Source organism: Ailuropoda melanoleuca, chromosome 3 (assembly GCF_002007445.2).
Source record: "Ailuropoda melanoleuca isolate Jingjing chromosome 3, ASM200744v2, whole genome shotgun sequence".
In the NCBI taxonomy this organism is placed as follows: domain Eukaryota; kingdom Metazoa; phylum Chordata; class Mammalia; order Carnivora; family Ursidae; genus Ailuropoda; species Ailuropoda melanoleuca.
In genome coordinates, this window is record NC_048220.1 from 21,117,812 (window position 1) to 21,188,375 (window position 70,564).

A 70,564-nucleotide genomic window follows, 5' to 3' on the forward strand; every position below is an offset into this window, starting at 1 on the left:
CTCATGGATCACCCATTACCCTCCAGGGAGAATTTTCTTAAAACATTTGATTATAGAAGTAATCCCTCGATTGTACAAATTATTTGAAACTACATAAAAACATTATTTGTCATCCAATTAAATTTATGAGGTAAATGTAGACAGAATTCCAAAACTTGATTTTTAAACAACTAAAAATAGATAAGCCAATGTCAGATACAGGCACAAAAATCCCAGACAAAGTTGTAACAGGCAGATTAAACATGCAAATCGAATTTTCACTAAAATAAAATAGACCCTAGCTGCAGGGTGCCCGGCTGATGCGGGATAAGCAGCCAGGGGCCGTGCCCTCAGCTGTGTGCAGCATCTTCCAGCGGCAAATGCACGGTGATTGCAACTTCTGCTCCCACTCTCAGATACAAGCATGTTAGGGTTATCGCTGCACCAACTTCTTTAGAAAATGTTGCTCTTACTATGCCCTTCATTCCATCCACAAGTTTACAAAATGGGCTACCAAGTTCACACAATGTGACACTGTCCCCTGGTCACTGGTAACTGGTCCAGCAGCTGGACCCAAATTCCCTGGGAATTTGGGATTGGAATTTTGGTCCTTTTCTGCAGACAGCACACATCTGCAGAGAATGTGAAAACTGAAGCAAATGTGCCCAGGAAAACAGAGATGAGAAACAGAGAGGAATTCACCATTCAGTTCTCTACGGGGTCAGTGAGGGGTAGGGAGAGTCAGTATAAAACAGCAGACCAGGAGAGCGATCAGGCCCACTATGTTGGATCTCAAAACAAATCCCGGGTAAAATTTTCCAGCCCATCTGTAATGGACTTGGAGTTTCTGGGGACCCTCATTTCTGGCTGTGCCCACATCCCTGATTTTAGGGCCCTCGCGAGCCCAGCTGCATCCCTACATTTAGAACAGGTGAGGTACCCTCCAGGGACCCTCGCAGTCCCTTGTGCTAATATACCTAATTTTGCGGCTGAAGATATCGAAGCTTAGAGAGCTGAAGTAACTTACCCAAGATCCCAAGGCAGCCCGAGATTGGAATCCAGAGCCATTTAGCTCCCACACCTGTGTTCTTTCCGTTATACCTACAAACAAGAAAATTGGCAAAAGTCACCTAAAGAGGAATCCACAAGAATCCCACATCTTTTCTTAATAAAACCTCTGAAAATTAGGAATAGAGGGTTTTTTTTTTATATAAAAGAAGGAAAAAGTTAATTTCTTGGGAAGAGGACATTTGAATTTGGGAGCCAATATATTTTTCAGTGGGAAAAGATGGCAAATGTAACCTCAGCACCCCCAGTAATCACAGGCATTGCTCTCCTCCCCAAAGCTGTGATGTGGTTTATGTGTGGGCAAACCCCGGATGGAAGGAAAGAGAATATCCCCTGCATCGTAGAAATACCAGGGCCAACCATGAGCTCTCAGTGATGACACAGCAGCAGGGAATTCACCCAAAATACCAGAGCATCTGTATACCTGTGCTGTATAATCCCAACCCCATTCAAAATAATTTCAAAAAATATATTTTTAAATTTATTTTAAAGAATTTATGTATTTGAGAAAACACGCACCTGTGCACCCCTGGGGGGGGTGAGGGGTGGGAAGGGAAAGAGGGAGAGGGAGAAGCAGGCTCCCCACTGAGCAGGGAGCCTTATGCGGGGCTAGATCCCAGGACTCTGAGATCATGACCTGAGCTGAAGGCAGATGCTTAACTGACTGAACCACCCAGGCACCCCTCAAAAAATATTTTAAATCTATATAAAGAAAGTTCCCAAACAAGGAAAAGATAATGGGATGTGAAACACCCAGGATGGAGCTGCTGGGCCAAGCATGTGATGAAGAGAGGAGTTTCACAAGGTGAATTCCCACAGACCTTGGGGTAGAGTGAGGTGGGAGGCACTCAACCCCCGACAGCTGTACAGAGTCAGAATGAAACAAACACGGCCACCCCCTCCACCCATGTCGGTGTCATCCCCTCCACTAAGCACTCAGGCTGCCATCATGCTCAGCTGTCTGGCATTCAGGAGACCCTCAATGAAAATTTGGTGTTGTAGACGTTTCTAATGACAGAGGAATCATTAGGCAGATGTAAACACCCATAGGACTCAACCTGGTGGAGAATTAGAAGCAATGTACCACATAGGATTTGTGCCTGAGTCAGCATGAGCCTTGTAGAAGCAGGGAGGATGGACCTCTAAACTCTGCCCTGGGAAAGATCAGGAAGAATTTCTTCAGGTGGTGAGGGGACAGTTGAAAGAAGACAGAGCGCTGGGGAGACAAGTCCTCCTTCCAGGTATCTCTGCTCTCTCTGGACCCCTTCTCAGGACCTTGCCCCACAACATATACATTCAGCCCCTCCTCCTCCTTGGGTCCTACCATGCCCATCACCATGTTCCTCAGGGGTGGGTCCTCTTGCCAGAGCACAAAGTTCAGGGGCTCTAACCAAGGCCTGCGTCTGCTGAACCTCCCCTTATTAACCCCAACTCCCTCCACATGCTCTCTGTTCCACTGGGTTTGTGCTCTTCCCAGGAGACCTGTTTCCGCGGCTGCTTGGCTGGGAGGATCTTGTCCCTCCTGCTTCACCCTGAAGATCTATGCATCCAGAGCAGATGGTCTTTCCAAGACAAGCACAAATGATCTCACTGGGGAAGATCATTCATTTCCCTCTGAGGACAGGAGTGCGTGCTGATCTGTACTCCTGCCTGGGGTTCCTCAAACTGAGTGCTGCTGCCATATGTAGATGGAAGATTGAAAGAGGAAAGAGGGTAAAAACTAAGAGAAGCAACTAAAATCTGTGGTACTAAATAGAAATATTTATATAAGATGTCTGAATATTTATTAGATATAAAAATAGACATAACAGAAAATACACAGAACAAATATTTCATTCACAAAACAACAAAAAATAGAAAATAACTGGGGGGGGGGCGGTGCCTGGGTGGCTCAGTCGGTTAACCGTCCAACTCTTAGTTTTGGCTCAGGTCATGATCTCGTCATAGTGTTGTGGAATCGAGTCCCACTTTGGGTTCTGTTATCAGCAGGGTCTGCTTGGATATTCTCTCCCTCTGCCCCATCCCCCACTTGTGCTCCCTTTATCTCTTAAAAAATATATATATATATGAAAAAAACTGGGAATAAACAAGATATGTATGGGACCTAGGTGAAGGATGCTATAAAACTTCACAGAAGACTTCAGTGAATGGAGAAACTATTTCCTGGATGAAAATACTAAAGATTACAAAAATGTCGATTCGCCCCACAATTGGGTCTATGTTTAATGCAGTCTCAGTTTTCAACTCAACAGAATGGATTTAAATTTAATTTAAAGAACATACCTGTAACAGTACTGGTTGAGAGCCATCTTTGAAAGGAGAGTAATACTAAAAACTAAAATACCGCAATAGGTAATGTAATGGATAGCAGAAACATTAAGTCCGTGGCACTGGTACAGAAATCAGACCAACTGATTAGAAAGCTCAAACACGAAATCAAAATACTATGTGAAATTTTAAAAATTTAGCAACCCCCGAATATTGATTATATAAGTCAATGAGAAAAAACACTCCAGAAAGAATCAGGGGCGAGAAGATGACTAAGTAACAAAGAAAAGAAAATACAAAAGGCTAGTAAAAATATAAAAATTAGTCCCACAAGTAATCAAAGAAAAATTCAGTAGCAATTAGGTACATTGCTTCTATCAATTTTGACAATTCTATCAATTTAAAACACAGCCATGGGGCGCCTGGGTGGTGCAGTTGTTAAGTGTCTGCCTTTGGCTCAGGGCGTGATCCCAGCGTTCAGGCTTCTCTGCTGGGAGCCTGCTTCTTCCTCTCCCACTCCCCCTGCTTGTGTTCCCTCTCTCACTGGCTGTCTCTCTATGTCAAATTAATAAATAAAATCTTTAAAAATAAATAAAATAAAATAAAACACAGCCACAGATTCCCCTGGAAGGAGTGTAGGACATGGGTTTGGATCAACCTGTTTTGGGTGGGAGGGCAATTTGGCAAATGTATAGAAATATTAAGTAAAGCACATTCAGTCCACAGTCCCACTTCTAGGAATTTATCTTCAGGAAATAATGTGCAGAAATAGCTATAGATGAATATTCAAAGATGTTCAGCCTGATGTTACCAATAGTATAAAAAATTCAAGGCAACTTCAATATCCAACAGTAGTGGGTTAGATAAATCAGTTAGTGTATACACATAGCCCAAAATATTTTGCAGCCATTAAACATAATGGCATAAGAGAATACATAATGATACCAGAAAATGTTTACATTGCATTAAGTGAAAACAAATTATGAAATCCACTCTAACTACAAATATTTATGGAGCGGCCACCATGTACTAGTGAACAAAGTAGATAAAATGCATATTCTCATAGAGCTTACATTCCCTTCTAAAATCTATAACCTGAACATAAGGTATGGTTCCAATTAACAGAAAGATGTGATTGGAAGGATGGCAGGAAAGATATAGAAAAAGTAAGGGATTGTCCCTGAGTTTGGGATTGAGGGTGGTTTTTGTTCTCTTTCTTGGTGCTTTTCTGAGTTTTCCAAACTTTTTGTAATGAGCATACATCGCATTTGTAGCCAGAAAAAACAAACAAAACCGAAATGTCATCTTTTTCAAAGAATGCAAGTGGAGACCTGTGGAGTAGGTGGCTTTTCAAAACGGGGATTAGGGGAAGCCTGGGTGGCTCAGCAGGTTAAGCGTCTGCCTTCGGCTCAGGTCATGATCCAGTCCCGCCTGTGCTCCCCCTGCTCATGCTCTCTCTCTGACAAATAAATAAATAAAACCTTAAAAAAAAAAAAAAACAACGAGAAACAGGGATTAGTTGTAAATACATCATCCAGTGCGAGGACAAGATAGGCTGGGGTGGGGATGGAGGTGAGGGGCAGTGCAGAAGTGCTCCATCAGCAGAAATGCATGTGGAATCCAGATAACACAGGATGAGCAGTGGGAGGAAAGAAAAGTCCAGGCAAAGGAACATCTTAAAAGTCTTTCTCTAATATCCTCCCCTACAGAATCAGACTGATCCTGATTACAGCTTCTTTCCCATGAGTCAGTGTCCTCTCATCACCAGACACGGCTGAGGCCCAGGCCTCCCCTGAACAGCCAGGATACACAGACAGGTTGCTCACTGCCTTGACTCAATCCTTCCTAACCTGTTTTTTTTTTTTCCCCTTTTTTAACCTCTGCTGCCTTTTTGGAAATTGGGTTTCAGATTTGATCACTAATTATTTGATCACTTGTTCACTTTCATTCATTAAATGTTGTCACTTGGGCCCCTTCCAGGGTGTGGGTGGCTGAGAACCCTTTCCATACCTGAGGTGATAGAGACCCCCTTATCCCATCCTCAACAATCAGTCCAGCCAAGTCTAAGCCAAGTCCTCTTCCACAGAGACCTGAGGTCTTGGAGTCAGCCATGGGTAGATCTTGCCCCTGGAATTACAGAGATGGTTTGTGCATGCTGACCATCCCTCACGTGACTGCTTTCACTGGTGCGGATGGAGCTCTGAGCTGGAGTTGGGTGTTTTCTCTTTGTGGCATGAGCTGAGAAACAAGACAGCTCAGAAGGAGTTAATCCATAAAATATGATCATGACACATACAATGGCTTGGTCCCAGTTTATAGGGCTTCTCCCAGGCCAAGTCCCATCATCCTGGGACAGCCTCCAAGGGTGACCTGGACTGCTGGGACCCTGTTCCAGCCCTCTCCTTCCAGTCAATCACTTCTGAGACGCCTCTTCCATCACCCCTATCCTCACACATCTCAAACACATGACTTTCCGACACTTGTGCTGTCCTTATCACCACGCCCGCAGTTGGAACCCTACTGTCCCTTATCCTGTCCAGCCCCACACCCACTGCTGCCCATTCCCCCAACAATCACTTTGGCCAGTGCACAGGACTTCCCATCTGTGCTGATCCCACATGGAGTGGGCCTTTTCCTCTTCTCCAAACCGTGTCCTGCCCCGGGCCAGCCAGGGCTGCAGACAAGAGGCAGGCGTGGGTAGTCACAGTGTGTTGCCAAAGCCAGGATCCACATCCTTGTTCTCATCTTGCTTTTCTCACTCACCAGTTTTCAATGTAGCTGAAGGGAAACGTTTTTCTTTTACTTCCATGACAACACATTCCCTAGGCTTTCCTTTCCCCTCGCTGCTCCTTTGTATACTGCTGGCTTCTCCTCAGGGGCTGTCCCTCCTCCAAACATTACAGGGCCCCAGTGTTGAGTCTGCAGATCACCATTTACACGGACTCCTCAGGTGTCCTCTTCCAGCCTCGTGTTGGGGGTACTACCTATACACCAATGACAACTCAGTGTTCATTACCCAGTCCAACCTCTCTCCTGAGCTTCAGACTCCTACAACCAGCCTCCCCCCGGTAGCTCCCATTGGATGTCTAAGAGGCATCACCAGTGAGCCACACCAGTGAGGGCTGCTTTGCCAGCATCCATTCCATTCCCCCCGTTTTGGTAAGCAGATCCTCCCACTCATAGCTGCAGGGGTAGCCTCCGATTGGTGAAGAAAATTAGTATAACTGCCTCCCTATTTCCCACAGTGATTGGTGATTCAAACTGGTCCTGTCAAACTGAACAAAATTTCAGGACTTTTGTTTAATGGTTGGGCAGCAGAAGCTTCTTCTAGTGGGTGTCAGGACTGAAACCAATGCAGCCATTTTGCTCCACTGAGGGAAGCCAGATTGAGGACAAAGCAAGATTTGAGGACCCATGGAAAAGCGTTGATCAAACCATGCCTAAATTCTAGACTTTTCAGTTGTCAGAGTCAATACTTTTCCCCTGACGTTTAGGCCAGCATTACTTGTACTTTCTTTAATTGGCAATTGGGGCATCATGATCCATGTAAGAACAAACAGAACTCTCATTTCTCACCACCCCATCAACCTGTTTTTCTGTGGTCTTCCCCATTTCAGTTCACGGCAGCCCATTCCATTCAGTGGCTTGGCCGAAACCCTTCAACTCATCTCTGACTCCATCTATACTCTCACACTCCATATCCTGTCAGCAACTTCATTGAGTTTTACTTTCCAAATATACATGGAGTCCATCCACGCCTACCCTTGACCCATTGCTGTCCACTCTGTCATAGCAGCCAGACTAATTTTTGAAAAACCTAATAAATTAGATCATTTCATTTGCTTGCCTTGAAATCCTTCAACTTGGAATTGAAATCACGTCAAAGACACTATATGCAATCTAGCCCTGCCTACCCTTCTGACTCATCTCCTTCCACTGCCCCCTCCCCATCTACACTGATCTCTTCTTCCTCAAAACTCCCTGAAACCCATGATAGGCCTTGGCACTGCTCTTCTGTACTCCCATTCTTCCTACGGTTGCCTGTCTCTTGTCACTCATGTTCCATTTCAAGGACGCCTTGTTTGAGGACCTGGTCTCATGGTGCCCACCGAAACTTGATCACAGTTTCCCGTTTTATTTTACTAATAACACTTATCACTGTTTGCAATTATCCTGTTCACGTCTTTATCTTCTGCCTCTGTCCCTCTCCTGGGAGGGAGCTCCTTAGGGCAGACCCACTCTTTCTTGTTCATTGCTGTATCCTAAGAACTAACACCCACTGCATTTGGACAGAGTGTGAATTCCAGCAACGTGTGTAGCCATCACACAGAAGCAGAAGGTGGCCAAGCCTCATGCACATGGGATGCTCTGCCGCACTGCAGTAGAAGCCAAGTTCTGTCAGGTGTCTGGACGGAGCGGGGATATGGAGGCAGATGAGACAGTGCGGAGAATCTGTGAAGCTTTTAGGAACCGGGGCTTCAGGTGGTAGTTCACACTAGTTCCCAGCTGCGCTATGGAAAAAGCGTCAGAGAAAAAGAGCCCAAGAAACCTCTGTGGCTGTAGTCATGGGAAGCCCCAAGTCAGAGAGGTCGTGGGGTGAGATTTGTGTGGGGAGGTCTCAAGTCACCCTGAGGCCTTTGGTCACAGATTCCACATGTGCTGCTCCCCCCCACCCCCCCACCGTCAGAGGTCCTGGCACCAGCAACCACACAGACCACTGTAGCTCCATGGGCAGAAGATGCCATCTCGGAGAGAGTGGGCACTGCTGCCATCGCAGGCCTCAGGTCAGATCCAGGACTCTGTTGAACTGAGGCCACTCAGGCCCATGCCGGGGAGGGGGTACTGTACACATTTCCTGGCACACACTTCCTTTCTCCTTTTAGATGAGCAAATGTTGTTGCTGAGGCCTTGGCCACAGCTTCCTGCCTCCTTCTGAGATCAGAAGCCACAGCCACTTCTTAGCGACTGCCTTGCCAGCCTAGTCTTCACTTCAGAGACACAGGGCTAGGCACACTGTCCCCACCCCCAGGCTCTCCCAGGATGGGGGCTTTCATGATCTGGAGGCTTGCTTAGTGGCAGCCAGCTTGCTGTCCTGGGGAGGAGCAGATCTGGCTCTGGATGGACAAGACAGCTCTGGGCAGACCTGCACTCAGTACAGGCAGGGCAGAGCATCCTATCACTCCAGCTTCACGTTCTGGAATATCCCACTGATCTGCTGGGCAAAGGGTACAGATGAGAGGACTGAGAGAACACCTGCGGTCTAACATTCCTGGGCTATGGTCCTCACCAAGCTCTCACTGGCTCCAGGATGGACACCTCGTCTCCACACTCTCTTGCCAAAGTCACCATCTGGGGGTCTCCAGAGAGCCAATCTCTGTTGCCCATGCTGCTCCTTCTGCCTGGAGCACCTCCCCCTGCTGTCTTCTCTCAGCTGACTTCTCATCTTGTCCTTCAACAGTCAGTTCATGGGGCCCTCCTCCTGGAAGCCCTCCATAAACCCCGATGGCTGGGTTGAAGGTGCCCTTCTGTGCTCCCACAGCCCCTGAACTGCATCGTCGTTCTCAAGGAGGTTGCCACCAATTCCCAGAGAGTCACACTGACCACCGTGTATGAAATCACGACCCCTCCTTCCTCTTCTCAACATTCCTGACTCCCTTAATCTGCTCTACTTTTTCCAAAGCATTTATCACCTTCTAACACACCATGTAAATTTTTTATTAGGATGTAATTTTTGTATTATCTCTCTCCCTCCTGAGCGTCACAAAGGCAAGGATTGTTGGCTGCTTTTTTACTTATGTATCCTAACCCTTTAGAACAGTGCTTGGCAATTAGTGGGGGATCAATATCAGTTCAATGAATGAATGAATGAATGAATGAATGAATAATAGTTGTCTGTTTACTCTTTGGTGAACTTCCTGAGGGCAGGGTCTGAAAATAAATCATCTTTCTATACTCAGCATTCAGTGTAGGACTCTGTACAGAGCAGATATTAGTAAATTATAGTCCTTGGCCCGGCATTCAAGGCTTCTGCCATCTACAACTAAGCTTCCTTGCCAGCCTCATTCAATAAAGTAGAGCAGGAAGAGGTTTTGGCTGAAAAGTATGGCACCTGGCTTTGCCCTCCTCACTGTGGGTGACTCCCGGCTATCTACTCTGTTAATGCCTGGATCACTGCATGAATGGGATGGACACTGCCAAAATCTCCTGCCAACCATCAGTGGACAACGGTATTTGAGTGTGAGTGATTCTAACATCCGACTAACGGTGTGGGCATCAGCTTGAGCTGTGTGACCACAGAATACTGCTCTGAAGGCCCTCGGAAATAACTGAGGGATGTTGTTGGAGCCCGAGTCATTGTGAGTAAGGGGCACTTCCTGCAATTGTCCCAATTCCTAGAGCTACAGTCGGGGAGGGGGATTACAAACCAACAAGGAGGGGACCAATGCTTCATTAAATGGTGATGGGGAAAATGGCTATTTAGGGGGAAAGAAAAGTCAGTTAAAATCCCTACCTCATGCTACACAACAAAATGAATTCCAGCTAATTAAAAGTTAAGTGTAGTGTAAAAAAAAAAAGAAGAAGAAAAATGTAAATACTTACCTCTCACTAGATAGGGAGGATTTTCTCAGAATAAAAATCAATGGAAGAATTTATCCAAAAGAAATCAAAGCGTACGTCCATATAAAGACTTGTACTCAATTAATGGATTTATTTGTAGTAGCCCCAAACTGGAAATATAGGACATTTCCATTGATAGATAAATGGTCAAGCAAACTGGGGTCTAGCCACATGAGGGAATAAAAAGAATGAACTATTGAAACATGCGCCAACATATTCTGATGAGTCTCAAAATTATTACACTGATGAAAATAAGCCAGATAAAAAAAGAGTACAAACTGTGTAATTCCATTTATATGAAATTCTAGGAACTGTAAAGCATAGTGGGAAAGGGGTAGGAGGAAGTGATTGCAGAGGAGTATGAGGAAATTTTGGGCGGTGATGCATAAGTTCACTATCTTGATTGTAGTAATGGTCTTATGCTCTATACATGTGTTAAAACTTATCAAACTGTACAATTTAAAAATGTGCTATTATACTTCAGTTACATCTCAAGAAAACTTGTTTAAAATTGGTGAAAGAAAACACAAATGAGAAGGAAAATGATTTTTAAAAACTTTTTACAGAGATATACCTTATATATAATAACATGCACAGACATGTGTACAATTGAGTGAATTTTTATATATGCATACATTTGTGTAAGTAACCTCAGATCAGGATCTGGGACATTTCCAGTACTCCAGAAGTTTCCCTCATATCCCCTCCTATTCATTATCCCCCCCAAAAGTAACCTGGAACAGGCCAGTAGATTTGTTAGCATTCAAATTTAAAATTCTCTGTGAGAAAAACCACCATGAATTATAATAGCAAGTAACACGCTGGAGAAAATATTTTCCACAAATATGACCAAGTGCTATTAACCTTAATATATGGAAAACTCCTGTAAGGAAAACACTTGAAACATTAATGGAAAAAGAGCAAAGGACATGACTGAATAAGTCATAGGAGAAGGAAGGAAGGGGGGAGGAAGTACAGAGAGAGAGAGAGAAATGAAAGGGATATTCAATCATTCAGTCACTCAACAAGCATTTATGACCGGCCTGCTATCACCTAGGCATTTAGTGAGGTACTGAGATTATAAAAGGAACTAAGACATGGTCCTCATTGCATAGTGAAAAAGGTGGGACAATAGTAATTAAAAGATAAGGAGAAAGTCTTCAGGCCACCGAGGAAGCACAGGGGCCGTCTGAGCCCAGAGCAGGTCGGCAGTGGAGGTTTTCCAGAGGAAGATGTCTGAGCTGAAGCCTGAGGAGAAAGAGGAGGGGGGTGTGGGAGTGGAAGGGGAAGACACCAGCATTCAAGAGTGAAAGAACAACTTGTGTAGAGGCCTGGAAGGGACAGAAAGGGCATGAGCTGTTGGGCCTGGGTAAAAACCCAGGGTGCAGGGGCATGGGGAGTGACTGGCAATAAGGCTGTAGGAATTAGGAGCCAGGCTTTGAACACCAGGCCACAGAGAAACTCGGAACAAGTTTGAGGAGTTAGCAGACTGAAATGCCTAGATTTAAATTTTAGAAAGACACCGTCTGGTTTCTGGGAGGAGGAGTAATTGGTAGGGCAGGTCTGGAGGACAGGACTCTAGGGAAGGAGCTGAAGCAGACATCAGGTGAGAGATCACAGGAAAGTAGCAGGGGGCAGAGGCAGGAAGAGTTTTCCCTACAGGACTGAGGGCAAGCTTGGACATCGAAGTGACAGGAGTGGGCAATGTGCAGGTAAGGAGCATGGGTTGGTGAGGATGCCCACCTGGCTTGGGTGTCTGGGTGGATGGGGGAACCGGTCAGTCACTGGGATGGAAAGGCTGGGAAGAGAAGGCTCGGCTAGAGGATGATGATCCAGCATATAGTGAGGTAAGTTTCAGGTGGAGCATCTAAGGGGAGAGGGGTAAAGGAGCTTGTGAGATGGTGGCCACCCTGGTTTAAGGAGTAGAGTTCCAAGACTAAGCCCAAGGAAGGCTGTTTTGAGGGCAGACAGAGGCAGAGGAACAAGCTGTAGAGGCTAGAAAAAGTTGTCTGGAGAATAACCAGGAACCCTGGCCCTAGGAGGTTAATGACTAGCAATGTGGCTGTGACAGGCTACAGATTCTGAGCACATTCACTGAGATCCCTGGGGCAAGTGCCCCCTAAAACTGAACTTGCTTCAACTAGAGCAAGGCCTCCAGCGGTACCCTGAGGGCAGCCCACACTGGAGCAAAGACAAAGGAGAAACGAGGGTGGGGAGAGAAAAGAACTGTCACCCAGACCTCAGCCACCCTCCTTGTCACTTGTGGTCCCTGGGCCGTTGCTGTCCTTATCAGCTTTCCTTAATTACCCAGAAGCCAAGGATAGAAGATTGGATGACAATTAGATAAAAGGAGAATGCTGGGAAATACTAACCCAGTTGTGCTTTCCTGGCAAATTCCATTGCCTCATAAGGCTTCCCCAATTCCTGCAGCTGGAATATGAAGCATACAGGACTTCCAGGGAGGGATGTTAACTTAGAAACAGAGAAAAGGCTGTTTGGGGAGCTTTCAAAAGCCTGGACTCTTAAGGGATCCAGGACACTGGAAGTGACTTCAAGATGACTTAGCACCAGACCTCTTGCCCAACTTCATGAAGGTTCGTTCACAGCTGGGAGCCTGTGTTTAGGGGTAGGATCAGCCAAGGGGAGAGTCAGGATCCTTAGGAAAATGGAAGCCAAAGTCCTGTCCCCTCCTTGGATTTGGCCAGAAGGATTTAAGCGATCTTAGTACAGAAGTACTCCCTTTTCTGGTTTAGCTAGAGTCTTCCAAACTAGTAAAAAGAGAGCAGAAAATCATTAAACAGGGGCGCCTGGGTAGCACAGTCGTTAGGCGTCTGTCTTTGGCTCAGGGCGTGATCCCGGCATTCCGGGATTGAGTCCCACATCAGGCTCCTCCGCAGGGAGCCTGCTTCTTCCTCTCCCACTCCCCCTGCTTGTGTTCCCTCTCTCGCTGGCTGTCTATCTCTGTCAAAGAAAGAAAGAAAGAAAGAAAGAAAGAAAGAAAGAAGGGGGCTTCTAAAAAATTCAATATAAAAACCTTAAAAATATAAAACTTTTTCAAAAAAGAAAAGGAAAATTGAATTTAAAAAAAAAAGAAAAAAAAAGAAAATCATTAAACAAACAAAAAATTGCAAAAAATTAACTAATCCAAAATAACAACAACAACAAAAAGAAATAAAATAGGCAGGAAAAATCGAAGTCCTTGTATAAGATAATAAGTTTACCCAAAATATAACAGTAGTATCACACTCAAATAAAAAACAACACTCCAAGCAAAAGATAAAGATTGTCAGACTGAATTCAAAAACGGAATGAGAAACACACCTAGAACCTAAGAGAAGTTGAAAGTAAAAGACTAGAGAAAGGTACACCATGCAAGCAATTACCAAAAGAAAGTGAAGTGAGACAAAATGGACTTAAGGCAAACATCTTTTCAGAAACAAAAGAATTTTTAACGCTCATTGTCACTTTATAAAAATGGACTATTCAGTTCAAGAAGATAAAATTTAAGTATTATTTGCATTATCTCAAAGTATGTAAAGAAAAACTGACAGAACTCCAAGGATAATTAGACAAATTCACAATGATGGTGGAAGATTTTCACATACCACTGTGTGACTGACCGAATAACATATGAAGAATTCCAAAAATTCAGTAAGGATAAAGATTTGAACAACATAGTGAGAAACCTAACAAATGGACATTTTGATAAATGGATTTTGTACAAAATGCTGTATCCAATAACTACAGTACAGATTATTTTCAAATATACATAGAACATTTATAAAAATTGACCATATGCTAGATCATCAAGTAAGTCTTAACAAATTTCCAAGAATGACATCATCTAAAGCTACACTGCCTAATATGGTAGCCACTAGGCATATGCTGAGCACTTGACATGTGGCCAGTCCTAATTAAGATGTGCTATTCATGTAAAATACACACTGTATTTTGAAGACTTAGTACCAAAAAAATCTAAAATATAGCATAATAATTTTTATATTAATTACATGTTGAAAGGATACTATTTTGGATATATAAGGCTAAATACAACACTTTATCAATTTCCACTTGCTTCTTTTTACTTCTTAAAATGTGATTTCTAGAAAATTTTAAATTACATTTGTGGCTTGCATCCACTTCCATTCATGATAAAAACCCTCAACAAACCTAGGAATACAAGGGAACTTGCTTAATCTGATAAGGATATCTGCTGTACACTGAAAGGGAACTACATACTCAATGCTACAACGATGAAATCTTTCCCTTTAGATCTGTAACAAGACAATGATGCCTATCACTACTTTTATTTAACACTGTACAGAATGTTCTAGCCCACATAATAAACAAAAATAAAAGGCATAAAAATTAGAAAAGTAGCAACAAAATGTCCCTATTCACAGATGATAAACTTGTATATATATATATATAAAATCCAATAAGAGCTATAAATGAAGTTTTTAATATTGATAAGAGAGTTTATAAATTTTCTAGGGACAAAATCAATCTATAAAAACCAATCATGTTTCTCTATACAAGAAAATGACATTTATTAATATGAACTTTTAAAAAGATATTATTTTTTTTGAAAGATTTTATTTATTTATTTGACAGAGAGAGAGACAGCCAGAGACAGAGGGAACACAAGCAGGGGGAGTGGGAGAGAAAGAAGCAGGCTCCCAGTGGAGGAGCCTGATGCAGGGCTCGATCCCATAATGCCAGATCATGCCCTGAGCCGAAGGCAGATGCTTAACGACTGAGCCACCCAGGCGCCCCAAAAAGATATTATTTTTTTAAAGTATTTTATTTATTTATTTGACAGAAAGAGACAGCGAGAGAGGGAACACAAGCAAGGGGAGTGTGGGAGGGAGAAGCAGGCTTCCCGCCGAGCAGGGAGCCCAATGCGGGGGCTCGATCCCAGGACCCTGGGATCATGACCTGAGCTGAAGGCAGACGCTTAACGTCTAAGCCACCCAGGCACCCCATGATTTATAGAATCAATGCAATCCCAAAGTCCCAGCAGTTTTGGTTGTGTGGTGGTGTGTGTGTGTGTGGGGGGAATTGACAAGCCAATTTAAAGCTGTTGTGGATAAAGAATAGCCAAGACACTCCTAAGGAAAAGGACAAGGGAGAGAACTTGCTCTACCAGATACCAAGATGTATTATAAAGTTATAATATTTAAGACAGAGTGATATTGGTTCAAGAGGAAACAAATAGACCAATGGAATAGCATAAAGCATCCAGGAAGAGACCCACATATATATACATATGTGTGTGTATGTATATATACACACATATGCCCTTAAAATATGATAGAGATAGTGATGCAAATCAACAGGGAAAGGACAATCTTCTCAAAAAATGGTGCTGGGGCAAATAGAGTATTAATATGGAAACAATCAAATCAGAGCCCTACCTCATGCAATTCCAGGTCAATTAAAGACAACAATGTAGAAAGCAAAACTATAAAGTTCTTACATAGTATATAAGAAAATCTCAGGGCCTTGAGGTAGAAAAGGAAGGAACTCCCAAGAAAATGCAAAAAGCACTACCCATAAAGAAAAGATCTGGCTACAGACAGTCCCCAATTTACAAATTTTGACTTAGGATTTCTCTACGTTATGATGGTGGAAAGTGATATACCTTCAGCAGAAACCATACTTCAAATTTTGACTTTGTATCTTTTCCAGGGATCGTGATGTACAGTAGGATACTCTCTCCTGATGCTGGGAAGTGGTAGCTCCCATTCATCTACCCCATCACGAGGGTAAACAACCAATATACATATTGCCATTCTGGTTTTCACTTTCAGTACAGTATTCAATAAATTACATGAGATATTCAACACTTTATTATAAAATAGGCTTTTCGTTAGATAATTTTTGCCCTACTGTAGGCTAACTTAAGTGTTTTGAGCATGTTTAAGGTAGGGTAGGCAAAGCTACAACATTTAGTAGGTTAGGTGTATAAAATGATATTTTCAACTTATTATGAGTTTATCGGGATATAACCCCATCATAGGTTGAGGAAGATGTGTATATTAAAACAAAGAACTTTGGTTCCTCAAAAGATACCATGGAGTGACGAGATAAGAAACCGAGCGAGAGAAGATATTTGCAACATGTATAATCCACAAACATTAGTATTCAGAATATTTAAAGAAATCCTGCAAATAAGAAAATTGCATAAAATCCCAGGAGAAAAATGGGCAAAATGTTGAATAGGGACTTCAGATTACAAGGAATCCAAAAGGTCGAAAAACATGAAATAGTTCTCATCCTCATTAGTAATCAGGACAAGGCAAATTTAAACCACAGCGAGGTATCACTTATGCCTCTCAGATTGGTATAAATTTAAAAAGCCTGACAATTTCAGAGAATATCACATGTTGGCAAGGACATGGAGCAGCAGGAATTCTCAAACACTGCTGGTGGGAATGTAAATTGTATGACACTGTGAAATTATTTGTTATTATCTGGTGAAGATGAATATATTCCAAGACCCAGCAATTCCACACCTAGGATGTGTGTATACACACACAAAGCCACAAACTTTGTGGCTTAAAATTACACAGATTTTATTATCTGATACGTCTAGAGGTGGGAAGTTTTAAAATCAGTGTATTGCAGGGCTGCATTCTTTCTGGAAGAATCTATTTCTTCAACTTTTTCAGCTTCTAGAAGCCTCCTCCATTCCTTGCCCATGACTTTTTTCTCCACCTTTAAGGCCATTGGTGTAGCCTTTTCAAATCTCTCTCTCTTTCTCTGACCCCTGCTTCCAGCGTCCCATCTCCTTCTGCAGCTCTTACCCTCCTGAATCCCTCTCATAACCCTTGTGATTCCATTGGGCCTACTCAGATAATTCAGGATAACCTTCCCATCTCAAAATCCTTAATCGTCTCTGCAAAAGTAAGGTAACAAATTCACAGGTTCCAGGGATTAAGACATGGATATCCTGGTGGTGGTAGTGATGGGGGTTCATCTACTCTAATAAATACATGTGCACGTGCACCAGGGTAATATTCGTAGCAGATTTATTGTTTGCAACAAAAACTAGAAACAACTCGACTCCCTTCACTTAATGTTTAAAAGCAGGAGAAGCTAAATTATATTGTTTAGGAACTCATATGAAGGTGACAAAGCTAAAAGAAAACCAAGAAATCGATCATCATAAGAGAGGCTAATAGGTTATCATCCCCAAAGGGGAGCAAGCCATGATCAGAAGGCAAATGTGGGGAGAATTCTAGAGTTTGGGCAATGTTCTTTCCTTTGACGAGCACTGGTGATAAAGGCGATTGCTTTATAATTATTTGTTAAGCTGTGCATACATGTTTTATATCCTTTTCTGTATGCGTGCTCTATTTTCCATTTTTAAATGTAAAGCACAATAAAATCAACGAAATTTCTTGCACTTCAAATACTGGAAAACCAAAGAGAACTAGAAAAACTTTCAGAGTGAAGAGGGTTTGGCAAGATGGCAGAACCATGGTCTTTTCCACTAGCCTCTCTTCCTCCCACCTTGAGGGTAGTCTGTGGGAGATCTAAATTTACTTAGCCAACATTCCCAAATGTCAACTGTAAAGAGTAGAAATTTGCAAGGGGAACCCTGGGGTCTGCCAGATCCTGCTGTGAGCAACAGGTTGCCAGCCTCTAGAGCTGTCTTCATGGGGTGCTTCCACTGGCTTGGTACCCAGACTGCCTGGTGTCCAAGCCCAGGACTCCCAGACCCATCCCCCAGTCCCCACACAGGCATCCTAGGGCACTGGGAGGAAGCTGATAGGGCTCACCATTTCCATGGGTACACACGCTCTCATAAACACAGAGAGGATGGTCTGTGTAGCCTGGCCATACAGGAAGGCAAGCAGTGCCCTGTGGGTGGGGGGGTGAGAAGGTTCAGACAGCTGTACGGTGGAGGGACCAGGAACTGAGTCTCGATATGAAGAGCCATTTACCAGGCTGGCAAGAAGCCAAGGGCCCCCAGGCTGAGGACAACCAGGGTGGAGGGAGCCCTGGGATTGGCGCTGGGAGAGCCCTGTTGCTACACTGACCAATCTGGGCCATGGGAGACTCAGGAAGTCTCTCAGGCTCTACTGAGAAAACATCCAGACTAGATTTTTTTATTGTAGTAAAATATACATGGCATAAAATTTATCACCTCAACCACTTATAAGGGCACAGTATAGTGACATTAAGTACATTCATACTGCTGTGCAAACTTCACCACCACCCATCTCCAGAATTTTTTCATCATCCCAAAATGAAGATTGGTACCCATGAAACAATGACGCCCCATTCTCCCTTACACACAGCTACTGGCAATTATCCTTATATATTCTGTCTCTATAAATTGGATTACTATTGGGGTGCCTGGGTGGTTCAGTCGGTTAAGCATCTGACTCCTGATTTCAGCTCAGGTCATGATCTCAGGGTTGTGAGAGGAAACCCCACGTCTGGCTCTGCACTCAGCAGGGAGTCCGCTTCTCCCTCTCCCTTTGCCCCTCCCCCTGCTAGGGCATGTGCATGCTCTCTCTCTCTCTCTAAATAAAATCTTAAAAATTTTTTGATTACTAAAAATATCTCATAAAAGTGGAGTGCAATATTTATCCTTTCGTCTCTGGCTTTTTTCACTTAGCACAAGGTCTTCAAGGTTCATCCACACGGCAGCATGTATCAGAATTCCCTTCTTTTTTAGGGCTGAAAATATTCCATTGTATGTATAGGCTGTATTTCATTTATCCATTCAGCTGTCGGTGGACACTTGGGTTGCTTTGGCTACTGCAACCAATGCTGCTGCTGTAGACTGTATGTTTTTGTCTCTCCCAAATTTGTGTGTTGAAATCTCATCCCCAGTGTTTTAGTATCTGGCAGTGGGACTTTTGGGAACTGATGGTTATGAGGGCACAGATCTCATGAATGGGATTAGTGCCCTTACAAAAGAGGCCCTAGAGAGCTCTCTTGTCTCTTCTTCCAAGTGAGGTTAGAGTGAAAAGATAGCCATCTATGAACCAGAAAAGAGCCCCTCATCTGACCCCAAATCTGTCAGCATCTTGATGTTGGCCTGCCCAGCCTCCAGAACTGTGAGAGAGAAATTTCTGTGCTTTTGTAGCCACTCGGTCTGCAGCATTTTGTTATAGCAGCCAATATGGACAAAAATAGCTGTATGAATGCTAGCATACAAATCCAGACTAGATGTTTCAAAGTGAGGAACTAAGGCAATTGCAGTTAAAAAAAGGGTCATTAGCTACATGCAAAAGAATGAAACTTGACCACTCTCTCACACCATACACAAAAATAAACTCCAAATGGATGAAAGACCAATGTGAGACAGGAATCCATCAAAATTCTAGAGGAGAACATAGGCAACAACTTCTATGACATCGGCCAGAGCAACCTTTTTCACGACACATCTCCAAAGGCAAGAGAAATAAAAGATAAAATGAACTTATGGGACTTTATCAGGATAAAGAGCTTCTGCACAGCCAAGGAAACAGTCAAAAAAACTAAGAGACAGCCCACGGAATGGGAGAATATATTTGCAAAGGACACCACAGATAAAGGACTGGTATCCAAGATCTACAAAGAACTTCTCAAACTCAATACACGAGAAACAAATAAACAAATCATAAAATGGGCAGAAGATATGAACAGACACTTTTCCAATGAAGACATACAAATGGCTAACAGACACATGAAAAAATGTTCAAAATCATTAGCCATCAGGGAAATTCAAATCAAAACCACACTGAGATACCACCTTACGCCAGTTAGAATGGCAAAGATAGACAAGGCAAGAAACAACAATTGTTGGAGAGGATGTGGAGAAAGGGGATCCCTCCTACATTGTTGGTGGGAATGCAAGTTGGTACAGCCACTCTGGAAAACAGTGTGGAGGTCCCTTAAAAAGTTAAAAATTGAACTACCCTATGACCCAGCCATTGCACTACTGGGTGTTTACCCCAAAGATACAGACGTAGTAAAGAGAAGGGCCATATGCACCCCAATGTTCATAGCTGCATTGTCCACAATAGCCAAATCATGGAAGGAGCCGAGATGCCCTTCAACAGATGACTGGATTAAGAAGCTGTGGTCCATATATACAATGGAATATTACTCAGCTATCAGAAAGAACGAATTCTCAACATTTGCTGCAACATGGACGGCACTGGAGGAGATAATGCTAAGTGAAATAAGTCAAGCAGAGAAAGACAATTATCATATGATTTCTCTCATCTATGGAACATAAGAACTAGGAGGATCGGTAGGGGAAGAAAGGGATAAAGAAAAGGGGGGTAATCAGAAGGGGGAATGAAACATGAGAGACTATGGACTATGAGAAACAAACTGAAGACTTCAGAGGGGAGGGGGTGGGGGAAGGGGATAGACTGGTGATGGGTAGTAAGGAGGGCACGTATTGCATGGTGCACTGGGTGTTTATACGCAACTAATGAAGCATCAAACTTTACATCAGAATCAGGGGATGTACTGTATGGTGATTAACATAATATAAGAAAATAAAATTAATTATAAAAAAAAAAAAAGGGTCATTAGAGAGGCCAGGACAATTAACTTACCAGGACTAGAAACACCCAAGGCTCCAACTTCACTTCTAACCTGCTGTCTGTAACCTTGTGGCCCTTCTGGCAGGGACATCTGGGCAGAAATGCAGTGCGGCACTCCAGGCCACAGGCCTCCTCAACTCACCCCAGCCTCGTGGAGCACCAGACCCGTTCACTGGAATGATAAGACTGAGACTCAGTAGTTAAATTGGAAAAAGTTCCCAGAGTTGAAAGAGTCTGTCGTAAACTTATGGGACCCAATACACAAGGAGATGTTTGGAAAATGTTAGTGGTCAATAATCAGGCAAATGTTTTAACCTAAACTCCCACAAATTAGAGATAAGATATCTAAGAAGCCAAATACAGGGTCCTGTGTGCAGAGGGGAGGAGGGGACAGGGAGGTACAGGACCCACCGTTCAGGCACAGCACAGAGAGGGTAAAAGTCCCAGAGCTAAAGAGCTGAAGCTCCCAAAAGAAGTGGCCAGAGGAGGCCCTGTGTGAGTCAGAGGGAGAAAGAGAGGAGAAAATGGGTGTAAGCAAGCTGTCTTCTTGTCTCAGGGAATGTCCTCCTGCTTCGGTACCTGACAGATCTACAGAAGAAGCTAGTCCAGGCATGTGAACTAGGAGGAAGATGCATGGGAGCAACGGGCTGGGTGAAGAGTGTGGAGGGGGCTTCACAGGGGTCACGAGCAGCAGAGGGGAGCGCGCTCTGACTGCCAGTGGCAGCAGAATGACTGGACCATGGAGGCGGGCACGCACAAAATGTCACTTGTACCTTTTTCAATCATTGCCTTCATCTGTGTCCCTTCCCACCAGCCATTCCTGACTCTGGTCAACTTCTTGAGCAGGTTCCCAACTCAAGTCCTTTGCAGTATAAAAGAAAATTGGGTGCAGCTTGGAGCCAGGGTGACACTCATTTCTCCCTGTCCCCCAGGCCAGCCAGTTCTGCCACAGAGAGCTGCCACGGTGGGGGTGGAGGCAGGCATGGCCGCATCTTTGTCTTCTCCCCTCCCTCTTCAGGACCCTTTCTTCCTTGGCCTATTGGAGTGAGGAGGATGGAAAGAGACCCTATCTCCTACCAGACGGGCACTGTTGTCATCCTCTTACCTGTTGCTGGTTTTCAGGCTGGACTTGTCCAGCTGCGAGGCTCTGTGTGGCAGGTGGGTCCCACAGGCATGTGTGTGCATCCTTCGGGATTCTGTGAAGGAACAGGCAGGAAACTGCTTACTCCACAGCTCCCCATTAAGGGCAAACCCCTGATTCTACCTCTTCTAAGCCCCCTGCTCCAGTCTCTGTGGTCATCCTACAGTCTCTTCCTGGGTTCCCCTGTAGCCTTCCTCCTTGGGCCTTTAAGCCCTTCTAACTTCTGGGTTTCCACTTAGGCCTTAGAAAACCATCCATTCTTGCTCCACACACTGTGGGAGGCCAGAAGGCTGCAAGGCACTCTGTCCCACTGGTTGTCTTCTTGGCTCAAACAAGCATAAGCTTGGGTGCTGGTTGTCTTTTCTAGTACAACAGTTAAATCCTATGCAGCATCCTGTTAAAGTGACATTTTCTCTTGAGAGAGTAGTTCAGAATGAGCAAATGTCCTCTAGTTGACAGCTGACCAGGAAGAAGACAACATTTCATTTGCTTAGTGTCTGGCCATTAGAGTTGTGTTTTATTGAGTCTGAAAGGAGGGTTTTAGAATATAAAAAATGGGAGCCTATATCATGTCATGTGGTGTGGACTATATTTTTCTCATCCAGGTATGGCACCCAGGAGGCAGAAAAGGACAAGAGGGGTGAGAAAGGACCAAAGGCTTAAATAGGAGTGAGGGGACTTTGAGAATCTGGGATCCCAAAGTAGCAAGGATTACTCATTCCCTGTACTGGAAGAAGCCCTAAGGTTCCTCAGTGGGGATTTTCTTAGGAAGAAAACCAGGCTGTGTTTCTCCTGGGGCCTGGTCTAAGTGGGCTAACCGTAAGTCACTAGAAGAGCAGCAACAGGAGGGTGCAGACAGGGAGGGGTCCAGATGCTCTGGCCACTGTGGGAAATAGGATGGCAGCTGCCTGGCCTGGGCGCTGTGGTGGGAATTCCAGAGGGCAGGTCTGGGTCCAGATCTGGGGTGCACATGGGAATGATGAGAAGTAGACAGAGCAAAGAGGTACTTGGAGGCAGATGTGGGTAGTGGAGAGAGGGATGAGTAGGGGCATGGGGCTGATGGTGGTGCCTGAGCCAGGGAGAAGAAAAAGACCTGGGTGAGCCCACGCAGGGGCTGGGATACGGAATACCAGGGGGAGAAAAAAAAGACAGAATCCGGAGAGGAATCAAAACCACAGAATTAAAGAAATTAACTGCGAGTGTGGAAATTGCAACCCAAACCCAAATCAGACAGAAAAATCCGCTAGAAATGCAACACTGGGCACAAAGTAGCTCTTCATAAAATATTTATTTTTCACGGAGAAGCAGGAACCCATTTGAAATCTGAGGTACAAATGAAAATGGCTTCACATCCCCTCTGAGCTTTGCTCAGAGGCGCCTAAGAGGGCTCCATTATTAAAATAAATAACTCCATAATAGGGAGGACAATAAATAAATTGTTACATAAATAGGATTGTCAATGTGATCTGTGACAGAGTGGAGCTTTCACTGGAATATCAAGAAGGAGGGCTGGAGACCCAACTCCGAGCCCTGGGCATGCAAAGGCCCAGATTAAGATTTTCAACACGAGGCTTTAAAAGTTTCTGGGCACTTCAGTAAGCCCAACAGGAACTCATCCAGGGCTTCCAGAAAGACTTTCAGCTTCCCCGAGAACTCATTAAAATCTTCTGCTTGGATGTACACTTCTCTCTTTGAAGAAATGAGAATTTTGAGTCAGGTGAGAAGGAGGTAGAAGGGATGTGGCAGGTTCTATGCTCAGTCTGGGCAGCTTACCTGGGATGTGGGCATGGGCATGGGCAAGGTTTGCAGGAATTTCTGTGGACCAGAGACAAGAAGAGTCAGTTAGTCAGGACTTTGGGGAAAGCCTGGAAGGCAACAGGGGTCTCACTAGGAGCTGGAGGGCCTCTGTGTCCCTCTGCCAGTGACTATACCCAAGAAGGGACTAGGTGGCAGCTCTGTCCCCAGCCATGGAGGGGTGGGCGGCAGGAGAGGGGGTAGGAACTCGGGGGTGGGGATGAAAATGCTGCTGCTCTTTGAGAAAAGGGCAAGAAAAGGCCATGTACTCCCACCCAGAGTGGCCTCCTTTGGGGTCCTGGAGACCCAGTGCCAGAGAGACTCTCCCCAACCTCACACACCTCCAGATCCTCCAGATTTTTACTGATGAATAAAGACTCATTAGAAGCACTGACGATCTCCTTTGAGATGTTCCGGAAGGCAGCCAGGTTAGCCATCAGAAGGCTATCATTCTGTAGGACAAAGAGCGATGAGGGAGGGCTCAGGAGCGGCTGTCCTCATGGTCTTGGGTGTCATTCTTCTTGCCTCCTTTCTGGGATGCCTTCACCGGCACCCTCCACCACCTCCACCAACTTTCCGCATCGGCGCCCCAGACCTGCCCCAGACCAGGAAGAACCCAGCCGCCCCAGGTGGTCATGGCACATTCTGCAAAGCCCAGTCAAGGCAGGGCCCATCGCACCACCTGGTTCCAGACGGGCTGCGCAAGGAGCCTGGGTGAATGGAGAACTTCATGAACCAGCCACCAGAAGAACCCGAAGGGATGGAGGCCAGCTTTGGCAATATAAAATTTTAGAATTCCCATACTAGGAAATAAACATCTACGACACAACCCCCACACAAGCCAAAGAAGAGGTTAATGAAAGGATCTGCACTTAAGATGCCAGATAAAAGAGTGAGGCCCAGGTGTGACCATCCAGGTGTGCCTGCCCCAAACGTGCCCCAGCCCAGGGCAGGGAGACGGCGGGCCCCTGGGCCTGAGCTCTCACCTGCAGCTCCAGCCGCAGATTCATGTCTTCAGGTGTCTGCAGGGGGAAAAGAGAGAGAACCATGAGTGCCTCCGGCCTGAGACTGCCCACGCCCAGGGTGTCGCCAGCTACTCACAGAGCGCACGTTCAGCTTCGAGCAGATCTCAGAGATGGTGCTCCAGTACCTGCAGCAGCCCTGAGTCTGGGCTCCAGGGGCTGTTACGGGCATGGATCTGGGGAGGCCGAAGGGAAGGAAGATGAGAAGCTGAAGGCAGAGGGATCTCCACATCTTGAGTTTCTGGGAGCTAATGTGGTCCTCTCTAGCTGTAGGGAATCTGGAGTGGCCCGGCCTGTTTTCTCTTTTATAGACCCACTGGGGGGAATGGGGGGTGGGGCGAGGCGGGAAACAGGGTGGTGGGCGATGTTCAGAGAGGCCCCAGATGGGCTGATACCATTTTCTGATAGGGAACCTCCATGACAAACATATCAACTTATTCATCATTTTCTGGAACTCATGATCAGTAAAACTCAAAAAAACATTCTCAAAGGGTTTCACCTCACCTCACCAAGGAAGATAAGAGCTGCTGCCCACGGGACGGAGTGGGCAACCTGGCTCTGAGCTCACCTGGGCCTGCTTGTGCCCCTCCCCAGCCAGGATCTGGTCCTGCTGTCCCCTGGACAGCTCTGACTCTCTGCCAGCCACTTTTCCTGGCCTCCCCTTCTCTGCCTGTGAGGCAGCCAAGATTCTGCCTGGCAACATCATCTCCATGGCTAACTACCTGCATGAGGGCTCAACCACTTAGAAGAGCAGTTCATGAGACCCCGCAACACTGTGTTACTAGCATCTAAGTCACCCCACAGTTGGGGCAGCTTCATTGAGAATGGGGAGTGTGGGACTGAGGGTTCTGTACGTCTGTCCCTCACCTGGCTCCTGGCTTTACCAACATAATAGGAATGCATGTCCCAAATCTTTGTGTTTCACGTGGGCAACAAGAGAGTGTTAGGCACTGAATGCACATACATTTTTAAATAACAAGAATGACATGGCTACCCATTTACCAGGTATCAGAGCTGAGGCTAGGAGACTTGAGATTGACAGAACGTCTGCACCCCCACACCCAGCTGTGCTTGGGAGCGCTTCCTCTGTAACATGTCTGGCTCTGTACCATCCTTCAGACGGCTTACCTTTCCCTTCCTCAGTCTTCCCCGATTGTCCAGGCAGAGGGAGGCCGCCCCATTTCCAGGCTTTCTCCTCGTCAGGCTTATCATTCTAAACTGTGGTTTTCCATCTGTCATCTCTGTGAGACTGGACTTGGGGAGGAGGTCCACTTGGCACAGATGGGCCCCCAGGAGGCCACATCCACGGCACGGGATAGAAAGCTGACGGTCCACAGGGTGAGGCTATGCGGGCCCTGGGTGAGGAGTGCAGAGCTGGGTGGGACAGGAGGCCAGACCTCCCTTTTCCTGGAGCTCTCTCTCCTCAGGTGAGCATGTGAAACGTGATGGCACTGCTTGGCTAGCTGGGAGCCCGGAGCTGCCTTGTGTAGTGGCAAAACCACGCAGTATGGTCACGGCTACCAGCGGAAGCATGACTGAAGTCATGGGCAGACAGAATCTGACACAGGATGCCATAGAGAGGGTGTCAGGGGAGTTTGCCATGATGACTGAGGTCTGGGTCCCTGCTGGCAGTGGGCAGCCCAGAAAATTCCACCAGGCGTGTGAGGGTGAGAGGGGTGAGTAATAAGAAGGAGCAGATATGGATGGGCCCCCGTTGGATGGGCCCCAAGGGCCACAATCTTGAACACTGTGCCCCATTCTGAGTGAATCCAGACTACAGGTCTACAGGGACCCATCAGATGGGGCCCAGAGACCCACTCTGAAAGCCAGACGGTCCCTTTTCTGCACACTCCAGTCAGCAATCCTGGACTAGCTCTCCCACCCCAGCTCTAGCAGGGCCTCCCTTATGCCACCCGGGGCTGGGCACCCCCAGCTCATTTCCCTTTCTGATTGCAATCAGCCCAGCCTACAGAGGAGACTTTCCCTAGGCTGGGCTGACGTAAATGCCAGGGGTAGAATCATTTTTTTACCAGAGGCCAGGTTTCTCCCAAGGGCTTGGGCATGACTATGGCCTGCAGGAGAAGGAGGGGGTTCCTGTGATTTGACTGGAATCAGCTCCTTTAGAGCCAAGGCAAACCTCAAAAGAGATTCCCAAAGGAGGCCCAGGCTCCCAGTTGCTGGGAGAGGTTGAAGAAGTGCTGGGGAGGACACCCGGTTGTCTCCTCTAGCTGAGCAGCCCCTCTGAAGCACGTTTCCTTCGTGGAATGTAGCTCTGTTCCTTGCACAGGAATAAGCACTGGCTTGCACTCAAAGGGCCTCTCCAGGGGGACTGGGCCACTACCTCCTGCCTGCCTTGCTCTGGCGTCCTGCTCCTTTCTCTGCCCACAATGGCCTCATGCCCCTGCCTCAGGGGTCCTCCACTTTGGACCAGAAAAGCTTTGGATTCTCCCAACCTCCTTGCCTTTTAAGCCCAGGCTGCTAGCCCCTTCAGGCCATCCCCAGGCAGTCAGCTCACAGACCCCCAACCAGGACACCCTCCATGCCTCTGACCCCACCTCCCTAAACCTTCTGGACCTGACTTTGCCTCCTAATTCACAGGGGTCACAGAAACCATTTTCTTCTCCTACCACCAAACAAGCGGACATAATCCATTACACCCTCCCTGCTGGATGGACTGTGCCCACCAGATGGCCTTTCCCTGAGCCCTCTGCTCAGGCGAGCATGTGACACCCAATGCTCAGAGTCCTCCCTGTGTGCTCTCCCCTCGGGCATCCACTGCGCTGGCCCACTGCCCAGCTGTCCAGCCCATTCTCAGCTCACCTCCAGCAGAGAGATCTCCGAGCTTCCCTGTCTGGAAAGATCCTTCTCTGACTCCTTGACTCCTCTGTCTGCCCCCATCTCTCCCTTTCCCTTCAGAATAAAACTTCAAAGCATCTACTACCCTCTGTCCCACCTTCACTCATTCCTCAGCCCACCGCCACCAGCTTCTAACCTCACTGCACCCTAAAACTGCTCCCCCAGAGATACCAGTGTCCTCTGGTCAAAAATTCCAGTGGCTACATCTTATCCTCATCATACTGTCCCCTTCCTGCCAACCTGCATCACCCCTTAATCGATTACTTTCTGGTGCTCAGCCTCTGGGGTCACACAGACCTGCTTGCATTCAATCCTGGCAACGTCACTTCCTAGCTTTGGGGAACTCAGCTTCCCTGAGCCTCAGTTTCTTTAGCTGTGAAATGGTGGTAATAACAGTACCTGCCCCATAGGCTCACTGTGAGGATTAAATGAGTCAACCAGGGAAAAGAACTGAGTGTCCAGCATTTGCGAAGTGCTGCTCACCAGGCGTTAGCTGTTTGAGTCTTTCCATGCAGTTCTCTGCCTCTGCACCAGAATCCACTCAGTCTAGCCTCCCCACCATCGATGGTCCAGAGAACTCCCCCGCCCCCTCACTGGCCACCCTGCTGTCCTGACTCTTCCTCGCCATTCTCCCCACAGGTGCTAGACTGGGCTTCCTGGAACCCACACTTTCCCAGGCTACACACCTCCCTGGTTAAACACCCCACAATGCTTCCAACGCTCCTAACATGAGACCTAAAACCTCCTTCTCCTTTGATAGCCTTTGTAGGTACTTTTAAAACAAGAGACAGGGGCGCCTGGGTAGTGCAGTCGTTGAGCGTCTGCCTTCGGCTCAGGGCGTGATCCCGGCGTTCCGGGATAGAGTCCCACATCAGGCTTCTCCGCTGGGAGCCTGCTTCTTCCTCTCCAACTCCCCTCCTATGTTCCCTCTCTCGCTGGCTGTCTCTCTGTCACATAAATAATAAATAAAATCTTTTAAAAAAATTAAAAAAAAATAAAACAAGAGACAAATACTATAAATGTCAAGATTTCCAATAGCAATATTCGGGTTTTCTTTGCTATACTGCAATACAAGTCAGGGCTTCAAAAGGTGAATTTGCAGGAATGTTCAGCCTCCCTAGCTCCAAAACTGACTGAACTTTAAAATGCCCTCAAAAAGTCCTTTGAATTAAAAAAAAAAATGAAGTTTTTCTCTTTAAGAAATCACGTTTTTGTGCTCCTGTCCCTAAAGCTTTTATACAAAAGGTAACACCAACCCATCCTTGAGTGGTCAACCCCCTTTGTCTCTGGGGAAAGGACCCCCAGCCTTACCCAAGCTGAGTACTTCATATATATTTTCAGCTTTTAAGCTCAAAGTCTAACTGGGCAGACAAGAACAAATCATGGTAATACAAAGAGCAAATGCTATATGAGGCCTATACAAATTATGTTGGGAGAGCAGATGATAATATCTCGCATTTATTAAGCTCTTATGAGTTGAGACTTTATTTTATTTATTTGTCAGAGAAAGAGAGAGAGAGCACACACGAGCAGGGAGAGTGTAAGGCAGAGGGAGAAGCAGGCTCCCCACTGAGCAAGGAGCCTGATGCAGGACTCGATCCCAGGACCCTGGGATCATGACCTGAATCAAAGGCAGACCCTTCACCAACTGAGCCACCCAGGCGCCCCCAAGTTGACTACTTTAAATCAGAACTTCTGCAGTGTCATGTGAATCACCTGAGGGTCTTGTCAAAATGCAATTTTTGATTCAGAAAGTCTGGGGTGAGGCCGGAGCGTCTGCACTTCCAACAAGCTCCCCACTGAAGCAGCAGTTCTGAGGACCAAGATGAGAGAAGCAAGGCTGGCTATCAGCCTCTCCCCACAAGACTGAGTTTCTGAAGGAGAGGGACCAAGTCTCTCCCGGGGTTTACACACAGCAACTGCTAGTAAAAGTTTGTTGAATGAATGATGCCTAGTGAATACCTAGCCGTAAGGTTCCCTGTGTGTTGCCTATGAGACACTCCACGTGCTCTGTGAGGATGCTCTGGGCCCAGATCCCGGGACATTTCCTGGCCTGTGGCTGAGCAGGGAGCCATGCATATTGGCTACAGGCATCATTCTCACAGAAGTGCCTTGGGCCACAGCTTCCTCACCTGCCTCCTCGGCAGCCACATCCTGGTCCTTGTCTTTACCAGATCTGTTCCCTGCTCAGAGGCCTGAAACCCCCCCGTTTCCCTGCCTCAGCATAACCTCCCATCCTTCATCTCCCCACACTGATTGTATCACATCTCACCCTGACCCCTGGCTCTTCCATCCTGCCTCTCCTGTTCCACCGCCCCAGTCCCAGTTATCTCAAAGACCTCTTCCTCACGCCCTGCCACATTCACCCCTTTGCCAAAACCCCGTCCTGGGCCTGCGTCAGAGCCTGACACGCCTCGTGGGACAGTGGTCCCCCTCTACCTTCAGGGGCTGCCTCTGGGCCCCCTACCCTCCTGGTTTTCCTGCTTTCCTGGTTCTCTATGGCCTCCTCTATGGTCTGTCCCTGCCCTCGTCCCCACTCTGCAAAGGCTTCCTACTGGGCCTGTGCCTGCCAAATCCATACTCCCACAGACTGGGATCCAGACCCTTGCAACACAGCTCTCTCGGCTGTTCACCGGCCCCCATCGCTAGAGACTGAGGGCTGAAGCCAAGAGTTGCCCCCCCTTCACTTGCCTCACCCCTCACAGCTTCCAGTCCACCTCCTAAACCTTCCCCGGCCAGCCCCCTCCTCCTGTTTCCCAGTGACAATTTCCTCAAAAGCCCCTGAACCCAACTCTTCCGTGCTACCAAAGTGACTACCCAGGGCTTGCAGCCAGGCCTCCACTAGAGGTTAAGATCCCATAACACAGGGCAGAGTCAGGCTGTCAGACCAATGATAAAAGAATGGGCATCAGGTGGCCTGGGCTCCATCTGCCCCCTCCCCCCCAGCCCCAAGGAACAGAAAGTGCTGAGGACAAGCAGCCCAAACGCCATGAGGCAAACCACCGGGGGCTTTAACACCAGGAACTCAGCATCGGGGTGGGGGGTCGTCAAGAGATGTGCTTCTCAGTAGATGAGCCCACATGTGAACAGTTAGCTGTGTGACAGGCTTCCAGACAAACTGTTGTCTGTTCCAGTGGGCCTTCACTTGGACACCCACATAGGACCAGGCAGTGCCAGGCGGGGTGGGCAGCAGAGGGTCAGAGCTGCCCAGGGGATGGCAGGACCAGGTCCCACAGGGCAGGAGGCTTGAGGCAGCTCAGGGTCAGGCAGCCCCTCACCTGTCAGAGCCATTCTATTACCTCTTCCCATTCTGTCCAGCGGCTAGCACATCTCTTTTCCTTGGCAAGAGGAGATAACCACTGAGTAATTTTTTTTTTCCAAGTTTCACTGATCTCCAGCACTAGAAAGTGATGAATAAGTCTGTGGTTTGCTATGGAGGTTCCATGTCAGATAAAGATTCTTCCGACGTCCGCCCCTCTCATCAAGGTGTAGGCACGCGGCCTCAGTGTATAAAAGAAGGGAGACTGTGTCGGGTGCTTTAGAAGGCCACAAGGGACCAGGACAAGACAGAATACGCCCTGCCAGCCTGAACATGAACAGCCTCCCCATCCTGCACGTTCTCCTGCTCCTGCTTGGACTCCGAGCCCCAATGGCACAGGGGCGCTCCTTGTCCACATACCAGCCTAAGCAATACTTCGAGATGATCAGTGAAATTATGGACATCTTAAACAATTCACCCTCGCCTTCAGAAGTGAGTAACTGGGATAAGGCTGGCGGAGGGCAGGGAGGGGCTGCTAGGTGTCTCAGGCCAACAGGACTCACAGCTCTCTCCCTCTGCCCCTACAGGAAACCTTGGACCCAAATGAGACAAGCACCCTGCTGGTAAGCACTCAGCCCACATTCAGGCACACCTGAATCACCTGGGTGGCCGTAGGCATGTCAGCCCACCTTGCCTAGCTTCCATGCTTCATCTGCGAACAGGGTTAACAGTGTATATCTCAGTAGGGTCTCTGTGAGAGTTATGTGGCACCAGTGAACAGAGTCACCAGACCAGTGTCAGGTGCTAACAAGTGTTCCATACATTTCCCCAGCTGGGTCTATAACAGGAAAATCCTTCTTTTTTTTTTTTTTTTTTTAATTAAAAATGAAAAGGCAGCTCTAGGTGAACCATTCCAAAGGCCTTAAGCTCTTCATTTTTCAGTGGGGAAGCCTAAAATTTCCCCCATGAACTTGCTTCCTTCCTTTTCCTTAAGACACTGAATCTTGCTTCTCATGCTGACTGGCCCTGGGCATTATCGTTTACTTATTTTTCCTAGTTTCAGTTGGCTTCCACGGTTATCTCACTTTTGTTTGCACGGCAATCCTTGGGTTCAACAAGAGGTTGAATCCCTCCTGAGTTTATTGGCCATGTATATCCCCCTCTTTTAAACATGCATAGTTCACAGGCTGCATCCATGTCCTGCTGGGGGTGGGGTCTCTGCAATTTTCTTCCTGATTTTTAGGAGCCCTTCATTCAGTCAAAGCATTAATCCTGTTATCTGGCCTCTTAGCTGCAAATATTCCCCTTGGCCAGTCCTCCACCTTCTGTAGATCTTGTTTTGGGCAATGTTTTTCCCCCCAAGTGCAGAAAGATCCCCCCAGGCCCTGTGTGCAGCTTACCTGGAGCCAGGGGCTTGGGGCTGAGGGAAGTAGGCCTTGCTTGGGGTACACACTCACCTCGAGACCTGTGTACTTAGGGGCATCTCAGGGACCCACATGGGGCAAGAAGGGGAATAGGAGGGGGTTGTCCAAAGATGTCCCTGAAAACAAACTTGGAAAACTGGGGATGACTTCAGCCATGGGAAGGCTAAACCCCAACCATCTCCCCTTATGTGTATTCTTGGTCCCCTTAGAACACTACCCTTCTGAGGCCAAACCTGGAAGCATTCTTGAATGCTACCAAAAATTTCTACAACAGTGAATCGCTAATCTGGAAAAATCTTAAGGTGGGTAAAGCTGTTGAGGGTTTTGGGGATCCCTGCTTTGGCCCTGATCAGCCTCTGGGAAGGGCAGGCAGGGCCTGTTCCTTTTCTGGGCAAGTCTCTGACTGTCTGCTTTGGTCTCTTCCCACAGGAATTCCTGCCACTCCTGCCCACTCCCACACCCAGGGTAAGCTGACCCCCAAGATGCCCCTGCAGGTGGTACTCTCAGCCCTGACCCCTAGCGTGTTATCTATCTTCCAACCTAATGCCACCATCCTGGTTTCTTCACAGGGACAACCAATCTCTATTGAGAATAACTTGGGTGATTTTCAAAAGAAGCTGAAAAAGTATCTGGAAGCCCTTGACAACTTTCTGAATTTCAAGAACAAGCAATGAGTCCTAGGATTCTCAGTCTGATGCCCCCTCCGTCTCTGGGCTTTCTCACCTTGGGGCCTCAGACGTCAGACATAGAAGGACACCTGAAGACTCCGGGGTGTCTCTCACACAGTTCAGGACTGGAGGGATTTCATTTCTCTCATCGAGTCAGATGAATTGTTCATTATCTAATTTCTGAAATGTGCTGCCCTCATTTGGCCTTTTGTGATGATGTTCTCATTTTTATCCTATTGAAGTTATTTATTTATGTAAGTTTTTATTTATTACCTTATGCAATGTGAAGTGTATTTATTTTAGTAAAGGAGCCTATGTCCTGCTCCTTCTAAATAAGACTCAAGAAGGGGACTTGGGGCTTTTTCATTTGTACCTCAGGTTTTAAACTGATTTCTACACATCTGAGAAAATAAACCACACTCTCTGAACAACTGCTTTGTTGCCAATGTCTCAGTTTGACTCAGGTCTTAGTAAACCTCTCTTCCCTGATGATTGAGCAGCCCTCCACCCCTCACCCCCAGCGAGTCTCCCTGCCACCGGATGGGCCCCAGAACCCACACCCTGGCAATCTGTGGTCTACTGGGGAGCCAGGTTGAGTTTTAGAAAATGCAAATCTGACCAGGTTGGTCTGATACTTAATTTCCCAGTCCTCAGGGGCTTCCAGACCTTGTCCTTATCCTTAGGATAGCAAGAAAGGCCTGCCTCCACCTGTTGTTCCTATTTCCTTATGCCTGCAAGTACCAACCTCCTTGATGTGCCAGCCAACAGAAGCACTGTGGCTTCCTGGATGAACCACACACCTTTCTTCATACTTCTAAACTTCTACCCACATGACACCTCAGCCTCAAATGCCCTGATCCTCACTCTGCGTGGTGAGTTCCTACTTCAGAGACCAACTCAAAGGCTGCCTATCTCTGCTGTCCACACTATTCCAGGACAGAGCTCTCATCTGAAATAGGTAGGTAGACAGGGACCCACTAGCAGGACAGCCATGTAGCCCAGGGCAGCACAGACTGATGTGCACGGTGGAGGCTGGGAGATCACCGAGTGTGGCCTCATTGTACACCTGACTCTTGACATTCCAGGGAGCCTTTGGCCCTGAATGCCTCCCTCTCTGGCTTCCCAGCATCCTGCATCTCCTCCAGGAGGTTGTGGGGGAGAAAGGGGTGAGCGAGGCTTCCTCTGTCACCATGCTAAGGAGCAATGTCATCCCCTTTGACTCCTCACAGGTCCCATAAAGGCTTTGGATGCCAACACCAGATGCTGGGGGCCCAGCCCTCTTCTTCTCTGTTTCCCTCCTTGATCCACCCCTCCCCTTACCTGATGGGTAAGGAACAGCCCAGGTGCTTGAATGAGACAGCACGAGGTGAAAGAGTGAGCTGCTACTACCTCAGAAATATATTCCTCCTCCTAATAAAATTCTGTGTTCCCACAAAAATATCATTCATCCCCCTTCTCTCCAGCCTGGCCCATAGACGTTAACGTGGGTGCTCAGGCAAGATTCTGTGTTGCACTCTGCTGTGGAAGGAGCTGGAGAAGCTACTGCAGTTTCTGATGGAGCCACTAGAGGGAGCTCGGCCACTGGGTGAGAGTGCTCCAGCATCCTGGAGGAGGATCTGAGAGCGTGCACTGAGAGTCCAGATTCCCAGCTGCCCTTTCTGCTTCTCTGGCTCCCCTGCCCCACTCGCTCTCCCACCCCCACCTGGTTGCTGGTCCTAATTTGTGAGGCATTTGTGACCCACTCTCATGTGCCCAGGATGAGTCCCTGCTTGTCACCTCCTCTTCACTCCCTGGAGAGTGGGTCAGCAGCTTTCCACCTTTGCTAGCCCTGCTACCCTCTGTCCTGGTGGAGAGGAGACAGACCCTGTGGCCTGTCCTGCCATGCTTCTCCCACACCTCATCCTCGGCAGGCTGGAGCCAATGGTGGATGGAACCAGCTCATACTGGCTCACAGAGCCAATTGTTCAATCAATCTTTTAAAAAGTTGCCAGCCAGTTATCAAACCATCTGTAGCTTGCAATTGGGCACAGTGACAGTATTTACACTATGGACATTGCCAAATGCTACAAAGTGGACTCCTTCCACTGGGAATCTGTTAACTTCTACCAGCTGCTGGAGCTCCTCTCACCTGAGGTATGGGGAGGTAGCTGGCAGACTGCCATTTTGTTCTTACTTGGCTGTCCCCATTCAGGGCCCCTTCTGGAAGCTCCTTTTGTCCTGTAGCCACACTATTTCCATTCCAGGCTGGATGGCATGATATTCCTTCAGTGTCTCGGAATTCATCCATTCAGCAAACTCTGGCTGGGCACCTGGATGCTTGGGGCTATGGTGGTGAACTAGCCAGATGGAGCGGGTCCGGGGAGGTTGCTCCGGGTCCGGGGAGGTTGCTCTACATTGAGTGGTCTGGGAAGGCCTTCCTGAGCAAGTCACACATGGGTTGCAACCTGAACGAAGAGAAAGTGCCCACTGTGTGACTGTATGGGAGAAAAGAGCTCTGGACAGAGAGAACAGTGGAAAAATCCAGAGACTGAAATGGGCTGAAAGCATTCACAGAACAGAAGGAAAACTGTGATAGGAATGAATGCTGGTGGGAAGCCCACAACCCTCTTTCAGCCTCTCACCTTTCCCTCCTCAGGCCCAGGCCCTGTGTTAGTGACTAATGACTACCGAAGGCGGGAGTGGTCAGGTCAGGACAGACCTGGTGCAGGAAGATCTGAGGGGGTGTGTTTGGCAGGGGCGGGGGGGGGAGGGGAGGTCAGCAAAGACAGGCCCAGAAAGCAGGGGGGAGACAAGTGGTGATGACATGCTCGAGAGGAGGTGGGCCTTTTCAGATACTCTGGGGTCTTCCCTTCTTACAGAACAGTCCACCTTGATCCAGGCTGGACTGGGATGATCATGGGCCTGACCTGCGGAGGCTCACCCTTGATCCCAAACTTCAGATCTTGCCTGGGGCCAGCAAAGCCCTGGGCTGGGGCCTGGAACCAAGTGGTGGTCAGTTCCCAGTCAGGCTGGGGCCCTTCTATACCATGCTCAGCCACCTGCAGGGAGAGGTGATGATTCCCTGGCCTAATGGGAGGTCCTGGGGTGCTCACATCTCCCCTGTAGGTCTGTCAGTTTCACGTCTTCTCCCTGAGCCTACCTGGACCGGACCGGCCTTAGTGCCAGGTCTGTAAGTCCATTGGCCACTAGTGGGCAGCAAAGCCCCATCATAAGTCCCAGGACGGTCTTCTGAAAGTCAAAGTTCCCACCTTTACAAATTCAAGTGCCTTTTCAGCAGCAAAGTGGATGACCTCAGCCAGGAATTTTATTTTTTAATTTAAGAAATATTACAGCTTTTCATCAGGAGGGCAATATAAGAGAGCATATATGCTCTTTACTGAAAAACTTGGAAATACAGAAAAATCAAGCAGAGAGAAATCGCTAGAAGGCAAGCCTGTAAGGAGAGGCTCCCTCAGAGAGGCATCAACACCTCATTCTATAGTGAGCATAGATGGGCTCTGCTCTTCCCACCCTGTCCTGGAAACTGCATGTGACTCAGTTCAGTAAATACCTGGAAGACTTTCCACAGCTTCCTAGGCTGGGGCCAGGGGTTGGGAGATGCTGAGCCAGGCCCTGGGGACCACTTGGCCACGTCCCAGCACAGTGTCATGGGAGTTATTATAGACACAGTGATGGATGAACAGGTATGGGTCTTGTTAGAGGGGCTTCCCACAGACGGTGATCACAGGGAGCTTGAGAAAGGACTAGGGGGTTCATCTTGCAGAGAGATGTAGGGAAAAGGATGGTAGGCAGATGACACTGGGAGCAAGGGAATGAAGATCTAAGACTACAGGGTAAGCTGGGAGCACAGGGAGCAGCCAGGCCACTTTTAGGGCCAGAGTGTGCGTGCCAAGTGGCTCGGTGGAACCAGGCCCTCCAGAGCTCCCTTGGTCACTGCCTCTGCCCCTGGAGCCCAGTCATCCTGGGCCTCAGCCACCTCTGGGTCTCAGCCTGCCCCCCCACCCCCGCCCCATTTATTCCTCTCTGATCCCAGGACAGCCCCGCCTGGCCTGGCCTCTGTGGAGACAGCAAGACCGAACAACTGTGCCCTGAGAAGGGGTGTGTGTATGGAGGGAGAGGGATAGGATGGTGCCACATCAGACGTCATGTTTAATGTCCACAGGAAGGAGCCAGAACAGAGGGAGAGAGATGCTGAATGAAGGAGGAGCAGGCCAAGCAGAGCAGGATCCTTGGGCCCAAGGTGGGCGGGAGGGAAAGGGAGAGGCAGAGGCTGTGTGCGCCAGAGTGGAGGGTTGAGTGAGTTCCCTCTGGGGGACAGGGCCTCAATTTTTCCCTTGAAAACCTCAGGTCAGGCTTAGGGAGGGGGAGATGGATCAGGCAAAATTGCTGCTGCCCTCCTGGACCGAGAAGAGTCTCAGGGAGTCCCCTCAATGACCCCAAGAAGTCTACGACTAACCCCATTTTACATATGAAGAAACTGAGGCACGGAGAAATTAAGGGAGTCTGACTGCAGAGCCTGTGAATCCTTAAGCCGCAGTGCTTTGGCCAATGCCCACTGAGGCACAGGAGCCTTTGGAGCCTGGTCCCCTGGCTGGACCCAGTCCTCTAGAGGTACCTCCTAGCTCTACAGCCTCATGGTTCCAGCTCCAGGGGCAAGCAGCACGACCACAGAGCCCCAGCTCCATCTCCCACTCACCCTGCCACCAAACCTTGATCACCCAAATCCTCTACACGCCCACTGCCCCTCTTCCTACCCAGTGCTGCCCACATACACACGCACTGGGGCTTAGATCCAGAGCTTCGCCCTCCATGCTCCCATCCATGTTTCCCCATCCCCACACCTCATGGATTTTCTGAGAAAGAGACCACTGGTTCACAGAATCTCCCACTTCCCACCCAGCTCCTCAAAGACCCCAAGCTCAGCTTGCACCACAGCTTAGGCTCATTCTGTGATGCCCTCCTTCTTCCCTCCAGAAGCCCTCCCTGTTCCCCAGGCTCACAGAATCCTAGTCTGAAGCCTTGTTAGTGCTTCCTCAGACAGGTGCTCCCAATCCCAGCTGTCCCAGGGACTTCCTTCAGTGGGAACCGTGCAAGTGTCCTGACCGAGCCCTGCCCTAGAGGGTATATGGGCTGTGCTGAGACCGACCAGGTGCAGCCAGGGACAGCAGGCTGTGTGGATGAAGACGTGCACCTCTGCAGTGGCCATGTCAGGGAGGCACGGGGAGGGTGGTCTCTGGAATGGGAGAGGAAAGAAAGCGGCCAGCTGTAGCTGGGTACGGGAGGACAGTCATAGCACAGAGCCATAAGAGCACGGGAGTGGGGAGTGGGATGGTGGGGTGCTCCCTCCCCGCCTCCTTCCACTGTTTCTGTCCTGATCCTTGTGGGCCTACAGGGACCCTTCTGAATATGGTAGTAAGGATGATAATAACAACAACAACAACAACCAGCCATTGCTCCCCCTCAGAGGGGCTGTGAGCCTTGAATCAGACAGGGTCATGAAACACCAGGGATAAACCCACCTACACCAGTGGGTACCCAATAAATATGACTCTGTTCTCCTCTGGCTGGGGGCCAGACTCAATGACTGCTTGTTCCTACAAGACAAGGCCCTGGGCCACGGGCAGCCTGGGACCACCTCCTCCTTGCCAGAATTGGGGGCAGGACTACGGATGTTCTCAGTTAGCTCTTTCCCTGTGACTGACTTTCCAGTTAGTTGACCTCATATATCCAGGCTGCCCAGCAAGACTTGCCTCCTGGGGCTAGGAGGAGAGAGGTATTTGGGCACTGGGGAAGGAGTCTGTACAGGGAAAGACCCCTTCAGGGAAGCCTACCTCCAAGCTTTGAGAGGGCTATGGAGGCTGGTCCACATCCCAGCAATCACTCTCCTCTCTTAAGGCCAAGGAGATGGAGGCCAGGGGCGGGGAGGCACCCACCCCGCCAAAACAGAAAACATCCCTCCATGCAGCCCATGGCTCTCCAACAACTGCAAAGTAGGCCTCCAACCTCTTGAGGGGATGAGCCAACTGGGGCTCAGACACGGAAGTCACAGCCTGCGGTCATGCAGCAAGAAGGGCCAAGCTGGGAGGTGAGCTTCCAGCTCTGCGTTCATTATAAAAGGAGCTGCTGCATCCCAGCAGGCGACACAGGTAACTTAGCACAACCCAAACTAGGGGGTGGCCTGAGGAGTGAGAAATCATTGTTGGGGGAGAGAGAGTTTTGAGTCTGTGGCCACAAGGCTGGGAGGAGAAATTCCCAAGGACCTCCTTCAGCCATCCCAGAGACACTTCGTGGGCCACCCTCCTCCACAACTCCTCCATTCACTGTCACCTTTATCACTACTCCTCCTGGACCCTTGGACTGAGAGCAGGGGTTGTTCACTCCTGTGAGGGGCTAGGGGGCCTCTGGGTAAGGTGCCAGAAGGGGGTAGAGTGCTCTGCCCAGAGGCAGAGGTACACAACAGGGAGCGGAGGGTGGCCTTGAGGCTCAAGGCCAGGGTCCTCCGGGACCTAAAGAACCAGAGGCAAAAGATGTGAATGCCTACAAAGAGCCTCAGTGAGAGTCTGAGGGAGCATGGGCAATCCAGAAATGTCCTGAAGGAAGCTCATTCCAGAACCACAGAACAGAAAGCCCACATCTGCAACCTTGACTCTGGCCCATCAGCTCCAGAGAGAGGCAGGTGTGGGAGCTGGGCACAGACTGGAGTCCAGCCCCAAACACAAAGGGCAGTGAGGGGCACGCCAGGACTTTGGGAAGTTGTTAAGGCTTGAGGTCTAATGATTTTTCTTCCTTTTCATTTTTAATGCAGCATCCAGTGGCTCTTCCCCAAGGAAGCAAATAAAGGAAGTGACTCCTTCTGGGTACCTGATGACACTCCTAGCTGGGGATGAAGCCAGGGGACAGAGATTCAGAGATTCATGGGCAGAGGATGCACTTCCAGCTCTGGAAAAAATGCTCTGAGAGGGAGGCATCACAGAGCACATGCCTGGTGCACCCACCCATGGGGTGTCACTGGCCTGAGCGTGCAGTTGCTGGGTCCTGAGGAAATAGCAAGGAATCCCCAAGAACCAAAGAGTGAAGCAATAAAGGGTGTGTCATCATTCTTGGCCCTGCCCTACAAGTTGGGGACCCCTGAGCACTACCCAAGGCCCAGCTCACTCTGTACAGCCCTCTGGGAGGAGAACTTCCTCTTCACCAATGACTTCCAAGTGTCTTGGGTCCTGACCTCTCCTTGACCTCTGGGCCCATATAGCCACAACTGCCAGTGTCTTTCTGGAGGTCCCCTGGCCTCTTAAACTTGCCACATCCAGTCCAGTCTAGAACAACTCCCCCAAACTTCTCTGCTACCACGGGTCTCTCCCACTGTAACAAATGGCCTCACTGTCCACCCAGCTGCCTAAGCCAGAACCCTGAGTGCCAGACTCCTCACTCACATCCTGGCCCAAACCCACACATGCAACTTGTCCCCTCAAGGCCTTAACTGTTTTCACCCGTACTTCTTGATTGCCCCCTTCTGTCTGTTCATTTTCCATGCACATGGTGGTTGATGCCCTCAACACTGTGTCCGTGAGTCTGGGCATCACCCTCCCTGCTCCTTGCCTAACATGACCACCAATCGTGAGCTCTGAGTGCAGGGGCTGTGAGGTTGGCCGCATGTGGTGGGTCCTCCTATAAGCTTGGCTGTATGCAATCAGAGTCCACACATGGTTAATGGTTAATCACGATCAGAACTTTCCAGACCAGTCAGGACTCACCAGTGCCAGGGACTGGGGACACCCAAAAAGCAGGATAAGAATTGAGGCTGGCTTGGACAGGCTGGGTCTTTTTGAGCTATACCCCTGAGGACCTACACAGAGGGGATGCAGGAGGGGTCCTCCTGGAGCTGTTACCACAAAGGTCAAAGAGGTTGCTTGTGTGTCTGGTGTGGCCTGGAGAGATCAGGATCCCTTCCCAGTGAAGAATGAGCCACTCGGGGTGCTGTCCCTGTACCAGGGTGTCTTCAGCATGATGCTGGACCCTGTGAACCCTGAGTCTGGGTGGAGGCTGGGCTTTCTAACTCACTGCATCTGTCCACAAAGATGCCGTCAGGGGCTAGGGCTGGGCAAGGGGCAGCTGTCCCTGCAAATTCCAGCAAGGCTAAGTCCTCTGCCCACTTTGGGCTTCAGAAATCTCCCAAAGTGGTGGGAAGAGAAGAAAGGTTGAAGCACTGCCTCCTCCCTGGGAGGTTTCCCCCACAAAGTTTCTGGATAGGCAACAGTTTCCTCTGTGAATAATTAAACCCACTGTAGAGATAAGGGAGCCAAGGCTTAGGGAGGAGGGACGCTCTTGGGGTACCCAGGGATCAGTGGTGGAGAGCCTAAACCTGAAACACAGAGGTGCCTGGACGGCAAGCTCTGGTGGAGAAATTCTGCCCTTGGCCCCCAGGGCTTCCCTGGGACATTCATAGGCCACTCTGGCTTCCCTGCCAACACTTGGAGGAGCGCTCCTTTACAGTGGCCATGAGGGGTAACATCCCTATGCTGGTCTAGCCAGGTGAAGAGCATTTCCTGACTTTCTGATCCCTGAGACAGTAGCAGGAGTCAGGGGAGCAGGAACGGATATGGGTTCAAATCCTGTGTCTGCCATCACTGACTGTGCGAGCTAGGTGGGGCTGCTGGACTCCGGGACTCCCACACCAAGGGCTGGCCGGCCCAGGGAAGGTGAGATCAGCTGAGATGCTCATGTAGAGGTCCCACGGGATGTAAAGCACCAGGAGGCCCGTTTCCTTCCCATCGTGATAACTTCCTCTGCGATAAGGAGCTCAGAGTGGCCACAAGCCTCCGTTTCCTCCACAGACTGTGGGAGGACACTCACAGGAAACCCCTTCCAGAGGGTTTTCTCCTGGCCCTGTGGGAAGGCGGGGCTGAGAGGAGTCACACTGCCCACCACGGTCCCTGCCCCCACCCTCCCACAGTCCCATCCGGGGCCCCTGAGTCACCACACGCACTCGATGTTATCGCTACCACTTTCCATGCGGTGCAATCTAGGAATGCCTGCCCGTGTCATAGCCTCAGCCTTGATGTCATCTTTCCAGAAGAAAGATGTGTGGCTGCCCAAGAGCCTCATGGCCAAACCCAGGGACTCTGTTCTTCGCACGGTGACTTTGGTGCCTGTAGGCCTGCTGCTGGAATGAGCTCCTACGGCTCCTGGTTCTCCACCTTTCCTGCTCTCCCCAAGCCTTGGCCACTGGCCAGTCACTCACTTCTCTCACATGCCCCTAGCCCTTAAAAACTGCTGTGCTGGGCCCTCAGCCCTTCTTCCTGGCTAACCCTCTCTGGCTTTAGTGATTGCATGGACACAGACCATCCACATCCAGGCCTGTCTCCTGCACAAGCAGCCTCCAAACCACTGTCACTTCCTGTGGGCCCTGAGATACTGCAGACCTGCTCCTGCGTTCCTAGGTACCCATCTTAGACACCTGGACAGTGGTTCTAACTTTTCCTACTTACATTCAAAAGTGCCCTCTGGGGACGGCATTGAGGAGATTAATCTTGCTTCTCCATCCATGGGGCTACAAAGTACAGAAAGGCAGGGCCCTGTTTTCCACCATCCCTATATCCTCCTCCCCTGCTGGGAACCTAGTAGGTGCTCAATAAAAATGAATGAATTAGTAAATTACTCCATTATATCATCAAGTCCTGAGTAATTCTACCTCCTAAATCTCCCTGGAACCTGCCTCTCTTCACCATACCTGCTCCTAAAACTGTCTCTTTGTTCCCCACTCTTCCACTAGGCTGTTTTCCCACAATCTGACTTGCCCGCCCGACGCTACTTCCCTTTCAGCCAGTGCTGGGAGGCACCATCTTCCAGGAAGCTCTTTGATCTCCTGTGAGCCCCCAAACTGGGAGAAGTGTTCCCTTGGGAACACATCCCTCAGTTCTGAATTTTCCCCCATCCCAGCCTGGATCCAGTGCTGCCTGTCTCCCCTACCAGGCTGAGAGCCTCCAGGGTCAGATGTGAGGGCCATTGGGAGGGTCCCCTCCACTTCCTCCCCAGCACAGGGCCTGGTGTGGATTGGAAGAGTTTGTTGACTAACTGTCTGAGTTGTGACGACTCATTTCCAAAAGAAAAGTCACCTTCCATCTCAGAAGGGCCACACCAGCTCTGTGCCTCCTTGACTACCAGCTTAGCCACTGCCTGTGGCCCCCACTCTCCACCACCCAGGTTCCAGAACACCATCTGACACAGATCTCCACTCTGTGGCATCTGCATCTAGTGTTCTTGACCTCTCCTATGCCTCCTAAGAGCTCCCTGGAAGAGGCTGATCAGAGCCCTCAAGGAGAAGAGAGAAGGACCAGGGCCTGGACATGCCATACTCTCACCCCAGCCTGGCCACCTAGGAATGTTCCACCAGGCCCAGAAGGGCAGGGATGGCATCATGTTGGGCCCCAGTGGGGTCTGGAGGACTAATGTCTGTCTTCCCTGTGTAAGAGCAGCAACCCGTCTGCCATCCAGTAAAACCTGCCAGGGCCGCAGGCTCGGGCCACAGTACTTGGACCGTGAGTTCTACCTGCTGTCGAGGGCTGTCTACCTGCGCCCAGTAAAGTATCATCACTTGTGTCCTACCCCATCAAACTTGACTAAATCTGGGGGTCAAAAACCTCCCACCCAGTGAGGGAGCTTCTCCATTTCAGAAGGCCATCTGCAGAGGCACGGGGGCTCACATGGGTGCACCTCATGTAAAACATCCAATCACACCGGCACACAGACACTCAGAAATGTACACGTGGGCGCCCACACCCCTACGGTCATGAAACTGCGAGTATGGGGCAGCAAACACAAACTCGTGCTGTCCTCTCCAAACTCCATTGTGAAAATCAAACACTCGTCAGCCCCTCAAGAGCCTGTGGCTTTTTCAGAAGCAGTTCCTGTTCCACAGAGAGGCCTCTGGGGCTGGAGGTGAGCTGGGGCAGGGGCCATGTAAAACTTAGGCCTGGAAGACCTTGTCTGAGAAGCCATGCTCCCCTGACCCCTGCCAGGGGCTATATGTAGGAGTGCAGTGCCTATCTCAGGTAGGCAGTCTGACCTGCAGAGGGAGGTGAGGCTCACACAGCTCAGAGTAAAGAGTCCCTTACCAAGGTGGTACTGGAGCCAGAACTTGAACTCAAAGCCCCAACCCACCTCTGCAGCTTGGGGGTTGAACACAGCTGTGAAAACCGGGACTGCTGCTGTCAGATGGGATCTTACCATGAAGGAACGTCTACAATCTTGCCGGATGGATGTCACATGCACACACCTGTCATTCTCCCTGCTCACAGGACAGGGGCTGTGGGGCAGAGGTCCCTGGCTGAGCAGAGTTTGCCAACCACTCTGGATTCTTGCTGGGAGCTGTTGAAGGACTATGCCATTTGGCTGAATTCTGCCTGGGTGGACAGTGGTGCAGGCCTGTGAGTGTCTTCCTCCCACTCAGATCTCTCACTGTGGCCACAGGAGAGGGATCTAGGAGCAGAAGGGGAGGCTGGGGTTGGAATGGGCCCCAGGGTGGGCACAGCCAGCCCATAGGCTTCTGGGGATTAGAAGCAGGGTGGAGAGCCTGGGCGTAGGAGCTCAATCCAGTATCTCCCGGGCCCCGCCCTGGCCACTCCAGGCCAGGAAGTCCAAGCTGTGCCCAGAGGCCCCTCAGAGGGAGGGGGCAGCCTCATTGGCCAGACTACCCAGGGAGGGCTGGAGAGTGCTCAAGGAGGCAGGCGGATGCGCTGCCAGTTCTTGGAAGGGCTCATTAACGAAAACCCCTGAGCCTGACCACCTGGAGGAAAGGCTCACCGTTCCCATGTGTGATAAGGGCCAGGAGATTCCACAGGTCAGGTAGTTCCCCCGCCTCCCTGGTGTTTTGTGGTCACCATTAATCATTTCCTCTAACTGTGTATATAAGAGCTCTTTTGCCAGTGAGCCCAGTGCTCAGAGAGAAAGGCTAAAGTCCTCAGGAGGATGTGGCTGCAGAACCTGCTTTTCCTGGGCACTGTGGTCTACGGCATCTCCGCACCCACCAGCTCGCCCAGCCCTGTCACTCGACCCTCTCAGCATGTGGATGCCATCCAAGAGGCCCTGAGACTTCTGAACAATAGTAGTGATGAGACTGCTGTGATGGTGAGTGAGGGAGGGAGTGCAGGCTGTGGCTGGGCCACCTCACTGGCCTGCACTGGCCCTGCCTCTCAGCTTAATAAAACGGTATTCTGCTTTTCTACAGAATAAAGCAGTAAAAGTCGTCTCTGGAATGTTTGACCGCCAGGTAAGGTGCTTCTCTCTGACACACCTTCCCAGAGACCTCTACCTTGGGGGGTGGCTCCATTGCAGATGAACTCTCACAGGGTGGTCGGTCCACTTTCTCTCCAGTCAGCTGGCTGCCAGGAGAGGCTCTCAGGAGGCCACTGGCCTTGCCCCTGTGGCAGTCGCATGAACTCCTTCATTAGCTGAGCAGCCACGGACAGACCTAGCATCCAAGGGGCCAGGGGTCACCAGGGGACAGGTGGGTAAGCGGGAGTTACTTTAAGACACAGGGGCTGTGGGCTTGGGGCACTCATGAGACTAAGCCCTGTGGACACAGTGTGCTGGCTACAGAGAAGCACAGAGAGATTTCAGGAACAAGCCTTGTTCACACAGCAGGTCGGGGCGGGGGGATGCCCCACGCTACTACCTTCTCCCCAAATGGTGGGGGGATAGCAACCTCATTTCCTGGGGCCTGGGACCCTCTCGAGATGCCAGGGAATGTGGCTATGCTAGCTGAGGGTGGCCTGAGCTGAATGGTGCAGATTCATGTTATTATGAACACAGCAGTATGTATGACTGAACCCGACATCATCCTGTGCCCCTCCCGAGTCCTACGCTTGGGGGACAGGGCTGAGAACAGGAAAGAGTGACGGGGAGGGTGTCATGTGCCCACCAGAGGGCACTTGTCCACTATTCACCAAGAAATGGACATTTCCCACAGGAGCCGACATGCCTGCAGACCCGCCTACGGCTGTACAAGGAGGGCCTGCCTGACAGCCTCATCAGCCTCAGGAAACCCTTAACCCTGATGGCCAAGCACTATGAGAAACACTGCCTCCCTACCCCGGTGAGTGCCATGCCAGGGTCCCAAGCTGGAAGGTCTTGGTCTAGGAGGGAGGAGGAGTGGATAAGGAGGGACCTTTGGCTGTAACTGTTCAGGACCCCAAAGGGGTTCTGTGTCAACAGATTGTCAGTATTAGTCCCTTTAGAGAGAGAGCAGCCCTGCCCATTTTCATCCCTAGGAGTTAAGCTATAGAGCTCCGGGGGCCTATATACTTCCTAGTGGGAGATGCTTCTGTCCTTATTATCATTAATGAGGTCAGAGGTGAGGCAAACCCAAGGAAATTCAGGTCCTGCCTAAGGTCCAAGGTGTATTCCGGGGCCCAAGTGCCACCTCTGTGGCCCCTTGTGAGGTGTCTAATTGCATGGAAGCAGTGAGGGAGTCATACCCAGATTGGACAAAGGCCCCGAACACTCCTCTCCTGTAGAGACTGAGGCTTGTGGCCTTGACTCCTGCCCCTTCTGTGCTGATGGCCTGAGAGCAAAGAGTTGCCAGCCCAACTGCCCAGCCCAGCAGACCAGCTTCAGGCTGGCATGTTGTCAGGCCCCTGGCCCTGGCTGCCACTGGCAGGGCTGTGTATCCTTCAGGTGACACATGGAGGCAAGCTTGTCATCTGAACCAGGCCAGAAGGCGGGCTCCAATTGGGCCTTCCGGCCTCTGCGTTCTAGAGGGCAGTGCAGAAACACACTGGTGCTTCCCCCACATTACCCACTCACGCCTGGACTCAATGTTTTCTTTTTCTTTAAAAAAAATTTTTTTTAAGGAAACTCCCTGTGCAACCCAGACTATCACCTTCAAAAGCTTCAAAGAGAACCTGAAGGAATTTCTGTTTAACATCCCATTTGACTGCTGGCAGTCAGAAACAATGGAGGCCAATGCAGCCAGGAGCTGGTCCTGAGAGCGTGACTCACAAATCACTGCCCTCCTACCCACGGATTGCTGAAACCCAGGATCTTCACCTTCGAGGGACCACAGGGCGGGCCAGGGCCATAGGGGGCACGGACTTGCTCTGGGCCATGCTGCCCCTGATACCGGCTTGGTATATGGGGAACGGGGAATGTTTTACATTGGCAGGGATCAGTAATATTTATTTATATATTTATGTATTTTAATATTTATTTATTTATTTATTTAAGATCATACTCTATATTTATTCAAGATGTTTTACCATCATAATAAATTATTAAAAGCCTGTTCTTATTTGTGCAGTTTCCAGTTTGTTTTCAACCACGAGCAAATGCTGATGGTGCTCTCCACCCACAGGGCAACGGGGGCATCGGAGAAGAGCTGCCAGGTTGGGGAGGGGGCAGGGAGCTCCAGCAGGGGCAGCCCTGACAGAGCAGAGGGGAGCAGAGGGGATGTAAGAGTTGGCCTGGGCGCTGCACGCTGCATACCCAGACGTGCTTCGCTGGATACTCAGGGGCTCCCGCTGTAGAAAGAGGTTTTCAGGTTCACTTGGAAGTCCAAGGCACCTGGTCAGTGGGAACTTTGTTCCAGCAAAAGGCCATCATACTTCCTGAGAAGGCTTGGGAGCTCCTGGGGCTTGGGTGGCCACTGGCTGAATAGGCTGCCCTACCGTGAGGCAAAACACCTGTGCAGAGGCCTGGCCCTGCGGCCACAGCCTGATCCTCACACTCAGGGCTCCAGCCACTCCTAAGCTGTTCAGGGGAAAAACAACAAAAAAAAAAACCACAGGGGTCAGAGCCCAGCATATTTACCAAACTCTCCCCCAGATGGGTGATCCTAATCTCTGAGAGTCAGAATGTATATTCAGAATTCGTCAGTACATGGCTCTAGTGTGGCATTTTTCTGAGCTGGCTTTTGTTTTTACACACAGTTTTGCATCTAACCAGGCACCTTCCTCTAAAATCCATGACCTTCAGGCCCAGAAATAGCAGCACTCCATTCTTCCCTTGCTTTGCCAGCCTGGTTGGAGGTTGTGTTCTGGAACCTGTTCCCGTGTCCCTCCTGCGGACTATGAGGAAGTGGGTGTGTCCTCAAATGTCAGGTGGACAGTACAGGAAGGCCAGCCTTCTCCTTGACAGGTGGGCCTGAGGAAGCTGGCTCAGTGCAGCTGTTGCCCCTGCCTTGGGCTCTCTCCACCCCACCTACTCTCTGCTCTGGCCTGCACCTGCAGACAGCACTGGTTCTGGCCAAAGACCTGTCCCAACAGGCAGGCACAAAGGTCATTACTCGAAATTTGATTACAAATAAAAATTCTTAGACCAAGCGTGATTTTCAGCAAAGACAAGGATCCATGAAGTGTGCTGTGGTCATAGAAAATGCATGAAAAGCACATTTTGCCCAGCGATAAGGTCCTCTCTCTCTTCCACGTAAGCCAGTGATGACTGATAAGAGATTTAGCATTTCCTTAGACTCACATATAAAGGTACCCCTCTCCACAGAAATGCTGCCAAGCCCAGGCTCAGATCATCTTGGAGCTACACTCAAGTCCTACCATGTACCTCTACGTGTTCCTGGCTTGTGCACTCTGGGGATCAGAAAACCATTGCGCCTCCATGATGACAGCCAACGTGTCTGCCTACGACAACCACACTGCAGTATGTGCTGAAATTCAGAAAGAACTCTCGGCTGACAACATTATATACAACGTAAGTCTGGGTCTTCATCAAATATCACTTTGCTCTCAGTGGTCCTTTATGTTTCTGACCAATTTCTCCCACTTTCAGGGTTCCTTCAAAAGGCCCCAGAATACCAGTGAGGTAAGGTGCTGTCGCTGCATGGACTTTGCTGACCACATTTGAAATGGATCATCACCCCAGTCAGCACCCAGCGCAGAGATAAGAACAAAAGACACTGGAGTGAGGAATCTGGGGGGAAAAGCAGAGTTTGAGTTTGGGGCCTCCAGCTCAGCCAACAGATGAACCAGTGGCCAGGTTCTAGGCTTTTCCAGGCTTTCTGATCATCGCCCCAGATTAGCCCTGGGCCTGGGGAGAAACAAGACACCCATTGCACCACTCCCATTGCACCTGTGGGATACCTGTGGAACAATCAGGGTAGGGCCTGAATTTGAATTCAGGGCTCCATCTAGCCAGGGTGACCAGGGATGGATAAGGCTGGGGGTCAACTGGTGCTCTGCTATACACCACCACCAACCCCCTGCCCTTCACCCCATTTCAGGAGCCCTGCTATGGGGAGTTTACGAAGGACTTCATCTCCACCCTGAAGGAACTTACGAAATCTAACGAGCATGACCGTCACATAAGAAAGGTTTATAAGGACATGAAAGAACTCACCAGAATCTGCCCAAAGCTGAAAGTAAGTTGCTATTTGCTCTTAGAGGAAACTTAAGCTACCACAGCCAGGGGCCCAGCGGGACCAAGGGCTTCTTAGAGCCCCCACTTGTGAGGCCTTATGTATTACTTTATGACCCAAAAGAAGTAGACTCGCTGACAGGGGCTGGGGCTTAGGAGGGTGGGGACTTAGGGGTTGTTTCAGAGGTTTCTGTGATGCCCTCTGCCAAGTCGCCATGCATAGCGGTCAGTGTGGAGCAAGTCTGAGACAGGTCAGAGCAGGAGTATTGTGTATGCAGCTTGGGGAGAGGGAAGGGCTGCTCAGGGCCAACCCCAACTGGGCAGCCAGTCCAAGGGAGTTACGGTTTGACCTGCCCCTGGCGCTCTTTCTGGGCTGATGAGCCCCACTGGGAGCCCACTATGTGTGGATGGGCAGTGGTTTAGGGGAGTATGTTCTTGGGAAATGACTGAGGAATTCCTCTGTGTGCCCCCTGTTTACACAGGCCCCTGTGTGCTCCCACCTTGCTTGTCCTTCTGTCCCTGTCCTGGGCAGCTGTGGGACCTGCCCACACTTCGCTGGCTCTCTCCCCACGGCTACAGATGGGCCTCAGACCCTGTGCTCCACTATCACCAGATGGCCCCCAGTGAGCCCCTAAGACATATGGGGAGGGCCTGCCCAAGTTATCTCCTAGGCGGTGGAGGGCTTACAGGACCCTTGCAGCTGGTAGAAGAGAGTTTGTTTTTATTTTTTTCTGCTAAAGATATGACTCAAATATGTATTTCTTATTTAGCCAACAGAATCACCCAAGAACTGTACTACTGAGGAAAGTAACTTCTCACAGTTCAAGGAAGCCTTACAGAGTGTTGTCATATCCATAGAAGGATGGAAATCCTGTAAAAGCATCAAGAGCAGCCTCTGAGACCCCATCCTGTCACTGAAGCCTGGTTAGAGCTGCAAAAAAATAGGATTGGAGAAGTCTTGGGAACAATTTATATCCGGGGTGGGGTGGGAGTTTGCTGGCCCTGGGGTGGCTGACGAGACTGTGGGCGGTTAATGGCAGCAGGGGTGTGCCTGAGGAAATATTTCTGTAACTGATACAATAGCACCCATTACTTCAATAAAGCTGGCGAATGTAAATGCTGGTGAGGGAGAGTCATGATAGAGTTCAGTCTCCTGGGGCTCACCGGAAGGGGCAGGGGGCTGTGGTTGATGGCCCCATTACCAGGACTCCTGACCTGGAGAGCCAGAAGTCTTTTAGGAGAGGCCTAAGAAGGAGCCCCACTTCATCTAGTCCTCTGCTGCCCCTCCCGTGCGAAGTGGACACACAGGAGGGGCTCCACCAATGTCTGTGCAGCTTGTTACTAGCCCTCTTCTCCCCATGTCCTTCAGAACTCAAATCTGATCCTTTCCCAGACCCCCCACCCCCAGTTTCACTCAGCACCCAGTCACTCCTGGATCCAAGGGCCAAGATTCAACGCTTAACGCCCTCCCCTGTGTGGTCTCTACTACTGCTCCTGGAGGCTTTAAATCTAATTTGTCATCCACTCTCCCCTGCTCCTTGCTGACAGCTGATATGACCACAGAAGGGTCAGACCCGGTAAATGGCTCAGGAGAATGGGGGCTTGCAGCCTACTCACAGAGGACTGGGTACATTGGGAAACTTGGGCCACAGTCAGGGGGGCCCCACAGGGACCAGGGACATCTCTAAACCCCCAGATTCTTTTAGACCAGCAAATAGCTATCTGACTTCCAAGTAAAGCTCATAACCTACAAAGCCTCTCACAACACCTTTCAGAGCCACCTTGGCATAAAAGTCCATTCGCTGACTAGTGTTGCCCCCACTCCCCGAGAGCATGGGGCACGCCCTGTGGTGAACCCAACAGCTGTTCTGATCCTTGAAGTGCTGCCAGACTGAACTAGTGAGCTCCGACCTCTCATCCTCAATTCCAACCCTAACCCTGAAGAGTTTACTGGAGGTAACAGCCTCCTACCATCCAAACTTCTCAGATCATGAGCTCCTTCACCAAACCAGGAAAGATAAAGATCTACATTCTGGAATACAATTAGGTATCAAGCTGCAACCACAGTATAGCTCAGGCCAGACCTGTCTGCAACATCCACCTTCTGACCGACCTTGTCTAGCTCTGAAGCTTCAGATGATGCCTGCAGCCAACGCACAGACCCACCATAGCCCTGCCCACCCCCATCCCTTGCTCTAGACTTCTCAGACCACTCCCTGCGCATCTCCACCTTGAGAGGCCACAGTGGGCTGGAGGTCAGCAAATGTGACTGAGCAAAGTTGCCAAATTATCTCGGAACATGGAGAGTAGCCCTGTGACTCAGGTGTCAAGGCTGATGGGGTCAGTGGTCAAGGATAGTTACAGCCCTAAGGAAGCCCATGATGCATCCCCCAGAGGCTGGCAGCTCCGGTCCCTTGGGCTCCCCACATGGGTGCTCAGGGTTCCCAAGGTTACTCCTCTGTGATGAGCACTAGAGCCTGTGGGATGCGGGGCAGGATGGGGTTGTAGAGACACACTAGTGAGAAGACCCACCACTTTACTGCCCCAGCCTCCTCTGAGCCTGAGGCATCTAACAGTAGAGGACTGGGGGCTGGCATGTACACACTTGTCCTGCCATTACTGTGTTTAGGACATCAGGGTGTACACAGGCCTGGTGTGCCACTAACTTGCTGTGTGACACTGGACAGGTACCTCGGTCTCTCAGCCACAGTCCATAAAGGCAGGGTGGGCTCTAGCCTAGGTTCAGGGTCTTTGTCATGCTATAGGGCCTCAGAGCATCTGGCTCAACTCTAGGGAAACTAAGGTTGACAGAGAGGCTCTGGTGCCTCTTATGGGAAACAGGAAAGTTGGTAAGAATACAGGTGGGAAGGCAGCTCTCCCACAAGGAGTAACTGCCTCCATCCCCCTGCCACCTTTAAACCTTGGCCAAGGCTCCCAAACAGCCATCCATGAAGAGACCCTGCAGTGAGAGCCATTTGGGTTTTCTATGTGCCCTAGTTTTCCCTCTAATTAGACTCATATCTGGACAGTGGTACTGATCCTGTTGGGAGCCGGAACTAGGTGGGAGGGCCTTTTTGGGTACTGCTCTGGAGACCCAGGCAGGCCGGAGCCCACAGTTCTCTGGGAGCCTAGTGGCACAACTGTTTCAGCACCTACGGAGAGGCTGGTACACTGGAAGGCTGGAGCTCTGGGCTGGACACCTGGGCACAAGAGGCATGGCCTGACCTCTAGCTGACTGGGAATAGCCCTAGGCACTCCCTTTCCCTAGGACACCAGGCAAAAGGTCCAAATTAGGGATGGCTGGGTGGCTCAGTCAGTTAAGTGTCTGCCTTCGGTTCAGGTCATGATCCCAGGGTCCTGGGAAGGAACCCTGTGTGAGGCTCCCTGCTCAGGGGGGCGCCTGCTTCTCCCTCTGCCTGCTGCTCCCCCTGCTTGTGTGCGCTCTTTCTGACAAATAAATAAATAAGATCTTTAAAAAAAATGTCCAAATTATATCCCTCTAAGGGAGATAACCATGGGCAGGTGTGGGTCAGGCTTACTCTGACCCCGAGGAAACAATCTTGGCTTTGCTAGGGCCATCTCTAGCCCAGGAAGGAGAGCAAGGTGGGGTGGCCTGAGAACAGAGGCTTGTCCATACAGCAAGACTTCCCAGGACGGTAGGACAGCGTCTCTCTCTTCACTTCACAGGGGCCTCTCCAGGGACCACCTCAACTTTTTATCACCTCCTGCCTCCTGGGGGCCCCCTCCCCCCTCAGAATTCAGTAGCACTGAGGTTAGAACCAGGAATCTAAGACACACACGAAAGCAGTCCTGCAGCCCTCTTCCATAAGCTAGGCCTCAAGAACTGGATCACCCACTGGCAGCCACATGGCAGTCTCTGTCACAGGCCATAGCATGGCTATATGCTTTGACACGGCATTCAAATGTGGGGAGATCACATAGAAGGAGGGAAACTTCATCCACAGAAACAGCCAATGTGTCAGTCCATGAAATGATATGATGGACATGAAGCTAACATGGCAACGTGGCAAGGCACCTGTGAAAGGGCCAGAATGGCATCAAGGCTGGGATAATGCCATGTGGGCCAAGGGCCAGAAAAGAATTGGGATTTTCTCCTTGGTTTCCTACCCTGTGGTGGTTGGAAATGTAAACGTGGCTGGATGTGAGGAAACACGCTGAGGCCCAAGGTAGTGGCACAGACTGCGTGATCCCCTTGCTTACAGAAAACTTGTATCGTCAGTGTCTTCAGGTAAATGGGGTCCTTGGTGGTAGCCTGCATTGAATGAGTCCCCAATTCAGTTATTTAATCAAGATGCTGGTGATTAGCTTGAAAAGGGGGCTGCTCCCCTCAAAGCCTAGAGGGTTATACCTTCTAAGATAGCATGGACAGCAAAAAAGGCCCGGCTACTCTTCCTTGGCAGGCAGGATAGCTCTCAGTGTAGGCCTGGAGGTTGCAAGGTATCGTCCAAGGCACCCTCAGTTAACTTCACAACCGTCCTGTGCCTGGAGTCACAGGTGGGGCTATACATCGGCCTGCACCACACAGCCCCCAGTGGGCAGGACTGGCCTGGGAAACTAGGACCTGAGCCCTTATTCCTCTTGTTTCCTGGCTGCCTACACATGTATGAGCTTGGGAATTCAGGGTCTATATGATTGGAAGAGGAGGGCAGGGGCTGCATGGACCAGGCACATACTGTGCCAACATGGACTTCTGAGTAAGCTCTGAAGGCACATGGTTAAATCAAGCAGCTCCTGTCCCGGCCCCTCCCACAGTGCTACATGGGCTTCACAAAAAAGAAATCTAGGATTAGGTCTCTCCCAGGCCTCAGTTTTCTTAAAACTGTCGAGTAGGGTTGTGACAGGCACAGAGAGGCGCCAGCCCCAGACCAGCCTGCTTGGACACAGGGAGGCTGAGGCAGAGCATGGTCAGGAAAGCCCGTTTCTCCCGAGACACCCTGATGCTAGCCCTGCTTCCGTGAGGAGAAAGGAGGGCAGAATGTTCTGGGCAGCCAGGTCTGCAGAGCAGGTCAGAGCAGAGCCAGCCCCCAGGACGGGATCTGGGGATAAGGAGGGGTCGTCTCACCTACTATTGGTGTGGGATGCTCCCTGCCCCCAGGGCCCAGAGAGGCCTGGCCTTTGCACAGGACCACACAGGAGGTAAGCTCCATGGAATTCTCAGGCTTGACCCCGTAGAAGCCCCCTTCCTGGACCCTCCCAAATGGCTGGCCGACTTCCCTGCTGTGAGGAGACCCTGGGCTCTGGCTGCCAGGAAAGACACAGCTTCACAAGCTATTTTTCACTGTGGTTTGAGATAACAGCAGCAAAACAGTTTCATGTTGCTGCCACTGATGTTATCTCTGGCCCAGACCTACTCTTTCAACCTGAGAGATGATTAAACAAAACCTTTTCTTTTTCTTAACTTCAAGGGGAGATCAGCACAAACTCCCTGGGTTCTGCCCTCAAACGGACTTACTGGACCCTCACCCACGGGCAAGGTCCACATCTTCAAGACCCTGCAGTTCTTCCGGAGGTGGAGAAAAGCCTTTCTAAAAAAAACTTGAGTTTTCATTGAGTTGTATCTTAAGTACATTTCAGTGAGTTTTTATGTATGTCTATACCAATATAACCAACACGGAGAGCCAGATACAGAGCATTTTCTAGCACCCCAAAGGCTGCCTGTACTTTCTCCCTCCTCGTTAGTACCTACCCCGTTAAGTATAAAGCCTCTATCGCCATAAATTCATCTTGCCCTTTTCAACTTCATTTAAGTGGAATCAGAGACTGTGCTTTTGTGTTTGACATCTTTTGTTCGACATTATGTGTGTAATTCTTTCCGGTTGTTGCATGGAGCTGCAGTCTATTCTATTTTGTTTCTGCAAAGTTGTCTATTGTGTCCCACCATGTACTTCCCCATTTCACTGCTGATGGATACTGTGGCTGTTTCTGCTTTTTGGCTCACATTAATAAAGCTATGAACATTCCCGTACTCCTATCTTGGTGAGCATTACCTACGCATTTCTGTTGGAAACGCGGGGAATGGTGTGGAATTACCGGGTTATCGGACATACGTATTTTTAGTTTTAGTAGATACTGCCAAATATTTTTCCAAGGAAAAGTGTTTTATAAGCATTACTATTGCTGGCTTTCCTGCCTTTTGAGGAAACTGCTTATCCATCACTCTGACCTCTCCTCTCTTTTCACATAATCTGAAGCTGCTTCCCAAAGTCCTCCTCATTACTGGATTTCTTCTCTACATTGGTCAGTCTTACCCAACTGTGAACATTCCGACAAGCTAATTGCTGGGAAACAAAGCCCAAATCCAAGTAAGCTTGGGCCTCAGACCTTGCTCACAGGGCCGTTGGGCCTGCTTTTGGGGAGCCCGGCTTGGGCAGGCTGCAGGGAAGTCCACTCATTGATAAGAACAGAAAGCAGCCCGTTTACACTGGCCACTTCCCCATGCTACGGCAGCTGAGTACGGGCTGCCTACACGTCTAGCATCTCCTTTTGGGGGCAGTGTTAACAAAAAGGGCCCAGTCTGACATGGATGTGGATGGTGTCTTGCCAGTGTGTTGTGCAGTGCAGCCCTTGTCCTTAAGTCTCTTGTGCCAGAGTCTCTGGGGGGTCCCAAAGAAACTATGATGTGCTACCATCCTAGCAGAGGGACAGGCTGAGAGGCCTGTAGTGTTCTGTGCTCCTCTCGGGGTCTCCATCTCCTCATTAATCCCCCACCACGTCCTCATGCTTTCACTTTCCTGGCCCTTCCTAATCTGCCCACTTTTCCATAGCCCACCTCTTCCACACAGACTACCAGCTCAGACGGCTCCGGGCATTCGTCTCTAGACAGACCTCTCCTGCTTCTCTCCCCACAGCAGCTGGATGGGTTTATACACTCATGAATCCATTCAGCAAGCCTTTATTGAGTGGCTATGAAATAACAGGAACTGTGCCAGGCTCTGCAGAGAACCCAATCTTTGAGGTACCTACATTTTAGGGAATTAGTCTGGCTATGTCCCACAGGGGCTGCCTGTGGCTCAGTGTGAACTGCAGGCTTTATGATCTGGTCTATGACCCTGCCTTGACACTCTGGCTCTCACGATCCCTGAAGACCACCCCCCACCCCCAGCCTCACTGCTCACAACCCTGTCTCCCTCATAGTAGCCCGAGGCCCCAGGAACACAAACCAGCCACAGCTCTCCTACCAGCCCCTGGTCCCTATGCCCGGAATGCATCCCAGCCAGGTGCCTGACATCCGTCCCCACAGCAGGAATGGGCATGTCCTCTGCTGGAGCATACTCCTCCTCAACACTTACTCTGAGGCCCGCCTGCCCACCTCCTGGGCCTTAGGATGCACTACCATCTGCCCCTCAGGGGACTGTGGGGTCTCTGCTCTGAAATGCTGCTCTATCCCCCAGGTCTGAGGAGAACCCCTCACTGCATGGGTGCCAGCAGTGGCCATTTTCCAGGGTGTGGTGAAAATGCATCTTTTCTCACCTATGATTAAAAGAAATGCAAGTAGGTTTTATGGAAATCAAGATGAAAAGGCAGTGTGAATTTCCCAGAGTTTAGAAAATGCTCTGTGGGACAAACAGCAGCACAAGGCTTTACACCTTTACAGTGAGGGATCTTGTTAGCATTATTCTTATCAACAACAGCATCTGAGAGGTGAGCCAAGAGGATGACCTTGGGCTACCCAGGAGGCAGGAGAGCTGGGAACCCAATACTAGCACAGCTGCCTGCTCCCTTTCCCACTTAATGGATTTGGGTACTCTCTCAAAGGAAACAGGAAAAGGGAGGGAAGCCCAGCTCCTGGTCAATGTGTCACACTTCCTCCTGCCCAGAGCCTGGGGCAGCCCCAAGCTCTCCTGGTGGAAGCCATGGCTCCTGCCCAGGCTTCTTCTGCCAGCAGGGCTGGAGAAGGGTGGGGTCATTTCATGTGCTGGGAGGAAGCCAGGGAATCAGCAACTGCTGCTAGAGCCATAGCTTCTAGTCAGAAACTACATGGTAACTCACATTCTCCCCTCTCCTCGAACACCACCACAGCCCCCAGGCCCTTATCCCATTGGGACCTCTCTGGGGCAACTGCTGTTGGCCCTGCCCAGATTCACAGAAGGGCTGTGGCTCAGATGGACCCTAACACTCCATCTCTCACCAGTCTGACCCTTGGAAATACACACATTCAGTGCTGAAACTCAGGTAGAAATAAGTGAAAGCTGCAAGAGCCTCAGGCCACAGTCACACTAAAGGCTCCTGTGCCTATGAATCTCAGGGACAGAGACACAGACGTGGGCTTCATGATCAAACAAAAACACGAGGTATGGCTGTGGGCCTGGGTCCCCTAGTTACTGTGAGCCCCCATCGTAAGAAGGAGCATCTTTCCTTAGAGTCAGCCAATCCGAAGGTTCAGGAGTCACAAACACAGACAAAGCGGGTCCATGACTGTGACAAACAGAGAGACATAGCTCAGAGCTCCTGAAAGTAACAGATCAACAGATACTGACAGAGTCCCCAGCACTGGCAGATTCACCCAGAGCTTGGAAGGTAAAGATGGAGAGAACAGTTGGGGACAGTGGCAGTGACAGACTAACTTAGCGTCCCTGGCGGTGACAGTCCCAGCCAGTCACTGGCTGCTACAGTAGGGATAGTTCTGTCCTGAGATTGGCCCTAGAAGCTCTTGAAGTTTCCTCCTGTCACTGTGACCAAAGGCTTTGAGGGACTTTTACCAATCCCCCCGACCCCATGGTCCCTAGGAAGGGAGCAGGCTGTGGTCCTCATTGTCCTTGGAGCTAGACTCAAGAATCAATCCATTCTCTTGTCCCCATCTCCCCTTCCAAGCCTTGGAAATCCTCCCCCATACTCCTCCTGGGGCCAGCTACTCACAGAAATGGTGGACCTGCTTATCCTGGAAAAGGTCTTCCTAGGGACTACTGTGAGTTCCAGACTCTGTGGGCACAGTGCAGTGTCAAGTAGAGGATGCAGACCCACTGTTATCAGAAAATGTTTAGCTCTAACTGGCCAGCTTTTCTCTTCACGCCTATGACCTCCAGGGTCCAGAGACCTGAATATCCTAAAAGGTCCTAGCCAAGGGGACAGACTCCAAGCCAGATGAGGATGAGGTGATTAGCCCTATTCAGAGGTATGGAGACTGAGGCTAACTTGGATATATTCAGCTCTATAGAGTCTAAGAAACTCCTGTGAAGGGATGAAACATTTCTACTTCAAAGGGATCTTTTTGCTGAACCATGACCAGGCTGCCTGCCTCAGTCTGGGACCCTGGGACAGAGACTCTGAGATGGAGATTAGCATGCAGGGTTGCTTGTGGAAGAGAAGGGAAGCAGGAATGGGCTGAGAGAGAAGCTGGACTCAATGCAGGCAAAACAAAAGTTTCAGCTAACCCAAAGGAGAATCCTAGAGCTAGGGTGGTCCTTCAAAGTTTTCCTAAGCTGGGGGGAAGAGGAAGTCAAGCCTTTATTCCATCACGTTCACCAGTAATTGGATATAGGCTGTGTCTGGACAGAAGTATGATTTTAGGCATGGCAATGTTTTTCAGTAAAGGAAATCCCCCCATAGAGGCACAATATTCTATCTGGAGCTCAGGGCTGGTCTCTGTTGCTGGTAGGCTTGACATATGACAGTGGAAATAACTAGATCAACTGTGGTAAGTAAGAGATCATGGTACTGGATTTATGCAGTGCCTGCATCCCTGCCCTCAGAGCTACTCCACTCATGTACCCATTGAACCGGCACTGGGGTAGAATAATAGAAGCTGGATAGTATCAATGGGAAGAGTCAGTATTATCTGATTTTTTAAAAAGATTTATTTGTGAGAGAGAGAGAGAAAGAGAGAGACAGAGAGAGAGGGAGTGCATGTGTGTATAATTGGGGGCAGGAAGGGCAGAGGGAGAGAGACACTTAAGCAGATCGGTGCTGAGCATGGAGCCCTACATGGGGCTTTATCTCACGACCCTGAGATCATGACCTGAGCCAAACGGAGTCAGAGGCTTAACCAACTGCACCACCCAGGTGCCCCTATCTACCTGATTACTGTACTTCTTCCATTCTGGTATGATTTCTGGTGACCATTACCATTCAATATGAAACTCTTCATACTCTGTACCACAGACATTTGTCCATCACATTCCTATACCAACTTCCCTGTCCCAGGTTTTCTGGTCTTTCTCCTTCCAGGTCCCTGACCAACCAGCCAAGCCATTTGCCACTGCCCATGAGTACATCCATATTTTAATTTCAGACTACCTCTCTACACAAAGTCAGTAGCCAGATGTACCACCTGAAAACAGGAGTTTTCCTCACTATTGCCTTTCAATGTCATCCTTGAGTGGGGCTAACAGTATAGTCACTAACCATTTTTGGCTTGATCCACACACTGATCTGACCTGCTTGTGAACCAAGTTTGAGATTTTACCTCCTCCATCAGCTGCTCCTAAGGGATCACTCATGTAGTGGTACGTGTGAGCTGGGGGAGAGGCTCTTGTGCCACAGAAGTAGACGACATGGGGTTCTGGATTACCTGTTTGTAGAGCTTACTTGTGCCCTCCAATTCTGCTCATACCTGGTTCCAGATGTATGACTTCTATCTCATGATGGGTTATTGCTAGGCCCACCTGACCTTAGGGCTTAGAAATTCTGGCAGAAACCGACTCATCACAAGTAGCTCTAGCTGCACAATCATCCCAGCTCCACTAGGGTTCAGTGGGATAAAAGGAGTTATTTTTCAAAAGGTGTATAATCCCACCATGTAGATGCTATGGCCTTGCTCCAAATCCCAGGGAAACAACATCTTTTCCCCACTAATGATACCTGTAAAAACCATAGGTTTTGATCATTTATCTAGCGCAAATGGCACAGCTACTTGTATGATAGCCTGAAGCTGCTGCCCGGGGGCCCACTCAGAGATGGCAAGCTTTTTTGTAATTTTCGGGATATGGGTCAGAATAATATTCCCAAGTGTGCAATAGGTTGCATCTATAACCTCAAGAGGCCTACCAAACATGCTTCCTTCTTCATAGTGAAAAGTACGAGATGTAGTAATTTGTCTTATACATTGGAGAAAATTTCCTGACATGCTGTAGACCACTGGATCTCTAAAAACTTTGCTGATGTGGTCGGCTCTGAAACTTCATAGGGCTTACCTTCTGGCGTGCATGTGTGTGGTCATGGCCATCAAAGTGTTAGTCACATCTTGATCGCCTTGTCTGATTGGCATAACATCACTGATACAGTAGACCAGTGTGATGTTCTGTGGGATGTCCAAATGGTCCACATCTCTTGGGACTATATTACGACAGAAGGAAGGAGAAATAACCTATCCCAGGAAATTTATATGGTGTTTTTTTCTAAGTGAATGCAAACTGTTTGAAAGGGTTGGAAAAGAATGAAGTCATCAAGAGCAGTGGCCACTTGCTCAATGCCCAAGGCCACGTTAATCTGCTGTAGTAAAAATACCACATCTGGTAGTCACAGTGGCTATGACTGTGGCTACCACTTGTTAAACTGATAGTAACCCACTGCCATCTTCTAGGGGCTATCTGGGTTTTACTGGTGACTTAAATGAAGATTTGATGGATTCCCTTTAGGTCTTCAATGGTGGCACTAATTTCTGCCATCACCTCTGGAATGTTACATTATTTTTGATATACTATTTTGGCTGGAATGGGAAGTTTTGGAGGCTTCCACTTGGCTTTCTTCTCTATGATAGCTCTTACCACAGATGCCAAGGACCCTATGTAGGGGATTGTGCTAATCACCATGTGTGTTTATCTCATTATATTACTGGATGGATGTGTGGATCTAGAAGGCCCACTATGAGCAGGGTTCAGGCAAATAATCTATTTATTATCTGAACTACATATGCTCCTAACTCTAACAAGAAGGTCTTTAAGTTCCTTCAGACCTCCAGATAACAATTTCAACTCAAATTCTGTGTTCAGTAGTCCTTGAAACTTTTGGGTATCAATAGTATCTACAGTGACACAGTATCTATGCTTACTTGAATAAATGACCACAGGTCCGTTTGGGCAAGGGCTGGAGAACATTAATATGCACACTTGCTGTAGTGTTGTGGGATCTTTCCTTCTGGGAATCTGGTTTCTTCGATCAATGAGTTCTAAGTCTTAAGACTGGTTCAGATCTGGAAACCCGGTAAAGGATTTTTGACAGGGGTGACAGGATCATCATTCTTGATTGTTTCTTTTTTTTTTTTCTTAAAAGATTTTATTTATTTATTTGACAGAGAGAGACAGCCAGCAAGAGAGGGAACACAAGCAGGGGGAGTGGGAGAGCAAGAAGCAGGCTCATAGCAGAGGAGCCTGATGTGGGGCTCAATCCCACAATGCCGGGATCACGCCCTGAGCCGAAGGCAGACGCTTAACCGCTGTGCCACCCAGGCGCCCCAATTGTTTCTTTTGATTGCACAGGGTAGCTCCATAATGGTGGAATTTCTCCCCAAAGAAGGGCATACAGAGCATGTCTGGGGAATACCATGATTCTGAGGTGCTATCTCTGGGGCAGTATGTTAAGAAAAGGCAGGGTCCCTTGTTGGAGGGTGCAGGTGCTGATTTGGCCCTTAGACCACAATTTTGAGACATCCAGTATAGCCAGGAAGACAAAGAACCAAGTCCCAAGATACCTGTAAACCTAGGAGGTGGGCAGAGGAGGAGGGAACTGCAAAAGAAGTCAGTAAGGACTGTTCCCAGAGGAGGGAGGGAGCCAGGAGTGGTGGCATCATCGAGGCAGGGTAGACCAACAAGTCAGAAAATAGCCCTAATCCTGAAGAGCGCAGGTCAGTGTAGGGTGAAGTGGCATCTCTTGGCAGGGATTTTGGGACAGGTGGAGTGAAGGGATGATGGGGAATAGGAGATGATGTGCGTGGAAGAGGCCAGGATAGTTCAGGCACTAGGAGACTTTTAGACAGGTTGGATGCCAAGCAGGATTCAGGTGAGAACAGTCCTTGGCCTGCAGACCACCCCAGCTGCTCTTTAAGCTTTCTCCAGAGCCTTGCTAGAGGATGGACAGGAACTGTATTCAGGTCCAGATGCCAACTCATGCCTGGGTTTCCCCAGGGGGCAGGTCCAACTGGTCCACCCGTCTGTTCTGAGCTTTTCTCAAGGAGGGCTACGTCCAGCTGTTTTGAGGGCTTTCCAGAGAGCTACAATGCTTCTGTCCCATGGAACCTACAGGGAAACCCCCAGCTCTGACACCTACCCCTTGACTAAGGACTCTAGAATCTGGGCTAGAGGCCAGGGTGGAGCAAGCCACTGAGTCAGGACAGTGGTTTTCTGGCTTCCTTAGTTCAGTCCACAGTTCCCCTACCATCCCCACCCCAGAAGATGACCCTAGCAGGATTGGGGAGCTGAAGCCCACAGTGTCACTGGAATGACTTACATCAATTCTTTAATGCTCACCACAATCATGTGAGACCATGACCCCTCTTCCACGGATGTTATAACTGAAGCTCTGAGCAGAGAAGTAACTTGTCTAGGGTCTCATGGACAGAGACTTGAACCCTAGTCTCTGAGATTTCTTGTCAGGTGCTCTTACATTACCCTCCCTGCTGCTCAGCATGAACCAGCAAGGATAAGATACTGAGAGGAATGCCAGGTCTTTGTTATACAGCATCATCATGCCACCTAGACCTGGGGGCTTCTAAGGGTCTGTGCCATGCCTGAGGGTCCTGAGGGACCCTCACCTTGAGCTTTACCTGGCCCATCCACCTCCCCAGGCTGTCTCTCATAACTCACATCTCAGCCTTCTAGAGCCTCGATCCTCCATGAGGCTCCAGCCTTAGTTCCACTAAGACCCTCCTCCTTGGCATCCCAGACTCTTCACAATCACCAGTATGGTGGAACCATTTTATCAAGAGAGACTAAAACACAGAGGAGCACAGGGAGCCAGGGCAGAGAGCATAGGGGTCCAATACCTTCCCTAGAGTGGGTCCCTATGTGTCCAAGAATAGCAGATGTGAGGGACAGCGGCCCTGTATTTTAGCCACCCCAGCGAGGTCAAGGGTGAGGCAGCTGGGGCAGCCCCAGATCCAGGGCCTGTGGAGGGAATCTCCTCTCCTTGTTCCCCACAGGAAGCATGTGGTGCTGTTTGGCCAGCCACAGAGGCCTGGACATCCCCACGGAGCAGCCCCACCTCTCCACCTTCTGGCCCTCTCCCCACCTTTATCACACTGGCAGTCATGCTTATCTCAGAGCCTGGCTTCCTGTTGCTTTTAAAGAGACATGTAGCCTACTGGCTGGCTAGCACCCTGCTAAGAGGACTTTTCCCCATCTCCTGGGGTCATAACAGGCTTGTGTCTTGGTCACCTGTGAGGAGGAGGCGCTCTCCTCCAAACTCAGCACTTAGGTCACTCTGGACTGTGAAACAGCCCAGTGACAAGAATGTGAACTCTTCTGAAGCAGGTATAGATGGATGGTTGGATTGATTCATTCAAGAAATAAATACTTTACTGAGGTCCTACAGATTCTCCACCATCTTGGTACTTACATTCTAGTGGGGGACATAGATAGTAAAGCAGTGAACAAAAGAATTTTCCAGAATTTCCTTGAATCTTCTATCCTCTGCTCCTGAGCCAGCTGGGGCTCTCGGTGGCTGCTGCCAAATGGCCTTGGACAGAGCCAGAAGTATCCAGAAGGAAGTGGGGACACATGGTGAGGGAGCCCTGGGACCTGATCCTGCCAGGGTGTGTGCTCACTCTCAGGACACCCTGATCCTGGTCATATGAGGAACTGGACTTGAGATACAGCAAGTACCCTTCTGCCTGAAGCTCTAGTACCTTGAACTGCTGGAACTTTGATGGGTAGATCCCACAGCTGCTGCCCATCAACCACTGCCACACAGCACCTTCACCTGGCCACTATCCAGGCTGACACCGCGAGGTGATGCCCAATGAAGCTGAAGCATGTTGGTAATCAGTCGCACAAGTGGACATCCTCCCTGTCTGGAACAGTTCTGGGCTTCTGGCCACAGGAGATCAGAGAGGAATGTGAGACAGAGGTTAGCAACACAGGCTGGGAGAGGACGGCTGTCAGGAAAGAAAAAGTCAGTGGTCAGCAGTGCTGCTCACCACATGCTCATACCATTGCTCACCATCAAGGAAAGCTCTCCTTCCCACCAGCATCCAATCCCCAAAGATACCAAAGCAGGAGGGCTGGGATGTCAAGATGAAGGGGTTAGAAACAGAGGCAAGGACAGCTGCAGCACAAATGGCAATATCAGGGATAAGGCAGAAGCCCTATGGGGGCATTCAGTGTTGGGGCCAAAGTGGTCGACTGAAGCCACTCCCATCAGCACACCTCAGTGGCTTGAGGAGGGAAGGGGGATGTCTGTGCTCCACCCAGTGATATTCCCTCAGCCACCTGAGCACAATGCAGTAGGACCCCAAGGGTCAGAGAGTATAAGAATTGTATTATTTTTCAAGAATTGCTGGGTCCAGAAAAATGTTAGAGCAGGATAGTACTAGGGCAGGTACTCAAATGCTCTGCTTCTGCACAATTTGATAGCTTTCTTGAGAGACCATGTGGAAACACAGCTTGGCTCTTCGGGCTGTGTATTTGGAATTCATTTGCTCATGCCCACATCGGCAGGCACCCATGAATCAATCTCCAGAATTTAAACAGAATAAGAATGAGATCATTGTTCTCATATATGCCAGTCCTATAAGCAGCCCTCAAGAAGAACTGGACAAAGATTTGTTATCCTTGAGCTGTCAAAGGTGACCCACGTTCCTGTGGAGCCCTCACACCATAAAACAGTATACAGATGCATAATAAAATCCCGGAGTAGTTTATACATTTCTGCCTGAAGCAAAGGCTCCCTGTGAGAGGGAGCATGGTTCTGGGTCTCCGCAGTGACCAATCTCAGAGGACAAGGAAAGTGTGGGCACTTCTGAGGAAGGTCATCCATTTTCCTAAGCTGTTGCCATCTCAGCTACCCCTGCGTGGCCTGTCCCACTGTGGTTGTAACAGGGTCAAGCTACCCCTCAGCCGAAGCTACGTAACCACTAAAAAACACCTCCTGAGAAAGCCATCACATGGCTGTGCTGCACAAACCTTAGGTGAACATTTCAGACACTTCTTAGAAATTACTCTGATGTCCTAGGAATGATTTAAGTTTACTGTTAAAAATCTAAACAAGTAAAGTGAAAACACACCCTGTCCAGAGAGAGCACTCTGGTTAGCATGCTTCGGGCCCCTCTCTGCCCCTATTCACAGAACCAAGTACATGTGTTCACCCTTGATGAACAATGGCTTACATGTTAGAACATGTTCTGTTTTGCTCATTCAGCAATTGTAAAGGGCCACATGCTAGCAATTTTATTCAGTCAATAGTTTATTTTGATTCAAAGAGCTAAGAGAAAGTTGCAATCTAATATTATGTCAACCATCTTTTGAAAATAAAAAGTGTAGCTTCCAGAGAAACTCCTTGCCTTAATCTCTATCCACTGTTATGCGAAGGTATGGCCTCCTGCCCATCTGCCACCTGCAGACTGACTGACTTGGAAAGGGTAAGCCCCCCAGAGGGGCTGCCTGGGACCCAAGGTGCAATGATGCAGAAACTCATCATCACATCGGCATGTCAACATTGCTGAGAAAACTTTGACAAAGTGAAAGACCCTGTTAGCAACAGTGAAAGTTTTCTGAAGGGTGAGAAAACCACCTGAGAGGAGAATGACTTGGCATCTGATTGGCTCATTATTTCTACAGAAAGACAATTAGTCAAATTGGCTGGGAGGACCCCCAGTTGCTCAGGCTTCAGCTACCTGAATGAGAGAGGGAAAAAGAAAGTGATATTTACTGAAAGCTGGCCATGTACTAAAGCTAAACGCTTTCATATATTATCTTATTTAATCCTCACTACAGCCCAGGAAGTGGAGATTATCATCCATTTCACACATTCAAAAGTGAACACCCGATCTTCCCCTTTAAATGCACCCCATTCATGGCTGCCTTTTTTTTTTTTTAAAGATTTTATTTGTTTGAGAGAGATAGCGACAGAGATAGCGAGAAAGCACAAGCAGGGAGGAGAGAGAGAAGCAGGCTCCCCGCTGAGCAGGGAGCCCAATGTGCGGCTCGATGCCAAGACCCTGGGATTATGAAATGAGCCAAAGACAGACGCTTTACCAACTGAGCCACTCAGGTGCCCCCGTTCATGGCTTTATCTCAGGCCACATCACACCCCTTTCCCAGCTGCCCAGAGCAAAACCCTTGGAATCATCACTAACTCTGTGCATGCTCTCATATTTCACATCTACTCCATCAGCAAATCCTGATGGGTCTCCCTTTCAAAATATATCCAGAATCCAACATTTCTTAACAACTCCACCACCCGCAGTGGTTCAAGCCTATTATCTTTTGCCTAGAAGCAAACTGACTTGTGAGACTTTTGCCTAATGACAACCTAGGGACTGTTTAGGGGTTGTTGCCCATTCAGGGCTGGTCCCACCTCCAGCTGCACCTGCATCCTTGCCTAGATTCAAGGCACAGTGGCCAGCTTAAGAAGTGGCCTTGAGTCACCCCAAAAGGCATTCACTGTGGTCAGCACTGTTGATTAAGGTGGGGACGTGTGAGAAAGAAGATTACAGTAATGTCTGGGGCTTGCCCATCTGTGTTATTTAAAGTCACTTTCCTGTGAATGCAGGCTCCTGCTTTTCTGAGGGCAGAGTGGTCACCTCACTCCTACCCAGTTGTTCTCTCAATTTCTTGACTGTAGTAGTGTATGTGAGCCACAGGCCGCCCTCTCAACCTGCCCTGGATGAGGTGCTGGTTCATCTGCTACTCCCACTTCCCCACAGGGAACAAGCTATCCTCTTCGTAAATTCCCTACCCTGAGAAGACAGTCCAGAGCTTGGAAATGAATTTTGTTTCTCAGCTCCCTCCTCTGACCCACATCAGCAACAAGGGCCTGGCTAGGTGGTGGGGGTGGTGGTGAAGTGTCACTTCAAAGGCCCAAAAAGGACCCTTGGAGGCTCTCAAACATCTGGAACATTGGGTCAATCCCTGGCTCCTCCAGAAAAAGAAGGGTTACTTTCAAACAAACGAACAAACCACTGTGGCCACATTAAGACTGTTTCTGATAGAAATAAGAACAGGAAAAGTCTAGTTACCCCATTCCCATCCCATTCTGCCTGCCACCAATGCAGAAACCCCCGTCTCCCTGTATTATCTACCACATACATGCCTTGACTAACAGATGATCACAGAGGCCAAGCCAGAGAGAGCTGCAGGCTCAGGGAGGAAGGATCCCTTAAAGGCCACAGAGGGCTCCACTCCTGCCCTTTCCATTTAGGAAAATGCCACTAAGCTGGCAAATGAGATGCCTGACTGTCCCTGTGGTTCTGGGAGCTGGGCTCAGGGGAGAGCTCTCCTTAGCACTCAGCCTGGCAGTAATGTCCTTCCTGCCCCTGGAATCCACCGATTCCAGGGGCAGGAAGGCTCTTCAGATGCACCCAGGTGAGCCCAGAAGCTAACATGAGACAACCCAAGAGTTTGGGAAAAGGGGCTGACTAGGCAAAACTTCCAGAGAAGGGTGGGTTGGATCTAATTCTTTCTCCCTCAGTGATGCCTGGGGATCCAGGTGTGAACACCATACAACCCCATCTTTCTAATGGGCAAGGAGTGCTGAGCCCTGCATGGTTTCCTGGAAGTGCTTTATGAAATACCTCTATTAATAGATTCCTTCAGCTTAAGACTTTCTCTTTTCTTAAAATGAAAATGCCCCAGAAAGACTGGGCCCTCACAGTGACTGATACCACAGAGTACAGGAGTCTTCCCCTGAGTGGATTTTCTAGGAGCTACTCTCTACCCATACCCCTTTCATTGGCATCTTAAGACTTTCTTGTCCAACTAAATCTCCCAGTGAAGACAAAGCACTCAAGATGGTTATGTAAACCTTGGAATGGGGCTGTGAGGTTCCACAAAAAAGTCAGACACAGAGAGGGTCCAGATTCAATGGTCAGGGCCTCTGGAACCTCTGGCCTATTGCTGAGGTCTAACCTACGGAGGCAGGCCTTCCCCATTGGAGGGCCCACCTTTGTCAGCCTGCCACAGTGCAGGAGCCAGGAGCTGGGGGCAGGGATCGCTTTGGTGACTAACAGCCTAATAGTGGAAAATTACAACTTCCTGAGCTGGGTCTATCAGAGGTGGCCGCAAAACTCTTTATGATGTGGCCAAAAATTCCTCCTGCCACCACAGCCTTGAAAATAGGTCAAAGAAACCTTCAATGGAACTCTCAAGCAGGGCTTACCTCACACCATCTAACTCTATGTTATTAGTCTGCAATCACTGGCGATTTCGTGAGAATGCTCTCCTCCTCTCTGGATCTGAGCCCGGCCTTAGTGTTGGTCACCTGTCCTGCTCTACTTGGTCCTCTTCAGGGGGCTGATTGGCTATGGAGGCCAAAGAAAAGGCTGCCTGTTTGCCTCTGGAAACATCCGTCTATAGCCTCTCTGGGGCAGCAGTGTATCCTCTTATATACCAACTAAGACTTAAAGGCCTGGCCTCAGCTCTCAGGCTACACCTCACCCCACAGCAGGACAAGGGGTAGATTAAACCCTGGCAGAGACTTCAATTATATTTTCCCCAGCTTCCCAGAGACCCCAGGCTTGTGGCAGGGGCTCATGGCTGGCTGCTACCAGGATCAGACACATAGAGCTCCTTCTGTGAATGCTGGGTACCCCACTGGCAGTATGGTGCAGGGGCTAGCACCTACCCTGGCTCTGACTGCCACCTATACTCTATAACCCTGGGCCATCTCCCTTAGCAGAGTAAGACCTGATTTCTTCTCTGAGAATAGGGGTGGCATTCTCTGCTGCAGGGATTGCTGTGGAAGTCCTAGAGGAAGGGACAGCAGATGAAAATGGGCTTTTTAGAACTTTGTGGAGGTAATCAGAGACAGCCCCTCTTCCATTTTCTGTGTTTAGGTCTTGACAGAAACCATTTGGCTCTGAGGGGGCCCACCAGTGAGGCTTCAGATCTAAGAGAACAGGTCTGAAAGTTCTGTGCTAATTCCTCTGTGTGTGTGTGTGTGTGTGTGTGTGTATGTGTGTGTGTGTGTGCTGCTACCAGAAGGAATCCTAACCTCCAGGGCTGAAGCAGTGATGTAATTTCTATTGCGGCCATATTGGGTCTGAGTACCCTCCCTTCTAAGAGGCTTAGGAGGGGGGTGGCCTGGAGAAGACTCCCCATTTAAGTGTTTGCTATCCAAGATGACACTTCTCTTGGGCAGAAGCCTCAAGTCATCTCTGACCCAGGCCTCAGCCTGGGTGGGGGTGGATAGCCCTGTCCTGACAGGACCCTTAGAGTCTGCAGGCTGTCCTTGCTAGGGGACGAGGCCCTGTGTCAGCCTGGCTTAGAGCCAGCCTATGCTGAATCACAAGAAACTGCCTGGAGCTTGACACCAGAAACAATGACTCAGGCGGCCTGGAATCCAGGGAAAACCAGCCCTGATTTTCTACCCGAGAGACCTACCCAGCTGGACATGAGCTCACCCAGCTAGACAGTGACACTGACAGTACTAGGATACTGTCAGTCCCTTGTAGATGAGAGAAGCAGGGGGCTGAACCTTGAGCTTGAAACGTCTCCTGAAACATTCTTTGAAAACCCCATTATCAACTCATCTAAAATTAGCTTTCAGCATCTAAATCACTTCCTGTTATGGAAACCACAGGTCTGATGCTTCAGTCATCACCCTGCTGGCCTCTAGGGGGTGGAGGCAAATGACAAAGGGGTGCTGCTACAGAAAAATATGACAATCCCAAAACACAGACTAGTCAGGAGCCCCTCTCCCCCTGCTACAGAAAGGACAGCTAAGCAGGGCCCCATAAACCTGCTGCTGCAGGGACCCGGACCAGAATGAGCACACATGCTCACTTATGCACACACACACATATATCCCTGCATACACACTTACACACACGGGCCAGAGTCCTCTTCGCTACAGCACAGAGACTACCATATGTTCATCCTAAGCCCCTTTCAAGCCTGAGACTCACCAAGAGAAGAGGGTGGGTAATGGCCTACTTGGATCACCTGCAGCCCTGTCTCAACTTCTCTGGTGGCCCTACTTTATGCCTCATGGGCTGTGAGCAAGGTTAGCCTAGTGCCTCACTCATTGTTTCAGCCAATACTTTATTCTAGCACTACCAGGAAGCATCCTTAATAATAAGAACAAGGATTATACTAGAAATCTACAGCAAATATACTTTTTTTCCTTTTTTTATTATGTTAAGTCAGCCACCATATAGTACATCATTAGTTTTTGATGTAGTATTCAATGATTCAATAGTTGTGTATAATACCCAGTGCTTTAACAGAAAAACATTAGAAGAAATCCCATTAAAGGCAGTAACAAGAGAACAATACCTGTTATCCATGCTACTACTCAATACTGTACTGAAGTCCTATCCAGTGCATTAAGATAAGAAATATAGATATGAGGATTTATTTTTTTATAATTTTTATTTTGTTATGTTAGTCACCATACAGTATATCCTTAGTTTTTGATGTAATGTTCCATGATTCATTCTTT

General features: G+C 49.2%; 3 protein-coding genes across 3 annotated transcripts; all 3 read left to right on the forward strand.

Moving 5' to 3' along the window:
- The first annotated feature begins 30,850 nt into the window (after window positions 1-30,850).
- On the forward strand, window positions 30,851-32,732 carry LOC100473242 (interleukin-3). The gene is made up of 5 exons (XM_011224064.3): window positions 30,851-31,056; window positions 31,152-31,187; window positions 32,198-32,290; window positions 32,418-32,453; window positions 32,558-32,732. Exons 1-5 carry the CDS (start codon window positions 30,898-30,900, stop codon window positions 32,660-32,662), a joined length of 429 nt encoding a protein of 142 aa, XP_011222366.1. The 5' UTR covers window positions 30,851-30,897; the 3' UTR covers window positions 32,663-32,732.
- An 11,870-nt stretch (window positions 32,733-44,602) lies between these two features.
- On the forward strand, window positions 44,603-46,926 carry CSF2 (colony stimulating factor 2). Its single transcript, XM_011224055.3, has 4 exons — window positions 44,603-44,779; window positions 44,880-44,921; window positions 45,621-45,746; window positions 46,504-46,926. The coding sequence occupies exons 1-4, from the start codon at window positions 44,621-44,623 to the stop codon at window positions 46,636-46,638; spliced, it is 462 nt and encodes a 153-aa protein (XP_011222357.1). The 5' UTR covers window positions 44,603-44,620; the 3' UTR covers window positions 46,639-46,926.
- Window positions 46,927-48,126: 1,200 nt separating this feature from the next.
- On the forward strand, window positions 48,127-50,132 carry LOC100473502. Its single transcript, XM_019799551.2, has 4 exons — window positions 48,127-48,352; window positions 48,431-48,463; window positions 48,882-49,019; window positions 49,786-50,132. The coding sequence occupies exons 1-4, from the start codon at window positions 48,200-48,202 to the stop codon at window positions 49,912-49,914; spliced, it is 453 nt and encodes a 150-aa protein (XP_019655110.1). The 5' UTR covers window positions 48,127-48,199; the 3' UTR covers window positions 49,915-50,132.
- The last annotated feature ends 20,432 nt before the right edge of the window (window positions 50,133-70,564 follow it).

Bases quoted from the DNA above. Each gene is read 5' to 3' on its own strand.
- LOC100473242 (XM_011224064.3), top strand. From the start codon at position 30,898: ATGAACAGCCTCCCCATCCTGCACGTTCTCCTGCTCCTGCTTGGACTC. The intron at 32,291-32,417 runs GTGGGTAAAGCT...CTCTTCCCACAG, and splicing joins TAATCTGGAAAAATCTTAAG to GAATTCCTGCCACTCCTGCC. The intron at 32,454-32,557 runs GTAAGCTGACCC...GTTTCTTCACAG, and splicing joins TGCCCACTCCCACACCCAGG to GGACAACCAATCTCTATTGA.
- LOC100473502 (XM_019799551.2), top strand. From the start codon at position 48,200: ATGTACCTCTACGTGTTCCTGGCTTGTGCACTCTGGGGATCAGAAAAC. The intron at 48,464-48,881 runs GTAAGGTGCTGT...ACCCCATTTCAG, and splicing joins GGCCCCAGAATACCAGTGAG to GAGCCCTGCTATGGGGAGTT. The intron at 49,020-49,785 runs GTAAGTTGCTAT...TTTCTTATTTAG, and splicing joins GAATCTGCCCAAAGCTGAAA to CCAACAGAATCACCCAAGAA.
- CSF2 (XM_011224055.3), top strand. From the start codon at position 44,621: ATGTGGCTGCAGAACCTGCTTTTCCTGGGCACTGTGGTCTACGGCATC. The intron at 44,922-45,620 runs GTAAGGTGCTTC...CATTTCCCACAG, and splicing joins CTGGAATGTTTGACCGCCAG to GAGCCGACATGCCTGCAGAC. The intron at 45,747-46,503 runs GTGAGTGCCATG...ATTTTTTTTAAG, and splicing joins AACACTGCCTCCCTACCCCG to GAAACTCCCTGTGCAACCCA.